This window comes from Malus domestica, chromosome 10, assembly GCF_042453785.1.
Source record: "Malus domestica chromosome 10, GDT2T_hap1".
Lineage (NCBI taxonomy): Eukaryota > Viridiplantae > Streptophyta > Magnoliopsida > Rosales > Rosaceae > Malus > Malus domestica.
In genome coordinates, this window is record NC_091670.1 from 17,844,291 (window position 1) to 17,916,379 (window position 72,089).

Sequence of the window (72,089 nt, forward strand, 5' to 3'; positions counted from 1 at the left end):
CAAGGAATGTTGGTCGAATTGGAGGCACAAATATAATACGAGAGGTAGCTGGTTAGTTTTCTTATATAGAGACTAGCTACTAGCTAGGGTAGCTTGGTTGGCTATTTATTCATTGACTTTTTGGTATTTGTGGGCTGCCGCTGGATTGTGTTTTCTGTGCTATGACTTTGGAGCATGGTCCGAAATGCCGATAATATCGGCGATATATCGCCGATATTATCGGTTTTTTAGGGTACCCATTTTTTTTTCTATATCCAACGGGTTTTCGGGATAATATCGCGATATTATCAAATTTATCGATAATATCGGTGGCTGACCCTCGGAGAAGAACGCCGGAGCTGTAGAAGCTCCGGCCGACTGTAAAACAGTGTAAAACAGGACCGATCTAGGTATGAAAATGAAAAAGAATACGAGATGAACATTTGTATATATGAAATTTGCCGTGAAATCATCGGAGGTGTTCGGAAATTGAGGCGACACGCACGGCCTCGCCGGAGTTCGCCGAGTTGCAGAGATGAGAAGGAGAGGGAGAACGAAAGACGACGGCGGCGGCGGCGATGTGGGTCTTGGACCATCGGCGCAGAGAGCTAGAACGAAAGACGACGGCGGCGGCGACGATGTGGGTCTCTGTGCGTGTGTGTGGGAGTGGGAGAAGGATCGAGAGACCTTGGGTCTCTGTGCGTGAGTGTGTGTGTGTGGGAGAAGGATCGAGAGAAGAGAGAAGGAGGATCTGTGTTTGTTCTTGACGGGGGAAATTGACGTGGGAGAACGGAGAAGGGGGAGAAGAGACTCAGAGAAGATAGAAGGGAGAAGGTTCGAGAGAGTCTGAGAGAATACGTATGCGTGTGAGAGGTGAGTGTGCGTGGGATTTGTGCGTGGGATGTGTCATGTCGGTGTGTGTGTGTGGTGTCGTGTGAGGTGAAAGATGTCAAGTGTATATAGACATATAAATATTATGTAATGCATTTGTAACCTGTAAAGCCTGCAACACCAATAATATATTAATATTCTTACTTTTTGGTTTTAGATTCTAGCAATACTTGCAAAAAATTTATGTGGCCCTTTGATGTGGTTGGGTCATCTCATCTGAGATGTCTGACTGATTTTACATTATGTCCATAACTTTTTGCAATTTCAGACTATGGACATCAAATAATACTGCTTTTATAATGAAACCGTGTCTGTGTGCGTGAGTCCGTGATTTTTAGGTTTCACATGCAGAACAGTGTATCATTGTCTATTATATTCTTTCACGCGGCACGCCTTATCAGAGGTGGAGTGATAGTATCAGAGAGGCATTCAGCATTTTCGTTTCTTCTTCTTCCCTTACCATTTTCAAAGCTATTCTAGATCCATTCCAAAGCTTGAAAACAAACGGTTCCATATTTAAGGTAAGTTTACAAACTTAAATTTATATTATTGTAATTTATACAACAACAAATAAATTTGTATGGACTCGTATGTTAATTTTTTTAAGTAATTAATAATATCATGTTAAATTTTGTAAGTAATTAAGTAATGTTAACAATTACATGTTAATTTTTTTAAGTAATTAAGTAATGTTGTATAATTATTCCCTAGGATAATTTTAATATGTTTAATGTTATTTATTATTTTATTTCCCTTACCATTTTCAAAGCTATTCCAGATCCATTCCAAAGCTTGAACACAAACGGTTCCATATTTAAGGTAAGTTTACAAACTTAAATTTATATTATTGTAATTTATACAACAACAAATAAATTTGTGTGGACTCGTATGTTAATTTTTTAAAGTAATTAATACTTGCATGTTAATTTTTTTAAGTAATTAAGTAATGTTAACAATTACATGTTAATTTTTTTAAGTAATTAAGTAATGTTGTATAATTATTCCCTAGGATAATTTTAATATGTTTAATGTTATTTATTATTTTATTAATATTAGGTTTTATTATCAAATTGGATTATTATTCATTAACAATAGGTTTTTTTATTATCAAATTGAATTATTATTCATTAATATTAGGTTTTATTATCAAATTTGATTATTCTTCATTAAATTGGATTATTCATTAAATTGGATTATTATCAAATTGTATTATTATTCATCACCACGTTTTATATTAGGATTATTTTTAATTATCAAATTGGATTATTCTTCATTAATATTAGGTTTTATTATCAAATTTGATTATTCTTCATTAAATTGGATTATTCATTAAATTGGATTATTATCAAATTGTATTATTATTCATCACCATGTTTTATATTAGGATTATTTTTAATTATCAAATTGGATTATTCTTCATTAATATTAGGTTTTATTATCAAATTTGATTATTCTTCATTAAATTGGATTATTCATTAAATTGGATTATTATCAATTTGGATTATTATTCATCACCATGTTTTATATTAGGATTATTTTTTTATCAAATTGGATTATTATTCATTAATATTAGGTTTTCTTTAATTATCAAATTGGATTATTATTCATTAATATTAGGTTTTATTATCAAATTTGATTATTCTTCATTAATATTAGGTTTTATTATCAAATTTGATTATTCTTCATTAAATTGGATTATTCATTAAATTGGATTATTATCAAATTGTATTATTATTCATCACCATGTTTTATATTAGGATTATTTTTAATTACTCAAATTGGATTATTCTTCATTAATATTAGGTTTTATTATCAAATTTGATTATTCTTCATTAAATTGGATTATTCATTAAATTGGATTATTATCAAATTGGATTATTATTCATCACCATGTTTTATATTAGGATTATTTTTAATTATCAAATTGGATTATTCTGCATTAATATTAGGTTTTATTATCAAATTTGATTATTCTTCATTAAATTGGATTATTATCAAATTGGATTATTATTCATCACCATGTTTTATATTAGGATTATTTTTAATTATCAAATTGGATTATTATGCATTAATATTAGGTTTTATTATCAAATTTGATTATTCTTCATTAAATTGGATTATTCATTAAATTGGATTATTATCAAATTGGATTATTATTCATCACCATGTTTTATATTAGGATTATTTTTAATTATCAAATTGGATTATTCTTCATTAATATTAGGTTTTATTATCAAATTGGATTATTCATTAAATTGGATTATTATCAAATTGGATTATTCATTAAATTGGATTATTCATTAAATTGGATTATTATCAAATTGGATTATTATTCAGTAATATTAGGTTTTATTATTCCATATTATTTGTATAATTACTTAAATTTTTACAATCATTTTCAATTTCATTACTTCGTATTTAATTCTTCTGTAGAATAACTTTATTATTTAGGTTCTCTTATTTTATCAAAAAATAATTGTCTAATTTTCATGAAAAATTAATATAGGTACATTTAAGATGTCAAGTGGAGTTACTAAACGTGATCCAGCTTGGGAACATGGAGACCCAATAGACGGAAACAAACATGGCACAATTTGCAAATATTGTGGTCGGGTAATGAAGAGTGGCGGAGTGACACGACTTAAGTACCATCTTAGTGGATTAGATCCAGCAAAAAATGTCCAACGATGCGATAATGTCCCCCCAGAAGTGAAGGCATTCATCAGCACATTATTAAAAAATAAAAAACAGCAGAAGGAAAAGATAACACATGGAATGGAAAATATTCGAGCTGGGCTACGAGGAGAAGTCATTGGCCAAGCGGTTGACAGTGATGATGATGACGATGAGGACGAATGTGATGATGACATGGGACCTGAAGAACGACGCAGTTTGAAACAAGCATTACGTGCCTCCAAACAGTCAGCATGGGAAAGAGAACACCTTCATAAAATTCCTAATAGGGGACAAGGTTCTGGGACAAGTGGTGGTGCACAAATGAGACGGGGAGGCAGTCTTAGAGAATCACAACCAATACCACCAATAGCCCCAAGTTTATATAAGTCATCCAATGCACGTCAAAAGAGTGTTTGGAGTTATTTCAAGGGAGGTAATGTGAAGGAGGGAATGGGGCGTCTAATTAGCAAGTTCTTTATCTATGAAAATGTCCCTGCTGAGAAAGCATCATCACATCATTTCAAAAATATGGTAGTGGGATGTCAACAGGCCGGTGTTGGAGTACAACCTCCCACTCCCTATGAGATAAGAAACAAATATTTGGATATGGAGTATAAAGACATTGGCGAGTGTGTTAACAAGTTGAGGTCAAAGTGGGAAACTAATGGTTGCACAATCATGTGTGATGGATGGACTGGGCCGACCAGATTGTCTATCATCAACTTCATGGTATACTCCAAGGGAAAGACAATTTTTTTGAAGTCTGTTGATGCTTCAGACCATATAAAGAACTACAAGTATATTTACAAATTATTGAGGGATGTAATCATGGAGGTGGGAGAGCATAATGTTGTCCAAGTCGTGACCGACAACGGTTCTGCATTTGTCAAAGCTGGAAAAAAGTTAATGAAGCATCATAATGTGTTTTGGACATCATGTGCAGCACATTGTATTAATCTCATGTTTGAGGCAATGGGGAAGAGAGAGAATGTTGCTACTGTGGTCAAAAGAGCTAGAACGATCACAAATTATATTTACAATCATGGTTGGTTGTTGGCAAAGATGCGTGAATTTTGCAAAGGAGAAATCATTCGTCCAGCTACCACTCGATTCGCCACCAACTATATTGCATTAGACAGCCTACTGAAGAAGAAAGCAGGGTTGAAGCAACTATTCACTAGTGACGATTGGGCCAACCACAATTTCAGCCGCTCAAATACAGGTCGTATGGTGGAAAGTATAGTGCTTGATCATGCTTTCTGGACTCAATCAGAACATGTGTGCCAACTGTTTGAACCTCTTTACAAAGTTTTACGGATCGTTGACACAGAAGTGTATCCTACTATGGGGGCAGTATATGAGTTGATGCGTGTAGTGAAGGATGAATTGGAAAGAAAACATGGTGCAAGGTGGGTCATCAAGATAATTGAAGATCGATGGTATAAAACATTGTACCACGATTTGCATGCAGCAGGTATAAATTATGTCATAATTTGCAATTCATTTCTTTAGTTGCATAAGTTTTATTTCTCTTATTAGAGTATGTGTTTCTTTGAACAACCTATTATTTGAATCCTCGATACCAATACAGACCCGGTGTTGGAGATGATGGTACCCTTATACGTGCTGTGCATAATGTATACTCTAAATTAGACCCTGCATCACCAGCAGTTGGCCAATTTGGAAATGAGGTACACAATTACTTAAATTATAATAATTACTTAAATTATAATATTAATAATTACTTTGTTGGATTAAACTAACACGATTTATTGAATTCAGCTAACATGGTTTAAAGATGCAAGAAGAACTTTTGGAGAACCAACATCAATTGCTGCTCGAACAACAATGTCTCCTAGTGAGTGTAAACATATTTCACTATAAGTTTATAATAGAATTTGTTCGAGTTATTAGGCTTATCAACATTGTTTTTCATTGTAGCTGAATGGTGGATCATGTATGGGACCGATGCACCAACTGTGAGAAAGTTAGCAATAAAAGTATTATCACAAACAGCTTCCTCATCTGCTTGTGAAAGAAATTGGAGCACATTTGCACTGATACACACAAAGCAAAGAAATAGGTTGGCACATAGTAGGTTGGAAAAATTAGTTTATTGCTACTACAACATGAAGCTTCAAATTCGAGATAAGGAAGCTGAAATAGATCATGTCGACCGTGGTGACCCACTAGATGTGTTTGATATTGTTGGTGAAGATGATGATACGGAGGGTAACCAACTTTTTCAATGGATTAGACCTCTTCATTTAGATGATGATGAAGGCAACCCAGCTCCCAGAGTTGCTGAAGAAGCACGTAATGAAGGGATAAATGTAGAAAGAGTATTAGAGGAGGAGGTGGGATCTAGCAGCGCTGACTCTTTGGATGAACTTTTCCTCCCAAGACCAAGAAACACTGGAATTCCACATTCTTCCAATCCTACACAACCACAACATCGTGCTGATACTAATGATAGCTCTAGTACAAGATCAGGAGACTCACCTACCACCGGAGGTGGGAATGATGAAGGACATAGTGGAGCTGGAGGTAGTGGAGCTGGAGGTAGTGGTGGTGGATATGGAAACTATTATGGACCACCACCTCCCGGATATATGAGCCCCTTCACTGGTGAGGCAAACTTCACGCATGCAACACAAGATGATGACCATGGCAGTAGGCGGGCAGGACCAGGAATTGGTGCCATAGGGAAGGACTATACTCGCAGAGAAAGAGGCAAGGGGATTTTGTCAAGTCAAGAAGATGACTCGTTATCTAGAACTTCAGACTCTGTTGGATTGGGAAGTAGTAACTATGGTTATACTCATAACCAACCATTTCCCTACCCTTCATATCCCTACCCTTCATATCCCATTCCTGTTGGGATGGAATCGAGCGACTCATGGAAACAATCCCAGCCTCAATCTTCAAATGATTTTTCTTATGGACAACCTCAACCAATCTCGGATCCATATGGGTGGCATGTTAACAATTACATGCAAAACTATTTTGGGGATTTATCATTTGATAACTACTCTTCACAATACACTCATTCTACACATAGAGATGATGAAGATAGTGAAAAATTTGAACCTCATAGGAACTCTATGTGGTACTAAAGTGTAAAATATTGTACTAATTCATTATATATAAATGATTATGGTGTGTTTAGACTTCTTTCATTAATTACTACATATTTTCTACACTCATAATGTTTGTCAGATCGCTATATAATCAACTTGATAATGTTAAATCCATCATGCAATGCATTTCCTTCCAATTTTTTGTGATAAACTAATAGATAATTGACTAAATAAACATCCTACAAAGTTTCAATAAAAATTTCCAAGTTTTTCTTACAATTTCCGTGGTTTCCATGTAATTTTTATCGATATCGATATTTTACCGATATTTCCATCGATATTTCCGTGTTTTCAGATTGCCGATATTTCCGATATTACCGATATTTAATACCTTGCTTTGGAGTTTGAAAATGTTAACCTCAGGCTATCTCCAACCGATGGCTGGCCAGATAGCTCATTTTAGCCCTCTGACTCTCTAAAATATTAATATTTTAATAAACAGTACATGGCCATATTTGCCTCCGTCTCCAACCGAGGGTCAAATGGCCAAACATAATTTATTATTTAAATTTAAAAACTACGACAACTTAAATTCAAATCTAACAACAACTTAAATTTAAAAACTACAACTTATATTTAAAAACGACGAATTAAATTTAAAAACTACAAATTAAATTTAAAGGAATGGTGAATGAATGGTTTAGGTATTTATAGGGAAAAAATTAGAATTTTTAAGTATTAAAAAAAATGGCCCAAAAAACCTTAAAAAAAAATTAAAAAAAAAGAATCCAACGGTAACTGGTGCCAACTAGCCGTTGGATTGAAAGTTTAGTTTAAGCATTCATGTCGGTTAGGCCATCTCCAACCGAAGGGTCCAGAGGGCCGAAAATAGCCCTAAAACCGTCTCCAACCGAGGGCTAGGCCAGAGGGCTCTGGAATCTGGGAGGGCCCCACGGGATCGGAGAGGGCTGGAGGGCTGGAGGGCTGGCTGCTTTCGGCCAGCCAGCCAGTCCCGGGCTGGCTTATTTTTTTTTTAATGTTTTCTATTGCTGTCGGTTAAAACCGACAGCATTAAACAGGTTTTATTTTTTTTTAATAGTTTTACTATTAGTGTCGGTTATAACTGACACTAATAGTTTGAATGTTTTTTAATACAACGGCTAGTAGCCGTTGTATTATTAGGCCTTTTTTTTTTTTTTAACTTTTTTTTCCCCTTTTTTTTTCCTTTTCATATTAATCAAATTTTGTTTCATATTTTTTTTCAATTCTATTTTACAAAATTTGTTTCAATTTTTTTTTAAATTCTATTTTTTTCCTATAACTTCTATTTTACAAAATTTGATTCATATTTTATTTCCTATAACTTCTATTTCACAAAATTTGTTTCATAATTTTTTTCAATTCTATTTTTTTCCTAGGCCATTTATACAACATTAAATTAAATTAAGTAACATGAAACAACATTAAACAATATGAAATAACATTAAATAACATTAACCAACATACAAATTATACAACATAAAAAACATTTAACAACATGAAACTTAAACAACATTTTTAAAAACATTTAACAACATAAAACTTAAAAGCCTACTCCATGCTTCTTTTGGCCCAAAGATGTGCAACAAGATCCTGTTGTAGGTACGTATTTGTGGCACGAGAACGTATCATTCTATAGCGCCTCATATACTCATTTATAGAGATACTACCAGTTCTTGGATTGAAAGGCAAATTAGGCTCATCATATATTTTTGCTAGAGCCCTTCTTGACCTATTTGGATCTTCTTGGTCATCATCGGACTCTCCATCAATATACCCATCTCGCTCATCCTCCACTATCATATTGTGTAATATGATGCAAAACATCATGATGGAGTTCAAATTTTCTCGACTCCACCCTCTTGCCGATTCGCTGATAATCTTCCACCGTGCTTGTAGAATACCGAAAGCTCTCTCAACATCTTTCCGGTATGCCTCTTGGTGTAAGGTAAACAACTTTTCTGCATCATTCCTAGGGTTTGGAATTGCTTGGACAAGTGTTTCCCACTTTGGGTAGATGCCATCTGCCAAGTAATACCCCATATTGTATTCACGGTCGTTGATGTAGTAGTCAAGTTGAGGTGCTTTACCTTCCGTCAAGTTATTGAAGAAGGGTGAACGCCCAAGAACTGTAATGTCATTTTGGGATCCAGGGACTCCAAAGAAAGCATGCCAGATCCATGTGTCATATGAGGCAACTGCCTCTAACACAACAGTTGGCTTTCTCGACCTTCCGCTAAAGCTTCCTTGCCATCCAGTGGGACAGTTCTTCCACTCCCAATGCATGCAGTCTAATGACCCTATCATGCCCGGAAACCCACGGTCTTCAGCTTTGTGAAGGAGCCGATTCAAATCTTCTTGATTTGGCTCTCAGAGGTACTCGTCTTTGTAAACCTGAACAATTGTGTTACAAAATTCTTCAAGAGTATCAAGGCATGTAGACTCAGACATACCATGGGTTTCATCCATCGAATCAGCTGAGGAGCCATATGCCATCATTCGGAGTGCAACAGTAACCTTCTGATGAGGTGAGAAACCAGGGCGGCCTGCTCTGTCCCGCTTCTGTCGAAAGTATGGATTGACCTGCTGGACATCACGAAGTAAACGCTCGAAGACATGACGCCTCATCCGGAAGCGACGTCTGAAATCCTCTTCTGTGTACACCGAGTCGGGGTTGAAGTAGTTGTTCATCAGATTGGCATGCGCCATCGCTCTGTTTCGTGGTTTGTAAGAGCGACCAGCAACAGAGCCACCTCATTGAGGTTGTTCCTCAGTTGGCTGACACACCATGGCCGCAGCCATGGCTGCTGCCATGTTTTGTGTGTTGCGCCTTACTTCAGCTTCTTCATCAGACTCCTCATCTTCTCGTCTCATTTGCGCCCATTTTGCTTCGAATTTGGAATTGGATGAGGACCCCCAATTGGAATTGGATGAAGATCCAAAGTTGGAATTCATTGCAAACTTGAATTGAAAGAGATTGAATTGCAAGAGATTGAATTGAAATAGATTGAATTTAAAGTTGTGTGAATTATAGCCCAATATCCATCTTATTTATAGCAAAAAAAATTCAAATCCAACGGCTAGCTAACGTCAGCTACCAACGGCTAGCTGACATCATGTTGACGTCACCTAGCCGTTAGATTTGAATTTAAATTGTAGTTTTTAAATAATAAATTATGTTTGGCCCTATGGCCCTTTGGCCCTCGATTGGAGACGGTTTTTTGTGACATGGCTAAAACGAGCCCTCTGGCCCTCTGGCCCTCGGTTGGAGACGGAGGCAAATATGGCCCTGTACTGTTCATTAAAATATTAATATCTTGGAGATTCTTGGAGGGCCAGAGGGCTAAAACAAGCCCTCTGGCCAGCCATCGGTTGGAGATGGCCTTATAACCAACAGGAAAGATGATTATTCTGGCCAGCCCTCTCTGATTCCGTAGGGCCCTCTCAGATTCCACAGCCCTCTGGCCCAGCCCTCGGTTGGAGACGGTTTTCGGGCTATTTTCGGCCCTCTCGTCCTTTAGACCCTTCAGTTGGAGATGGCCTCAGCCTTTGACTATTAGTCTGATACAACATCAAATGTCCGGCTAATTTAGCCAGTATTATCCGACGCTTATTTCTTTTCTCTAATTGAAATAGTCAGTACAATCCAAGCTACCAAACGAAGCCTCAATGTTTTTAAAATACAGAAATAGGAATGCGTCAATTGTCAAATAACATTTAGTTAAGTTGGTAGGTATTTTTTTTTCTTTTTCTTTTAAGAAGCGATAGATATATTTTAGGGAACTTTCATGAAAAGGGTGTAGGCTAAATTTATTTTAACCAAAAACCATGCTATAATTTTATTTAATGAAAAAGAATTAAATTTTAATGAAAAACCCTTAAATTTTAATAAAAATGACAAAAATGACTTAAATTTTAATGAAAATGACACAATTTAAATAAAAAATAAAAATAAAGAATAAAAAATAAAAACCTGACACGCAGGACTTGTACACTGTTTATGAAACTAAACACTGTTTATGAAATTGAACACTATTTATGAAACTGCACTATTTATAAAACTAAACGATACTATACTATTTATTGGTCCAATTTCATAAATAGAGCCTAGTTTTTTGTCCACTTTCATAAATAGTGCCCCATTCTTAGTCATGCTTCATAAATAGTGTCTAGTTCTTGGATCCAGTTTCATAAATAATGTATATTAATTGATACAGTTTTATAAATAGTGTCTCTTTCTTGATCCGGTTTTATAAATAGTGTCTGGTTATTTGTCCACTTTCGTAAATAGTGCCTAATTCTTGGTCATGTTTCATAAATATTATCTAGTTCTTACTCCAATTTCATAAATAGTTTTCACCTATTGGTTTAGTTTTAGAAATAATGCCTAATTCTTGTTTTTCGTTACATAAATAATGTTACTTATTGGTCCAATTTCATATATAGTGTCTACTTATTGGTGAAGTTTTATAAATAGTGTTTAATTCTTGGTTCAGTTTCATTAGGTTTGAAACTTAAACCCTTTTTTGTCCTGTAAAAGCACCCATTGCGCCGAAAACGATAAACCCAGAAGTGACTATTTAGATCAAAACCTTGAGAAGATATGTTCTCAGTAATTATATTTAGGGGTGTGCTATCCACACACCCCATTTTACTTCTCACACACACTTTGATAATTTATGTCTGTTGATCTTCTTCAATTCATCTTATCCAACGGCCGAAAATTAAGAAGATGTGTGAAAAGTAAAATGGGGTATGTGGATATCACACCCCTTATATTTAAAAAGCTGTTTTCAATTATCAAATTAAAATTTCGTCACATTTTTTACATACCTACAGTAATAAATGTAGCTCTCCATCCAATTTCTTGAGCTTGGATGTCATCTTGGAGAAATTTTTCCTTGTGCCCATAACACAAATGGTATACCACGTATTATTATGTAAGTAGTGGAAAAATTTATTTTTTATGTTATTAATTTTTTAACACAAAAATCTCACAACTTGTATAGTGTACCACCCCGTGTTTCGGGCACATGTTTCTCGTCATCATAACTACTATTGGGAAACAACAGCACAAAAATAAAACTGGAGAATGTAATTCAATTTGAAGTATTTTTCTTATTCTAAGCAAAACAAAAACAAAAAAAAAATCTATTAATGTAGCTGACAATGGGAGAAAAAAGTGGAGTGTGGAAGGGAAAGGTGGTACGTACCCCAACGCAAGTTGGGGGTTTTTTTTTTTTTTAGAAAAAAAAAAGAAACAATATTTTGTCTTTATTATTAAATGAAGTTAGTAGGTGGTTTTTTATTAAAACGTAAAGATTTGACGCCTTTTTCATTAGTTTTCTTATATTGATTAGCAAAAATGATCACAATCGGTGTCACATATGTCTAATTTTTTCAGTGACAACACATTGATCTAAAGGTAATTTGTACAGAAAATATAATGAGTAAACTCCTATTTAGCTACCACATAAGTATATTTGTAATTGTATTGTATTGCAATGAAGAATACATATCAGTCACTTGTATTAAGGGATTCTTTAGATAGTTTGTGGTGCTCATTGCGTAACTTTTTATAAGAAAATTTATAGATCATTTTTACAAAAAAAAAAGAAAGTAGACAAATTTAAAACCATTAAGACATCTAATTGCAGTAAAAGAATAGACGAATACGATTCTTTAAAGAGACACTAAAATGACTACCATTTAATTCAACGTTCATACAGTTTCGTGTTTGAATAGTTTTGTAGATATAATATTTGAAGAAATACCTAAAAAATAGACAGTTAGATCGATAAAATGCATTGTAGAGTAAGCTCTACAACTAATCCTTCAAATAAGCTTATTTGATATATATAGTCCCTCTCTCTCTTTGCCTTCATATAATATCTTAGTTACCCTATATATAGTCCCTCTCTCTCTTTGCCTTCATATAATATCTTAGTTACCCTTTTTTATATGTTGATTTTATATGACTCAAGCAATGTACCCCAGACTCCCCTTCCCCGACCAAAAACCTACTCCACAATTACATCCAACTTATCTTTTTTGCATCATCAACTTTTTTTCTTTTGAGCTATATATGGTCAAATGGAGATTCAAATTCACAGCAACATATAAAGCCACCTGTAAATTTGGAATATCATTTCTGATGTTAAAATGTTTGCATTCTGTTTCATTTGGTTCCATTTTTTGCTAAATTGAAGATTAAATTGAAATTATTGTTCGGTTCGGTTTGATTTGTTTTTTTTTTTTGCTTTTCATTTTTCATTTTTCATTTTTTTTGTTTGGTTTGTTTGCAATTCTCGGCGTGGCTCAGTTTCGATTTGTTTTATTAATAAAGCGTCAAAATTGTTTTTATTTTTTTATACCTTTTGGGAGAGCTTCAATATTTTACGACTATTGAAGGAACTCTAAGGAGATTATGGAGGAGCCTCCTCTTATCGATAACAAATTCAAAGTACAATTAACCCTTTCTAAATTGAACTAAAGAAAGGCATTCGAGGAAGGCATTCAAGTAATTCTAAAAAGTTATTTTACAGTCTTTGAGTCGTAATTTTTTTCTAGTGATTTTATACGTTGCATAATACCTGTTTTTAGAGTGCCAAAAACAATTCATTTTAAAAGTAAGGTTTGAGCAAAATTTTCAAAGTAAAACTTGGTAATGCCTTGGACCATGTGAATTCAACTATATACACTTATTTAACAATTGGTACAATATTGAAATCACTCAAAGAAGCAGCCGACGACAAAATATAAAAATAAAAATTGAAGCAAATGAACCGTAAGACTCAGGAAATGTGTCATGCCAACACATACAACGGCAGTAAAAAGTTGAAATGGTCTCAATCCTCAAACTTTTCAAGTCGTTGGAAGTGGTCCATTTTCTGCAGTCTGTTGCGGTTTCAGACTCTCACCTCACTGACTGCTCAATTAGCATATTACAATATTCTACACGAAAGGAGCAAGAAAGGGTTTGAATTCGCAACACAGAGAATTGAAGGGGAATGACCTAACGACCAAGGCAACGCAACAGTCCATAATCTTAAAAAAGCTTGAGTTGGTGGAAAATGGAAATCCAATGAATCTTTTTAATTATGCACAGGTCAAAGGAAGGTGTTAATTAAGTAGCACCACATGTTTGACTAGATACGGAGATAAATAGCAAAAATGAATTCAACTCTTATTTTTCTCTATCCTTGTATCGCTCTAGATATCAATGGTTATGTCATTACTCCCGCTCTTTATTTTTGTCTGCTGGATTAAATAAACTGAAGAGATACAATGAACATAATTAAACATACGTGTAAAAAAAAAAAAAAAAAAAAGAGATTATGTTAGAATTCCTCTGTCCCACATCGGCCAGAAGGCTTGAGAACAAGCCATTTAAATAGAATTACCAAACTCTAACTATTATCGAGACCTTTTGTATTAAAACCGCACACTTGACGGATTGAGCAGGTGGCCAAGTGGGGACAGTATCGGTGTTGTTGAAGTGGGCCCATGGCCCGTCTACCTGAATCAAGGTTCTAAAAAACGCTAGGCACTAGTCGGGCGGCGGACTGGCACCTAGCGCCTAGGCTGATTTAGGTAAATTTATTATATATCTTGTAAATAAGTGCATATTGACACTTACAAAAAATTATACTTGTATGAAATTCATGGATAAGATAATAAAAAAATGATAAAATGCAAAAAGAGTATCCAACAAGTCAAAAATTTAAAAACACATTAAACATATATGTCATATAACCATAGTGAGGAGTATTGTAGAATGACAAATGTACAACAAGTTCACAATTTTAAACCACTTAGACTTAGATAGGATTTTTTTTTTAATTTCATTAAAAAATAAAAAATAAAAAATAAAAAAACCGCCTAGGTGCCACCTAGAGCCCATCCGATTTTTCCAACCAATTTGCAAGAAAACGCCTCGGCTCACCACCGCCTAGCACCTAGGCCTTTTTTAGAACATTGCCTGGAATTTAAGATGGTATCAGAGTCAAGGGATGAGTCCATACATCCACGTGAACGAGTGGGTCCCTTTTGGCCCTGCGCAAATAGGTGAGCCCTAACATGGCTTCACGTAGGCCAAAAGATGCCACGTGCATTGGCCCAGCGCGAACGGGTGAGCCCCGGCTTGACTCCACGTGGTTGCCAATGTGTGGAACTCCACGTGTGACCCATAAAATAAGGTCTCACGTGTTGTGGAGTGTTAGAATTCCTCTGTCCCACATCAGCCACAGAGCTTGAGAACAAGCCATTTAAATAGAATTACCCCACTCTAACTAACACCGAGGCCTTTTGTATTAAATCCCCACACCTAACAGATTGAGCAGGTGGCCAAGTAAGGACAGTATCGGTGTTGTTGGAGTGGGTCCATGACCCGTCTACCTAAAATTTAAGAGATTATCTTAATTAAACATATATTGTTGTCCCTGCAAAGTAAGCAACACAGCTTACCAGGCAGGCAATGTATGAACATATCTCGGCGTTGAAAGGTGAATCCTTTTGGGTGGCACCAAACGTGCCATTCTCCTTTGTTTTGGATTTGACCAATGCATTTTTCAAACTCAAAATATTATAAAGCTATAAACTATGGGAAGAAGCATATATGAGTTTAGCTAAGCTATAAACTATTTAATGCATCCAGTTTGGATCGTCATCTCCAAAGTTTAAATGAATTTGGTGTAACTGTCTGATTATTTGGAACCTAAAAATATTTTCTCTAAAAACACTTTTGGTCATTTTAAAAACACTTCCATACGAGTCATTTATCGACAAAACAAAGATAAAGAATTCATATTGCAAGCGTACGTCATTTTATAAAATAGGTAAGAATATCTATACATGCATTCGAAATGTGATGTTTGATTCTCCCACTCCCATTAATAGAAATTAGAATTATATTGATTTCTTGACATACATTTACTAAAATATAAGTAAGAGAATTATTTCACTCTTTAACTTTTCCTGGCATTTAATTATGCATAAAAAATGGGAAAATTGCAAGATTTTCATCTTCATGGGGTTTGTTATGGCAAGGTTTTAAAGAGGCCACACTCTTTTCTCTTCTAACCATCAATTTATTAATGAAATTCAACCCTTGTGATAAAAAGAAAAATCAATCTAAAATGCGGGAGGGAGGAAATTTAACTCAAGTGCATGAGAAAACACATTTGCTCGCCAATATAACTATGTCCATATCTGCATATTTACTTAGATTTGTAAATTAACAACAACAAAGTATCAAAGTCGATTCACTTTATTGACAATATTGTAGCTCCGCCACCATATACCTAAACCTTATGCAGGAGCTCCATCATTTGAGTTTCTGTTCAAGCTCATCATGGAATCCTTTTACTTTGCCTCTGCAAGTCTTTCACGAACTCAATCGCTCTTGAGGAGGGAAGCGTTGTCCGTCTGAGAATCAAGATAATGATTAGGGAACGAAGTTACTGTTCAAGCTCAATCATCAAACAAAATTGTGATCCATCAAGCACTACTCTTCGATGTTACTGTATATCGTCCTTGTGTACTAAAATTGCTAGTGCTAAACCGCCAGCCCTAAATTTAAGGCCAATTACCATAGTGTAGGGAACGAAGGCCCACAGGAGATAGATTCTTTCATTAAGCTTCTTCCTTCTCCTTCTCTCTTCCCAAAATCTTTGGATCGAGGCCCTTCATAATGTTTCATCACCGTAATCTCACATCCTGTCGTGACCACACGTAAATTACCAAGGTCATATCTTAATCAAGTAATCAAGTTAATACAAGTATCAATGACGAGAACAATCCTCAGAAACATATTACTCAAGCTTTGAAGCAACAGGAATGCAATCTCACCTGTATTGATGGAAAACGGATGTGAGTACCTAACTACTGGGCGTCGAACTTATGATTACAGTTAGGTACTGGGCGTCGAACTTATGATTACAACTTTACAAGGTACGCCTTGCTGAGAAATGGCAGGTTATGCTCCTTAGATGTTAAAATCAGCACAATGTGTAGTCAAATGACAAGAAGCACAAGTCTAGCTATATGTGCAAGTTTCCTCCATAACTCTCAGCGACAGATGTCTATAAGATTAAATCAAGACAACAGTGAGGAAGAATGAGCAGAACACTGGAAAGATTAAAACATGTAAATAGTGGATCATAATACTTAACAGCGAAAACTTTATAAACCACTAGCTGGATGATAAGGAAAATCATAGGTCTGACAATATTAAACATATTAAAAATGCAGTACATGAAGAAATTAGTCACATCAATCATGTCAAACACAAAAAATTTACTTCAGTTGGCTAGTGTTTTTTCTTTAGTCTGAACTTCTAGCTCATACGGGGTAGGGGGTGGCAGCCCTAGTATTTATCAGAGAAGAATGTTATCTGTATGCACATGCTACTGTCATTGGAAAACAGATATTGAGAATTTTGATTTTGGAAACACATGGACTTTGGGTATAAGAAATTATTATATTCGACTCTACAGTAAAGATTTGATTGTTTCCATAAATGCACTACAAAAAGTAACATATCTACCGACCTGAAGGTAAGGAAAGACATTGTTGTATACTTGTAAGAACAATTTTGATTTCATTGTAAACCTGATAGAACATATAAACTCCAATCAGTTAAAAGTAACTAATTAGCATTCAAAAATATAAAAAGCAAGCAGAAACAGGTCACAAACACATAGATCTCAATCAGCATTTAGATTTACCTTCTAAGAAGACGAAAACAAACATAGATCTCTTCAATATCTGAGTCAATCTTTAAGTTAATATACTCCCTGAGAAGCTCAGAGAAGCTGTATACAGCTTCAATCCAGCTGTCAGAACTTGGATCCGGAGGATGTTGAGATTCCAAAATAGTATTTCGCAGAATGGTGGATAAATTTTGACTTGACCCTGATTTGTAATACAACTCAGCAAAAACATTTAACACCATGCACTTGCTGTATTTGAACTCATCAACCCACCCAGGAGGACTTCCAATCCAAAGTTTGTGGTTCAAAGCAGGATCACTTGGTCCCGAATGATCCTTGTTACTCGGACCTAATAATTCCAGAGGCTTTTCTGCAGGAGGGCCCAAGGAAGCACTTGAAGATACGTCATTTTTCCTGTGTGCAGGAAGCTGCCCGAGTATGTCAACTCTCAGTTCTTGAGGCAACTGTTGCAACACTAAGGTATCTATTTGACTTAAAGATGACGGCATTATATCAGTGTTTCCAAGACCTGATGTAGAAACTTCCACATGATGGTTCCCTCCCACCACAGCAGAAGGAATTGCTTCTTTTTCTACTATTGTATGCTATATCACATAAGGAGAGATACCAATTATATAACTATAGAAGTCCAAAACGTGGACATACAATAGACAACTAGAACAAAAGATTCTCAATAACAATATATTTTTCTGGAATAAAAACATAGGCATCGAAAGAAGGGGCATAAGAACAAGATAGACCAACTGAACCTTCATTTAACATTTGCAACAGACGAAAAAAAACACAGGGATTTTTATATAAAAAAGTTCAAAATCCAACCACAACTTGATGTAGTACTGTCCAAAACAAGGCAGGAATGTTATCTAAACTTAACACTGCATCACAATTACAGCCATATCACCGAAAGCTATTATTATGGAAACTGAGCAAACAGCTAGATTGCTAGTAAAAGAGAAAGTCTAACTTATAGTTAATCTGAAGTCCAGCAGAGAAGGTTTCTTTTATGTAATTCTGATGAAAGATACTGGCTGAACATATGAAGCATTGGCAAAATAGAACTGCAGAAGAAAGAGAAAAAGTTGGAACAGAAAATTTACCCTGATTTCTACTGATGTTTCGTTCTTGGGGACCACATCATTAAGAAGTGGTCTCTCAACCCCAATCCTTGCACCTAAGTAGACAAAGCCATTATGTACATCAGGGCTAGGGAAATATAATGGAGTTTGCAATGAATAGACAGTTACGGAGAAAACATTACCGTGTACTTGTTCATGTGGTACAGTAGCACTGGAATTTTCTCGTTTATTTTTAGCAACATAATCAACTAACTTCCCACCATAGATTCCATTTAGTTCCGTAAATAATTCAGGAGGAAGACTCTCAATAACTCCCAAATCAAGATGGCATAAAGGTGGTGGTTCAGAAACCTGGTCCAGAGAAGGTTCACCACTAGTCAGACTATTGAGCACTGGAGTTTGAATACCATGTGAATCGTTGCCAACTGGGCCTGAAGTTCCACCACTTCTCCGATCCTCACAATCTGTAAGATAATCCGCTGTGAAAGCTGTAAATATTTTATTCACAAAAGTAGTTTTTCTACTAATAACAGAACAAAATGTGGAGAATAAACTGTAGCTGAAAAATAAATATATATTACCTATATTCACCTTCACCCTAGATATAGAATGAAAATTAGATTTCTTTTCTGTACTCCTTGAGGCTGATGTGAGCCACGACTTTAAAGATTTTATGCCAAATCCTTCAAAATCAAGTCAGGAGAGAGGTCAAGACGATAATTAAAAAAATATAGGACACTTCCTGTATAGCCCAGAGATGCAACATATAAAATTTAATGGTTGAAATGACTTGATTGAAAGCAAATTGAATGCAACCTGCACCTTGCTTTGAAGTGTCAGTGCTCTCAAGCTTGGAAACTTGCAAGCCAATACCACGGATCTCCTTAACATCTGTGTACAAGCAATCAAAGGATTGAAATGAAGTTATTACTTGTGCATAAAAATTATCTCCAACCACAGGCCAGTTATATTTTGAAACTAAGATATGTGCATTTTTCTTTGATTTTGTCTGAATTCTATAGCTGTTATAGCCATGCAAATCCCATTGCCCCTAAAACCCATCACCAGCACTATTGCGAAGGTAATTCTAATTAACATTCTCCTCTTACGTCATTCTTTAGATACAGCCAAAATAAGTAATAAACCTACAAAACAAAAACCCAAGTGGATGACGACTACATCAAACACAAAATTACATGAAATTCTCTTCACTGTGCTTTCCTAGGATTTCTTCCATCCATATGAAAACATGAATATTTTACGGAGTAACTCGAAAGCTAATTTACCTATAGAGAAAGACCCAAAGAGCTTCTTTGCTATTCTTTGAAGAACTTCCACATCATCAGTAGCAGCTGGAACCTAATGTTTAAACAACTTTAGATATTGGGCCCAAAAAGCACAACACTGTAATATGGTGCATTATACAATAATTCTTACATAAACATGCAAACATGCTTGAATGCCTGCTACTTGCACATATGTGATTATTTATGGAGGGTAAATAGTGTATATGTCGATACCGTTACAGAGTGGCTCAAGTTTTCACATTCTCCGCAGCCCATATACTTTACTGGCTCCCCTGCATCTTTACTTCTTTTTTTAATCTAGAACAATATAAAATAAAGTATACCGATGTCAAACTTGGTTCAGAGTACACAATATCACCAAGACACACTAATCCAGAGATAAAGAAAGACACATACAAAACAATGCCCATTCAACCCCGCAACCCAATTTTGGACTAATAAACTTCAGAGAAGAAATACACCTTAAGGGTAAAAGTACGGCCCAGCACCCCACATCCTTGCAAGCGTAAAGACACCTCTTTGCAGAGACTTGAGAGGAAGTGTTGACTCTGAAAAAAATAAAATAAACAGTCAACTCTTTACCTGCTGACATATAAAAGTCATGTTAATAGATATTTTAAAAAGGGAATTGTTATTGGCACTCCGAAAATCTAAAGGTGCACTCAAACTTTCTATATTTAGAAAGAAAAATACTCATATGAAGAATGCACAATTAGATATTTAGAATGTCAATAATAGTTCCCTTTTAAACAGTTTAACAGACTACCGACATCTTTCAAATCCTTGAACCTCACGCCCCAATTCACTTCAGCACCAATAGACTTGCTATCCTGCGCAAAACCACACGTAAGCAATGATGGCATAATGGTTAAAACACACAAAAAAAACATGTTTAAAGTTAGAGAGAACATTGGGACAAGAATTTCCTCGCTGTATAAAATTGTAGTGTGAAACAGTGCACTTCTATAAATAATGCGAAGTTTAAAATGATCATCCTCCCCCTTCCGCACCGGAGGATTTCGAAGTATCTACGGTCCACAAAATTAGGTTCCAAAGAAATCACTCGACATCTACATATGCGTAGTTGTGTAAGCCTGTGCAACCTACCAAGTGATACTAAAAACAACTATTACATATAGAATTATCAACCATACTTGTCAATTACAAATTACAATATAGAATTATCAAATACATGATTGCGTCTTTCCCACACTTTTGCAAAGTTAATCATATTCATATTATTACCTCATTCAGAATTACTTCAGGTGTTGAGTAATAACAAATTACAATTGATCATAGCACTACCTAAGTTCCAGGAAATTATGAACTTTAAAAGGAATTATTTTGATAAGTAGCTTGCAACAACGAAAAAAAACACCAAAATAATCAGACAGCAGCCAGTATGGAAAAGCACAACTGGAATGGGGAATTCTATAGAAAAGAGGAGAGTTGGAAAGACTACAAGATATGTGAAATATAAACGTAGAAATTCAGCAGATGATCTCAAAGTAAAGAAGGTATGTTCTTTTCCAAACCTGAATCACCCCAACTAGCCGGTTATCAATGCCCCTACTATGATTCCACAACATCTCCCCAGTTTTCATCCCAAAGTTCTTTTGAAGAGAGTCCTGAACAAGAAAATAAGACATAATTAGCATCTGAATATCTCTAATGCTAATACAACCAAGTTGCAACTTATTTTTCTATAAGTTTAAGGAATTTGAATAATGACTAACCAATGGACAGTGTTGTATAATATCACATCAAATTGACCACATTAACAGACAACTCAGCAACTTATTCTGAAGTCATCATAAATCTCTTAAAAATAACAGTCAATGATAAGTTGTCACTCGCTGATGTGTTGTCCATGATAAGTTTTCTATGCTTTGCCCTTCAGAAAGTTATTACTTCCATTTATACAGTATACGTAGCTGTCTCCATAACCATTTTCATATAATTTTCTCTACTTCGAAAACAAAACATCGAGCATAAGTTTAACCAAAGCCATTGAGATCATGGTCTTCTCATCTCAGAGAAGTTGATTAAATATTGCAAACTACTCCTGATAATGTACAACTTAACCATCTCAGTACATGAAGAAAGAAAATCAAGACCCAGACAAAAAAATTTAAATAAATAAATAAACCTTTGAAATCATACGCAACTGTCCACACGTCTGAACATTTTGTTTCTTCAACTTCTGCTCTAAAGTGTGTCCTATTCCTGGAAGTTCCTTGATAGGAAGTTGATGTAAATAATCATCCACCTGATGTACTAAAAAACAATGTAAGTGTGTACAGCAAAGAGCATTCCACGACTTGTCCATAATCCATATTACAAGCTGATAGTCATTTGAAATTCAATACAAAAGTTCAAAAGTTAAAAAGAAAAATCACTGTTCCAACTTAGTATTAAAAGGTACATAGCATCTAAGTCCTTACTTTTTTCACCAACACAAACTGAAAAGTTAAAGAGCTACATAAACATTCAAGGGTTTGTGACTGATGCGTGCAAGTTTAGTACACAAATTAAATTACTAGGAGTCTACAGTCTTCCTTATATACATATAAATATAGAAAAGAAAAATAATATCTACGTTTGTAGTAATGCAGTTACAACTTACAACATTAATAAACTACTACAATCACTAGAAAGTCAAAATAAATCGAGAAAACAAAACCATCACAGACAACCATAATCATATATATACAAAATTTGAAGGAAAAAAATACATTGGTTTTTAATATGAAGCCAACAACACAAAAGAATAGAAGAAAGAGCACACCTTTTCAGTAGGAATATAGCATTGACCATCTGGCTTAGCAGTTTTAGTGGCAAGGCGAGCCATAAGCATATTTATGGCTATGCCAGCACTTGCAGAGCATCCAGTTGTCTCAAAGATCTCTTTTCTTACAATTGAAGCTAACACCTCAGGCTCTACCCCTTCCACATCTGTGACATCTAAAAATGCTTCATCGCAGCTTACTGCCTAAATTCAAAAACTTCAATGTTAACACATTAACACAAAGGCAACTAAAAACTTAATGTACTTTAAGAATTAACTTCCACAAGCAAACATACCTGTACTTTATTGCAGTGCTTATGCAAGATGTCATAGAACTGATCAGCTACCTACAAAGCAGATCATATAGCTTATAGAATTCCAGTCAACAAGGTAAAATACAGTAAACAAATGACAGAATGAGTGCTGTCTCTGTAAAAACGTATCTGAGACAAAACAATGAGAATCTTCCAGAAACATACCTCCTCATAAGCTTCAAAATCATATGGAATAATGACAAGGTTTGGACAAATAGCCTTGGCATCTCTAACAAACATCCCAGCCTTCACTCCTGCAAGTTAGAAATAAAACTATTAAATACAAAATATAACCTCCCAAGACAAAATAAAATTAAAAAAGTAAAAACCTGCTATAAACACGTCACCAAAACCAACCATAATTTCGAGCAGGGTAGTTTGCAGATGAAATTTCAGCAGTTCCCTTTGGATTATCAGAATGGCATACAGCTACAGGCCTATCCTTAAACTCAGGACGTTTCCTGATGACCACTGACACGAAAAAACAGTCCTACAACAGCATATTGTTCATCTCAGTTACATTCTCAGTTGTACACAAAACTTCATCTCTTCCAAGATATTCATATTGCTTATTATATATAAGACCAATCAACTTTACACCTCTAACTTATCCATCAATAACATCCCTAGGGATTAAATGAAATTATAGGAATCATGTATTTTCAAACTTGGCCCTTAAGATAGAGGTTAAAACTTAGAAAGGGTTTGGAAAAAAATGACTTTGGTGTTGGAGATGAGAATTTAAAGTACAAGATTTAAGAATGACAGTCGTCTTGGTAATAATGGTATCTGCAGCCATTAGTGGAGAAGATGACAGTGATGAGTTGTCAACAGATAGCATGGCCAATGAAAATCAAAATTTATAACACGCAAAGGATGCCCATCTGGTTGGCTGATAACACAGGGAGACCAGTAATTACCAGACTAGTATAAGGACATAATAATCAAAATTCAGGTTTAACAGCCTTGGATTTAGAAGGTACCATGTCAATATGTATAATGGCAGCCTTCTGAAAACTCGTCGAAGCACTAAGATTAGGCTCTGTGTTCTTAAACCCTTTAAAGGAACTTGGAAAACGTTTACGATACCGATTTCTCCATGTTCCTATGAAGTGCAGCCTTGAGCTCTGCAGTAACCAAAGACAACATGAAAATAAAACAAAAATGCAAGTAAGTTTAACTAGTATGCTATACAACATCCATTAGAACCACATAACAGATATAACTCAACATCAGAAAGTTCTGTAACTGTACAAGCAAATATACAAGTCTTATCTCAACCACAAAGCCCAAACTGCCCACCATATACAAATTCCATGGGTCCCTCCAAAAGATACCTTGTGAAGTTTCAATTGGCAACTGTCAGGATAATTGGTTTTGAAAATGGCATAAGATCAATTACATTTGAATTTCTAGAAAATCAATGCAAGGAGCATGCCAACAAGAGTCATGGAGTATGCCAACAAGTATCAATAGAAAGTATATACCCTTCTCAACAAAGAAATCATAAGAAAAAACAAAAAAGAGGTGAAGGCATAAATAGCTTTTGATAACTAACGAAACCATTTTAATTTTTAAGACGAATAGGAATTAAGAATCTTGATGGGACAAATCAAGATGAAAAAAAGTGGCACTAGTAGAGAAAGCACACAATTACTATCCAGTTCAGTACCTTAAAATAGTTTTCCACGAAATTGGAATCCCCAAGAGTTGAATGACTTCTACTAGACCCGACATTTGAAGAGCTTGGCAAGTGGTAGCTGCAATCGGAAGCTGATGTTTGGTGGGTACTACACTGAAGTTCATCTTTTACACTGTCATGCTCTTCTGAGTCCAAAGTAGTCATATCTGCAATTTGCACTTCACAATCTTTTTCACTACTTACATATGGCACCTGACCAGGTTCTCCATTGTTGTTCTCAAACATAATGTTATCAGATTCTCCACTAATTTTCCCTCTATGTTCTGTGGATCCGCCCACATCAGATCCGGTAGCAGCTTCCACTATGGCTCCCACCAGCGATGTAACCTCACTTTCATATGTTACTTGATTAGCAGCATCTCTCAATGGATCGCCAGAGTCTGGGATTACTTTTGGGGAAAAGAAGGCTGACAGCAATGGTTGGTTGCAAGCAATCTGTTCAAGTTGGTAAGGAACCCCTGGAATGAGAAAATGAAAATCCCTCACAGTTAAAATTTTAAACTATCCATTCATGAAAATATATAGTTCTTCATGTCACCCATTCAAAAACAAAAAATAATGACTGCGAGTAGAGATCTCCAAGGCATGATCAATAACACTGAGGGTAAACATGCCAGAATCTCCAACACAAAACATTCCTTCAATCAAATACCCCTCCTTGTCCAATTTCACACTGCTACTTTTTGTTCCATTTAATATAATTATCCCATGTATCAAGATACAACCCAATTAGTCAGTACATGGTAGTAACGCTTAGCTGAGTCCTAAATTTCATCAATTAAAAAAAAGACCAAATTAAAACTTTAAGAAAAATAAGACAGAAGAAAAGAGGAAAAAAAAACAGAAAAAAGGAGAAACAGGCCCATGAACTTACAACTCAAGAGTTTGTTAGCAGAAACTGAATCTAATATCCAGGAGGGTTTCACCACTGGGAGCCCTCCACTAAAAGACCTGTATTAGGATCAGGAACAGTACATGAAACTTATTGGAGAGTAATTAAATATCGATATTCACGATTTTATTGATGTGAAACTAATTAAAAACATACGAACCTTAAATTTTTTATTTTGCTGTCAGGAAGATTACTGCAAATGATATGTGTGACACGATGTCTGGAAAAATAATTCTCATATTGTCCACCGAAGTGCAACATGTAGCCTCGCAGTTCCTGAAACAGATTATCATCAACTCAAAGAAAACCCGCATGTAGTAATGAAACAACTCCTCTCCCTATCGCTGCCACGAATCATTGAGGAAAACCAGTAGAAAAGGAACCTCAAATTATACATTCTCCACTACTAAGTCGCAACAAATGTTAATGCTATAAATGGAACGTAATGAACTTGGCGATTCAGTTTTCCTTTTCCATTTTCTTTTTATTTCTTGTACATCACATCCGTTCTCAACAGCCAACAGTGGCAAACAGAAAATCACAAGAAATCAACCAAACCTGATTGGGAGGAACCGTGTAGCCATCTACAAATATCGAAACCCCGCGAAAAATATCATTTCCGGTATTTGAACCACTGTGTGAAGAAGCTGAAGCTTCTGTACCGAACTGATTATGAAGTTTCCTGTTCTTCTCTACCATGTAACTGCACCCAATTTCACAAAGACCAATCAGAATATAACTCCAAATTACTAAAAAGTAGACAGGTTCAAAAATTGAATGCAAAATTAAACAAAACTAGGTTTTACTGATCTCATCCAATTCCAATTTTTCCAATTGCCCAAGCATTTCTTAACAAAAATTGAAAATTGACGGCAATAAACGAAAGAGGAAGAAAGAAGTACCTGCCAAAATCGGAGAAGGGAGCTTTTTTGAAGGAGGAGCGAGAGGAGGAGAGAGAATTGGCGCCCCAAGAGGCGCCTAGGGTTTTCTGGTTGGCCGCCGTCTGCTGCTGCTTCTTCTTGGAGTTACTGTTCGAAGAGTTGGAATTGAAGCTCCGCTTGGAATTGGATCGCTGGCCGGACGAGCCGGCGGAGCGAGACGAATTCAAACTCATTTCTTCGGAGGAAAGAGTGTTGGAGAAGCTGTTGGTGGATTTTAGATTTTATCATTCAAATGAAGCGGCAAATGAGAAACTGTATTCATATGTTTGGTGGGAGTAGTCGGTAACCGGTTTTTTGGACTTCTTTATTGTTTTTTTTTTTTTTTTACTTTTTTATTTCTCCCCATTTGTAATTGAAAAGTCTTAAATTCAATTCTCACTAAAACAATTTGAACCACATTATTATGATTAGTCCATTTCGAGGCTTAGCCCACACTCTCACCCCCTTAAACCAACTCCAACCTTTGGAGTAAGTCCTAAATTTTCCTTTCTATTTCCCCAATTTCTCTCCAACTCTTGTTCTAAAATTGGGTTAAGTGTTAAAACCTATATAAAAAATAAAAAAAAACTCAAATTCCCCCCAAGATTTAGCCCAAAAAACTTGGTGGAGCCCAGATGTGAGAGTGGATAAAGGGAACTGAAGTGGACTTGCCAGCCCAAACGTGCGCCACGGCCTACACGCTCTAGGTCGACCCAGAGTATATGGCTCACCCACGTGGGGCTGTCTGCCTTGATGTCTAATGGGTAACTGAGCCCAACGGCTCTTTTATGATCTGGCCGCCACAATTAGTTGAGCCGTTGGTTCATCCAATGGTCGACATTCAAATTTTTTTTTTTTAGTTTTATATTTATATATTTATTGAATTGAATCCAACGGTTGAGATCGAATATAATCAAATCTAACGATAATGGTCCAAATTTAAATTCAACGGCTAAAATAATTAAAAAAGTTCTTTAACTCAAAATTCACCCAAAAACTCTATAAATACCTCTGTATTTGTTCAAACATCCACACTGTGATAGCCTGTCCCTAAAAATTATGGTTTTTATAATTTTAATACATGAAGTTACAGAAATGCCCTGTGGGCAAAGCGTGATTTTTGAGGATGTATGTGATTCTCATATATTTCGTCATGTTTCTTGACATATTTGGATAGAGATCGATCTTACAGACGCGTAGGCACAGGTAGAAGTGATTTTGGAGTTACGGTTAAAGTTTTATTGAGTTACAAACCCAAAGGTATTTGGAATGAAATACTATTTTAATTATTTTACACTATGTTTTTTATTATTATTAAATGATTTATATGCCATGGGTGTGTGTGTGTGTATGTGTATGGTAGGGGGAGAGGAAAAACTAAAAAAGAAAGGAAACAAGGTAAAAAAAATAGAGGAGGGGGCTGCTGCCCAATCGGAAGAAAGGAAGAGAGGAGACTGACCAACCAGAGAGAAGAGAAAGGAGGGAAAGTGAGAAGGAGGGGAAAATTGGGTCTCCTCCCTGACCTGTGCGACCAGGCCGAGTATCAAGGCCAAATCCGTGCATTTTCTGACCAATTTCCGGTGAATTGTGTTGAACCACTACCTGGAAATACCACCTTAACCCTCTCTCTTCCATTTCCATCCCAAAATTAGAAGCATTTGGTGCTATTTTGGAGGAAAAACCGACGGTGGCCCGTGTGGGTGTATGGCGACAATCTGTAAATATTAAAGCTAACCCAACCAATTACCACCACCCATAGGCTCCCCTCACCCTCAGGAATAAAGCTCAAGCAATGGTCGAGGCGTCAGAGTGAGTATGCAGGTCGAATTGAAGCGCACCCTTTTCTAAGGTTTTCCGCTGGTTCGTGGCCAGTTTAAGGTGTTTTCCAGCCAAATTGGCCTTGGCCACAGGTATAAAGTTTGCTCTACTCTTTGAGATCTTCCTTTTTGTAATTTTTGAGAATTTTTAGAAATAGTCTAGTTTTTCGGCGAGCTGGGGCGGCCAACCGCAACCCACGACGGCTAGTGCGACGGCGCACGGCTAGGGAGCCATCATGGGTTTATTTTATGAAATTCGTTATTCTAATTATGCTTTTGAGACCTAATTGTTGTGGTTTGATTATTAGTACAATTGTAGTATGTTGATGCACAAAACCGGATGGGTCTTGGAACAACGTAAATCAGACCGTGAATCTACAAGAAATATAAATAACACAAGATGTATCATGGTTCACCCAATGTTTGGGCTACGTCCATACTGATATTGTATTTCTCTAGGATTGAGGATGAGAGAGCCTCTGTAATGAGAGTGAGGCTCTTCTCTGAATATGAGAGACCTTGAGAGGATGAGGGTGAGCCTAAGAATTGGCCTCTGGAAGTGAGGAGGCTCTCCTTAATTGTGAGGGTGATGGGTCCTTTTATAGAATAAGGGCTCCTCACTTATTACATATTTTTCCCTTCCTTTATTACATAATTACATTTAAGTCCCCCGAGTATTTATACGAGATCTAAATACGGAGGCCCTTAGTATGATACAAACAGTAGTCCCCTAAGTCTTCAGTCAAGAGAGTCTTTTGGCTGGAGACTTGAAATTCAGTCCATGTGTGGGCTGAAGTAACTAGATGTCATCTTGAACTGATACTTGATATGAGGCGGTGCTAAAAATGAAATGATGCTGAACTAGGAGGAGCATATGTTGCGAGGCTACTCGGTTTGTGGCTTATGTTGCCTTGGTTGGCTCGGCTTGGGGTGTTTGAAGGTGAGGGAGTCCCTTTTATAGAATAAGGGCTCGTTCCTCAATACATGAATAATGGGCTAGAGTTGATGCTCTCTAATGATGGTGAGGGAATCCCTTTTATAGAATAAGGGTTCGCTCCACAATACATGAATAATGGGCAAGAGTCCCCCAAGTATTTTTCATGAGGCCCAGTTAGGCCCAATATATGGTACATAATGTAGTCCCCCAAGTCTTCGGTCAATAGAGTCTGTTGGCTGGAGACTTTAAATTAAATCCATGTATGGCCCGAAGTGGCGGTTGTTTAGAGGCGGTATTTGTATACCCTGCACTGAAGCTTTGTAGGTGAAGCTTTGCGAGTGAAGTTTTGAAGCTAGAGCTCTATAAATGAAGCTTTTGAAGCTTGAGCTTTTGTAAATGAAGCTTTTGAAGCTAGAGCTCTGTAAATGAAGAGCTTTTGTAAATGAAGCTTTTGAAGCTAGAGCTCTGTAAATGAAGCTTTCGAAGCTAGATTGACATGAGTGATGCTCATGAATATTTATGTTGATTGACATGAGTGATGCTCATGGATGTTGACATGAGTGATGCTCATGAATGTTTATGTATGATTGACATGAGTGATGCTCATGAATGCTCATGTATAATTTTGGAGTACTGGACGTACCTTTGATCACCTGGTTGGTGATATTAGCAGCAGGCTGCCGAATAATTTTGGGAGTACTGGGCATACTTTTGATCACCTGGTTGGTGATAATAGCGGCAGGGTGCCGAATAATTTTGGAAGTACTGGGCGTACTTTTGATCCCTTGGTTGGTGATAATAGCGGTAGGTTGCCGAATAATTTTTTGTAGCACTGGACGTACTTTTGATCACTTGGTTGGTGATAATAGAAGGCCTGGCTCTTTTGGGCATATGGGCCTTCATCCTCCACATAACATTGCGGCCCATTATTTTGGGCTTGCCATTTTTTTTTATTACCCTCTGATGGGGTTTATACAGATGTCTCCGAAACATAAGCAAAATAAATCACATCATTCAAAAACAAAAAAAGTAAATCACATCATTCTGGTGGAGGTGTTTATTCCTTGCTTTTGCTTTTCTCTTTTCCACTGCACCTCTCTTTTGCTTTTGTGTTTTCTCTGCAACTTTGAAGCTTACCTCGCTTGAACCAACGAATAGGACTCATTGGTGACAGCTTGCACCTCCCTCTTTTGCTTTTGTCGTTCTCTTTTCCACCGTACTTCTCTCTTTTACTGCATTTATTATTCTGTTGTTGAGGTCCAGGTGCTTTAGACTTTGCAGATGGCAGACAAAAGTAAATTAAAGTTCTCTTTACTTTGCTTTCCTTTGCAGATTGCAGATGGCGGGGGCATGGACTTGTCTTTCTTCTCTTTTCCTCTTTACACACAGTCCCGAATGATGCAGTGTGGAATGTGGTCAGGTTCTGAGAGATGCTTTTCCCACCAGTGATTATGGTTTTGCCCTTTCATTACCGATGAACATCAAGTTGGTCTTCTTCCTCTCCACCTTCAAATTTCTCTCTCTCTTTCATTGGATGAGCTAGGGATGAACTGGTATTAGCTGTCATATTCGGCGGTGTGGACAGAGTAGAAGGAATGGGAGAGAGGGTCTTCAATGGCTTCCCACAGAGCTCACTGTTTCCTGCAAACTGCTCTGTTTTCTGACTGAGCAGAGCCCACGAGTTCGGTATCAATCCAGTCAAGTTGTTGAAGGAGAGAAAAATAGTGGAGTTCTCCGAAACCCTTTTAGCGAAACCAACTGGAAATTTCCCTGAGATTTTGTTGTATGAGAGGTTCAAGTAGCGCAGGTTTTCACCGCCGAAGTCGAGAGGCAAAGTCCTGTTAAGGAGGTTGGAGGAGAGATCCAAAACCTCAACGGACTTAAAAACCAGTGGGTAGATTTCCAGAAAAGTAGTTACTCCTCAGAGAAATTACAGTGAGGTTTTGTAAAAAAGTGAGAATTTATGGGATTCTTCCGGCCAATGCATTGTCGGAGACGTTGAGAAACTGGAGGCCCTTGAGGCCAGAGACCAATTGATCTGGCAGGTCGCCGGAGATCACATTGCTGGAGAGACAGAGGACCTGAAGCTCCGAGGCATTGAAGAGGGCGACAGGCAGAGACCCTGTTCTCGTACCCGACCTGACCCGTAAAAGGCATGGTCGATCTGGCAGCGTTTCCATTTTTTATCTCCATGCCGCGTTTTAAGAGCATAACATTCTCGGGGTGGAAATTCTTGTTGATTGGGTTTTGAGCTCGCAACGACGCCATGTTGTGGTGTTCATTTTCTTAGAAGTCTTGGTAGTGGTGGACCTGATAATTGTGATTCTTCCGATGATCTTGCAGCAGCAAAGAGCAGTATGGGTTTTGCAACTGGTTTTGCTTTCTGCATAGTAACTTCTTTTTTGCCCTTCATCTTTGCTTCATGGTTTACCCCAATATAAGAGAATAAATTAAACCAGCAATAGAATAAGGCGGAGCAAGGATTCTTTGTCTTCCTCCTGTAGAAGGCGACTGAGGCTGAGGAAGGCGTTTGCGAAAGACGGAGGAGAAGAGGCGGTGGGAGCCGGAGGAAATGAGGCGCTGAGCTGGATCGACGAGCTTCGGGAGCCAGCCAAAGTTGGCGGCGCTAGGGTTTCGAAAAATCGTCGGTGGCCGATCGTACAGTGTTGCTTGGGTGGTCCGTCGAAACGGCATCTTTTAGAACTTACACCCGCACCTAATCCTTGGTATGCCTGCTTGTGCTTCTCTTCCCGCGCGGGCGACGCCATGACAGAAAGGAGAGAGATATAGAGAGCGCGCTAGGGTTTCAAAATTTTGTGAGGATAGAGAGAGAAAGAAGAGAAAGGTCCATGGAAAGACTGTGAGGAAGAAGAAGGAGAACTGGGTGTTAAACAGGGACATGGTGATGGTTTGGATGGAGAATGCCTTGAGAGAGAGCTGATGAGTGTTTGAGATTTGGATCTTTTCTGTTTCTGGGTTTTTTTGCAGATTCAAGGTGGAGATGAAAAAAAATGGAAGAACCGACATAGCTTTTCGTGTCAATTCCAACATATGGCGCCAAATGTTGATGCACAAAATCGGAGGGGTCTTGGAACAACGTCAATCCGACCGTGAATCTACAAGAAATGTAAATAACACAAGATGTATCGTGGTTCACCCCAATGTTTAGGCTACGTCCACACTGATATTGTATTTCTCTAGGATTGAGGACGAAAGAGCCTCTGTAATGAGAGTGAGGCTCTTCTCTGAATATGAGAAACCTTGAGAGGACGAGGGTGAGCCTAAGAATTGGCCTCTAGAAGTGAGGAGGCTCTCCCTAATTGTGAAGGTAAGGGGTCCTTTTATAGAATAAGGGATCATCACTTATTACATATTTGCCCCTTTATTTATTACATAATTACATTTAAGTCCCTTGAGTATTTATACGAGATCTAAATACGGAGGCCCTAAGTATGGTACAAACATAGTATATGTTGGATTAAATAAATATATTCGGATTTGGTTTGAACTTTGGAAATGTGAACTACGAATGGCTTAATCTCTGTTTAGGGTACATAGGCAGTCTAACGAGATGTTAGATGCAGCCATACAATATTTGAGACAAAAGCCTTGTTTGGGAAATCGAGTAATGTGAAGGTAATTGGTGAAAATATGAGATTTAACCTTATGACTTAGTGATTGGATGTTGGTCATAAATCATTGTGTGAAGGATCGAGAAATTGAAGTAAAGAATCGTAAGTATTGATAGTTAGTTAAACTAGTATTTAGTTGAGCTTGTCACCGATAATTATTCCCGAAAATAAATAGTTCGGGAGTAGGGCATTATAGATTGTGCATTTTACACCACATTATTGATATATATATATATATATATATATATATATATATATATATATATATGGAAGCACTACGATATGGTTGAGTTTTGGATTGCATCAGGGCATGTCCATAAAGTATATTATTGCGCATAATTATTGTGAATGCTTTAAAGTACGAAAGTGAACGCATGATGCACAGATAAGTTCACGTGAGTATATGCGTTGCCCAACAGAAGCATCTTTCTTTGGTTTTCCAAAAGTAAATCTCAATGTAGAAAGTTCTACGAGACACTGTAAACCAGTCCACTGCCTTGGTGCACTACGATGCTCTCGATGACCATTAAAATTTATGGTTTGCCTTCGAAACCTATGATTATCTTCAAGAAAGCGTTGATGCCCCATATAACAAATCTTACGACTCACCGGCAAGTAAATAGATTCTTTGTCATGCATGCAATGTGGACAAGTTTTATAGCCATGTGTACTATATCCTGACAACATTCCATAAGCCGGAAAATCACTAATAATCCATAAGATTGCAGCCTTCATCGTAAAACTTTGGTTGGAATATGCATCATAAGTTGGAGTGCCCACCTCCCACAACTCATTTAACTTGTCAATCAGTGGACGCATGTATACATCAATCTCTTTACCAGGACTGCGCGGTCCTGGTATTAATAGAGACAACAACAAATTTGGTTGCTTCATGCACATCCAAGGCGACAAATTATAAACAGAAAGCACCACAGGTCATATGCTATGGTCATGCCTCATTTTCCCAAAATGATTAAATCCATCATTGGCCAACCCTAATTTGACATTTTGAATTTTTGACGCAAAATCCAGATATAAATTATCCAAATGCTTCCATGCTGGAAAATCTGAAGGATGCCTCATAAACTCATCATTAGGACATTCAGTTGCATGCCACCTCATATGTTCAAATGTATGCTTCGACATACAAAGTCGTTATAATCGTGGTTGTTGATGCACAAAACCGGAAGGTCTTGGAACAACGTAAATCCGACCGTGAATCTGCAAGAAAGTAAAGAACACAAGATGTATCGTGGTTCACCCCAATGTTTGGGCTACGTCCACATTGATGTTGATTGTATTTCTCTGTAACTGTATGTATGGATTACAAGTGTGAGGGGGAGTCCCCCAGAGAAAGAGAGTGTTGTTATGTTTGTGAGGGTATTGCCCTCTGTTGGGTTCACAGAGTTTGATTTGTGAGGGAGGATGAGTTCCCTTTTATAGAATAAGGGGCTCCTTCCTTTACATAATTATGGGCTGGGTAATGAGGCCCAATGTGTCAATGGTCTGAGGCCCAATATGTGTGGTACCAACAGTAGTCCCCCAAGTCTTCAATCAAGAGAGTCTTTTGGCTGGAGACTTGAAATTCAGTCCATGTGTGGGCCGAAGTAACTAGATGTCGTCTAGAACTGATACTCAATATGAGGCGGTGCTCAATGTGAAATGATGCTCAACTAGAAGTAGCACATGTTGCGAGGCTGCTCGGCTTCTGGCTTATGTTGCCTTGGTTGGCTCGGCTTGCGGCGTTGAAGGTGAGGGAGTCCCTTTTATAGAATAAGGGATCGCTCCTCAATACATAAATGATGGGCTAGAGTTGATGCTCGCGGCGAGGCGGTTGCTCAGCAGGCGGCGATGCTCTTTAATGATGGTGATGAAGGAATTATTTTGAAAAACATGTTCATTTGAGCAACATCATATAGCATGCAATTAACAATTAAAGGCGGAATCATGCTTACATGCACTCAAATACAAAACATTTACCCATGAAATTCAAAGCCTAGTAGATTGGTGAACCAATAATCAACTCAAAAATATAAGTGAGTTGAAATTAATACCTTTGTAGATTCCTCTTTGCATAAGCAAAGGCTAATCACCCAAAGAGATAAGGGCCTTCATTCCTTGCTTCTTAGATCCATGGATTTGGATGGAAGAATAGGTTCTCCAAGTTCCCAAAATTGAGAACCTCTAATTCTCGACACCAAGGTTCGATTATAGAAGAAATGAGTGACCTTGGAGTAGTAGGATTGCTAGATGTACCCTCCAAGGTGTTGGCCTCTTTAGAGAGAAATGGAGAGACAATTCTCACCCATTTTTCCCTAAAATAAACCCTTAATTTTTCCTTTATGAATTTTTAGTTATAAAGTCATTTATATAGTCACTTCTTTAAGTGACCTAAACAACCAAACCCTAATTCATACACTTATGGCCGGCCACCTTATGGGATTTGGGCTTTTGGGCTTTAATGAATCTTTAGTCATTAAATTGTCATACAACTTAAGTTAATGGGCTTGTCGTTCGAAGCCCATTGGGCCTTAAGGTCCAAAACTATCCCGAAGTCTTTAACGAACTTATTCGTTTGATTAATTAACATATTAATTAATCCTTGCCATAAATAAATGATTAAACCATTTAATCATTCTTACTCATTTCCGTTTAATCTCAAATCTCCACCTTTCACGGTGTGCGATCCATTAGGTTCCTTTTAGCGAGGCAGTGGGCGATTAAAACCATTTACATCGATTGTGAATTGAAACTATTTTCAATTCTCCCTTTAGTGATTATACACGTTTAGGGCTTCCACAAACCATGAGTGACACCTAGCAGCATATCATGGTTACCCAAGCTAATCAGAAGAGGTTAGAGAACCTATTCAGTTCGAGATTACAAATGCAATACGGTCCTTCTCTAATCTAATACTCTTGACCACATTGTTTGGTTTGATAGTTTATTTTCTCATGTCTACTATCCAATGTGTGTCTTGTGCTTATATGATTACCTTGAATGTGATTAGGAACGCATTCCCAAATCTCATTCATACTCTGGCCAGAGATTCAAATCATATCAGAGAGTATTCTCCTTCAAACGGTTTGAAGGTTAGAGATCCCTTGTTGCGCATTCACTTGTCTCCATAGCTAAGCGGCTTGACCCCAACGATGCCGTGGACACCCTCCTGATGGGATGACTTTGACATAATCAAAGATCAAGGTCTTAACCACAAGACAACTATGATGCCTCAGGTCAAAGGACTACTTTGCATTATCCCAACCATGAGTTCTCATGTGACATGGAATATGAGAACTCTTCGTTGATCGCGTTCAGTGAACTCATTCTCTATTGAGCACCTACCGTACTTGTCTTGATGTCACACACACCAATGACTAGAGACTAATCACTCTCCCTGAGAGAAGACATAGTACGTACCGATCTTGACGGACTGTCAATGCCCAATTGGCAATCCTATGATCAGGAACGTTTAGGATGTGTCTACGAAAGAATGGTCTCAAGAATCTAACTTCATTAGATTACATTCTCCCAATCACAAATTCCTTGGACTTTATTGTTTAAGCATATAACATTTATATGAGACGGCTCAAACAATAATTTATGCCCTTTATATGTTAAACTAGATTAGTTTAACATGTGAAATGTCCGTAAAGTATCATCACATGATTGGCTTTAGGGCACATTTCCAACAATCTCCCACTTGCACTAGAGCCAATCAGCTTGATCATCAATGATGATATCTCTTCTGTAGTCATTTCATAAATGGCTGAATAGTAGGCCTAGACAGTGGATATCTATATGTGTTATCCACAGAAGCAACCTTGAGAATAACGACGTCACCATTATACATGATTCTCAATCATGTGGTTCAGTCTCTCATTTGTGTTCGGATCTTGATGAGACCTTGATTCCCAGGCTTGAGCTATCGCCCCATTAGTGTCATACACTTTCTGGTTGGAACCGAATAGAGAGTTCATAAATGAACTTTCCCATCCAAACAACATTGTTGTAAACTTCTTTATGGCAATATATCTTGCATTCATAATAGAACACACTAAAGTCATTACTTTAATGTTTCCATCCAAATATCTCTTTAGTCATAATAAAGAGATATCTGTTTATCTCTTCATTCATAATGAAGAAACATCCAATGATGGATTAGATTCATAATCTAATACATTTACGCTTCCATTACGTTACTTTGATTCTTCCTCGATCTTTGAGGAATTTATCCTTTAGTATTTCTTAAATACTTAAGGACTCACTTGACAGTTGCCATGGTTCTGATCCTGGGCTTGCACTGATATCATCTTATACCGTTCTAGGTACAACTCATATCAATGTTTTTCATACAATATGAAATACATAAATCACCTTTCTGCGTATGCATAAAGGATTCTATTTACGCATTATTTCTTTGGGAGTCAAAGGGGCACGTTCCCTTTGAGAAGGGCAACTTACTAGTCTTACTAGAGTCATCCTTCTAATTGAAGTTTATCATCATATGAGAAACTTCCTAGCATCCATTGTCTATTATTAGGCATTGATATAATCCAATTATATCATGAAATATATCATTATAGATTTCCATCCCATGTATATAGACTATATCTCCCATATACATTCTATCGTTTATAGAATGCTTAAAGTCATAACTTTAACAAAGAAGTATTCTTTTCATTTCCAAAATTAATATATCATATATATTTAAATTTTTAGGAACATGATTAACTCCCACTAATCCTTTGTAAAACTAGTAAACAAAAGATTCATTTACATCTTTATGAGAAATCAAACGATTTGATCCTTTTTCTCATAAAATGCAAATAGCTCCCACTAACTTGCTAAGATCCATGATGGATGGATCTCTACAACTTACATGTCTTGTGATTTATAGTTTTAGACATATTTTATCAAGACTATCTTAATAATGGTTTCGGAAACCCATATTATGTCCAATCATTGAATCACCATTTAGTTGTAGCTAGCAATCTTCGAATTAATTGAAACCTAGACTACGTCAAAAATGGTTCCTTTAAAGTCAACCATTCTCTTTGATTGTAGTCACCTTAAGCTACCAATTAGCTTTGAAGGTTTCATTATTTCGAGTCAAATGGTACTTTACCATTTCCTTGAGTATATATCGTATATGCACTCAATGTAGTCATAAAGTTCAAAACCATTCAACTGAGACGGTTTATAAATCCTTATCGACTACCTTGGAGCTTGTGGTATAGGAACTAGGTTGTTATATTTGTTGATTACTATCTTGTCTCTCAAAGAACCCATTCTTTGAGTTCTATCTCTCGTTCATTTGCTTTTAGGCAAATCACATTGTAGAATTACAATGAACTACCCAACAAAACAACATTTGTTAGTTGGTTTATAGAAGCGATATCCAAAAGTTAATTTAAGGATATCCCACAAGATTGTTATCAAACAAATATTGCTTGTTAGCACACAACCCCAAATCTTTAACATGCTTTAGATTTGTCTTTCTTTCCAACTACATCTTATGGAGTCATGAAAATATTGGAAGATCTTCTCATTGACAATCATATTGTTTTAGAAGTATATATCCTATATATGGGTAATAGATAACATCTAACGAACTAAATCTTATTCAAGTTCGATCTTCTCCTAATGGAGAAATACATTATCTTATGATGCTTATTTCCTTGATATCTTTCAAGGAAACTCATCTAAAGTGTTACCTTTCCTTGGATCAAATCTAAGGAGGTAAATACTTTAGACGTCTTACTCATCAACTTACATTACTTGAATTCTTTGAAACATTTTGCAAAGTATTCGGACTTGTGTTTATTCAAAATAAACTATAGTCCAACCGAGAGTGATCTTCGGTGAATGTTATCCAACATGAGTAGTATTATGTTTGTGGACAAGTGCCACTAACATTTAAGTGAATTAACCTCAACAACTTTGTGATTCTTTCTTCTTTCCAAAAGAATAAAGATTCGAACATTTCGCCTCTATACAATTTTAACAAGAAGGTATTGGATCCGGATCTAACGATCCAAAGCATCCATCTTTCACCAACTCATAACTTATGTTTTTAGAGGAATCACAACTTAGTTGGGATTAGTCACTTCCTTGCAACCTTTTGGGTTTTAAGCATCATTATTTTCTAAACAGTTAACACTACCATATTATCTCTACTATAGAGACAATTAATTAGATTACCATAATCTAATCATTGATTAATAAAGAACATTGTTTTGTCAAACAAAACATTTATCCATTTCACATAGTGACGGAATTTAGTTCCTTAAAATTGGAATATAAAGACAATCTATGTTTTTCCAATTTCTTTGGTAGTTCATATGAGGAAGTAAGTACCATCTGCTTTCGCAGAGATCTACATTTGATTCACGTTTCCGAATGTGAAGCACTTTCTCTTCTCTCATTAATCTTCTACTTCTTATTAGCCACACTTTTACAACGATTGTAAAACATAGTCACTAATACGGAATCATGCATTCAAGTAGAAGAACCAACTGTTTTGAACTATTCAAGAACAATTTACAACACCTTCGAAAGGTGTGTCCTTGACACTTGCAAGACATTTCTTGCAAATACCCCTTCCAATATCCATCCTTTCATAAAGAAAGTTTGTTCCCTTGGAGTTATTTATCTTCTTTATTTGACTTTCACCTTTGACTACATTAGTCATGGTCCCTAAACTCCCACTATCTCTCTTGAAACCCTTTTCAATTGTGTTATACACATCAAACATTTTTGGAGAGCATGTGGTTATTTTTCACTACATAGTTTACAATAAACTTAGTGAACGATTAGGATAGGGAAACAAAGGTGAAGTCCTTGCCTAGTTTCCGTCTCGTTAAGTGGTTTATCACTTCAACACTTAATGATTCAAAATCATCATAAGTCCATGTTAATGGACTATTTTTGTCAACCAACCATTATGTTCTAAACATAATTACAAACCTTCAAGAGTTGTACAAGGCAACTCTCATTTCTTCATACAACAATTTGTAAGTGAAGAAACATGGCACATAAAGTGTTCATGCCTTTGTGCTTTCTTCTCAAGTTCTTTGTTCATTTAACAAAGAAATAAGCACTAGTGTTTGCATTGATTAAGAGTTGTTCAAAGCAACTCCTATTTCTTCATACAACAAATTGTAATTGAAGAATTATGACATTAAAAGTGTTGTCCTCTTTATGATAGACCTTTTCTAACATATTCTTCTAATGATACATTATCAATAGTAAGATTGTGAGGATGAGACTACTTTGGTACTTTTACAAGCCATTAAAGACAATCTATGGTTTTGTAGTACCAAGTCCGTAAACTAAACGTTCGGTTTTGTCAAGTGTTGGATAGCGTTTGCAAATATATTGGTAATCAAATACATAACGAATATAAATTGATTGATTTTAAGCCATTTGATTTGGGTCTTTAAATCAAATAGCACCACCCACTATTTTTGGCAAATTCCATATCCCTCATAGGAATTCAAGAGTTTTGGATGAAACTCCTAGTAGGTTATGGGAGGCTCACTATTACCAAGCCCACCTCAGAATTATATCATGTTGGCTAGCATTAATAATAATGAGAGAGTACACTTACTCATTTGCAACTAATGCAAGTACCCATCTCGTTTGGCCTCTAGAGAATGATGCCTCAGAATTATATCATGTTGGCGTCATTGCACTTAGTTAAGTCATTCCCACCATGCTTAGTTCGTGTAGGGGTCACAAGCATAGCCTCAGAATTATATCATGTTGGCTAAACTCGTTGCCTACCTCACTTCATCATGTATGCATATAGAACTCCTTCGAGTGTAAGCACGCACTTTGTACTCCCCCATTATAGGGTGAAGCCGGTGTACGAGTCACAAACATCGGAGCCTACCACGGTGGAAGGCCACGAAGAGATATTCTAAACATCTCTCGCTTATCAACTTAATATTGGTTTGGTTGAGGGTTTTAGGTCTCATCACATATAAACATACATTTTAATCTCTATTAAAACTATTTTGGTCCTATTACAACTATTGGTCCATCCCTTTGTTTTAGTTGTACATAATACTCCCACTATGCTTTTAAAACGATTTTTAAAGCAAGAGTGTATGATACTACTAACATAAACTTTGCATTCATTTGATGGACTACATAGTTGCCTTAGGGCCTAAGGATGATTATGAACCTTTGTTTAGATTCAACACGAGCCTTGTGTTGAATCTCGGTCTAGGAATGAAGATTGATTTTAGTTACGCGTTTAATCACATTAAGGCGTGTTGTCTTATGGGCGTTGGACCCAACTACTTCATTTTCATGCATATCATATATAAAGCAAGAAAGAAGTACTTCAAAGTAAAGGTGAGCTTATGCTCATTACAACATTTGCATATAACAAATTACTTTAAAGTAAAGAAGAGCTTAAGCCCTTTTACAACATTTGATCAAATCAAATTACAACCAAAATCTAATCTACACATTCCCATGGTTCAAACAAATTTGAAACGGCCTTTCACATAACTCAATTATATTAGGCTTAGGTTCATAATCACCCTTTAATTAATTAACACTTTAACTAATTAATGAATGCAACATTTTCATTTGGTTTTTGTATCCATAAAATTGATTTAAATGGAGCTAAACAAAATGAAAATCCAATTCTCATTTAAAGAGACAAAACAATTTTGTTCTCATCCTATTTGGGCCATCATGCAATTAACCTCAACTTTTGGGCCATATTGCAATAACAAAAACTTTTGGGGTCACTTTGTATAATACACAAAAGTCACAACTTCATGTAAATACAACTAGAACCCAAACTTTTAATAATGCAAAAACATCATTAAAGGATCAAAACAATTTGTCCTTTAGCGTTTTTGGACCTAAACGTAAAAACGTAAACTTTTGGGCCAAAGTGCAAATACACAAAAGTATCAAAACTTTATGTAATTGCATAAAAGCCCCAAAAGTACTCCCTTTGAGGGAGTGGCTGGTTTTAGGGAGGGATAAGGTTGGTGTGTGTGTTGATTTGTGAGTTTTGTCAAAAACATGCAAGTGTATGTAAGATAAGATATGTTTTTGAAATAATTCAAACACAATTATTTCAATCATCATTTATACAAATATTTAACACTTTAAATACATAATAAATCATTTAAAAACATATCACATATACTTTATGAAATAAATCAAAACTTTGAATCAATACACCAAACCTTTTTGTTCTTGGCAAGAACATCAAGAACAATGAAGAACATTCATGAAAAACCCAAATTTTTCCATGAACTTTTTCCACCCAAAAACATTCCAAAACCATTCTTACTTAAGGGAAATAACATCTAACCAAACTAGGGTACTTAGGGGTTCCAAAGAACACATTAAAACACTTTTAACAAGTCAAACAAGAACCCAAAAATTCACCCTTTGATTTTGGCCGAATTTTCCCAAAAGCATGGCACCAAATTTTAGCTCCAATATTCATGCTCATATGAACAACATCTACAACATTTGAGATAGCAAATTTTCCAACAAAATTTACTTTCAAAGAAGCAAGAATAAAGCTTGTAACAATTACAACTTTTAGATCACAAACTTATGAACTACAAAACACAAAAGGATTCACCAACTACTAGACCTAGGCTCTGATACCACTTGAAGGAATTATTTTGAAAAACATGTTCATTTGAGCAACATCATATAGCATGCAATTAACAATTAAAGGCGGAATCATGCTTACATGCACTCAAATACAAAACATTTACCCATGAAATTCAAAGCCTAGTAGATTGGTGAACCAATAATCAACTCAAAAATATAAGTGAGTTGAAATTAATACCTTTGTAGATTCCTCTTTGCATAAGCAAAGGCTAATCACCCAAAGAGATAAGGGCCTTCATTCCTTGCTTCTTAGATCCATGGATTTGGATGGAAGAATAGGTTCTCCAAGTTCCCAAAATTGAGAACCTCTAATTCTCGACACCAAGGTTCGATTATAGAAGAAATGAGTGACCTTGGAGTAGTAGGATTGCTAGATGTACCCTCCAAGGTGTTGGCCTCTTTAGAGAGAAATGGAGAGACAATTCTCACCCATTTTTCCCTAAAATAAACCCTTAATTTTTCCTTTATGAATTTTTAGTTATAAAGTCATTTATATAGTCACTTCTTTAAGTGACCTAAACAACCAAACCCTAATTCATACACTTATGGCCGGCCACCTTATGGGATTTGGGCTTTTGGGCTTTAATGAATCTTTAGTCATTAAATTGTCATACAACTTAAGTTAATGGGCTTGTCGTTCGAAGCCCATTGGGCCTTAAGGTCCAAAACTATCCCGAAGTCTTTAACGAACTTATTCGTTTGATTAATTAACATATTAATTAATCCTTGCCATAAATAAATGATTAAACCATTTAATCATTCTTACTCATTTCCGTTTAATCTCAAATCTCCACCTTTCACGGTGTGCGATCCATTAGGTTCCTTTTAGCGAGGCAGTGGGCGATTAAAACCATTTACATCGATTGTGAATTGAAACTATTTTCAATTCTCCCTTTAGTGATTATACACGTTTAGGGCTTCCACAAACCATGAGTGACACCTAGCAGCATATCATGGTTACCCAAGCTAATCAGAAGAGGTTAGAGAACCTATTCAGTTCGAGATTACAAATGCAATACGGTCATTCTCTAATCTAATACTCTTGACCACATTGTTTGGTTTGATAGTTTATTTTCTCATGTCTACTATCCAATGTGTGTCTTGTGCTTATATGATTACCTTGAATGTGATTAGGAACGCATTCCCAAATCTCATTCATACTCTGGCCAGAGATTCAAATCATATCAGAGAGTATTCTCCTTCAAACGGTTTGAAGGTTAGAGATCCCTTGTTGCGCATTCACTTGTCTCCATAGCTAAGCGGCTTGACCCCAACGATGCCGTGGACACCCTCCTGGTGGGATGACTTTGACATAATCAAAGATCAAGGTCTTAACCACAAGACAACTATGATGCCTCAGGTCAAAGGACTACTTTGCATTATCCCAACCATGAGTTCTCATGTGACATGGAATATGAGAACTCTTCGTTGATCGCGTTCAGTGAACTCATTCTCTATTGAGCACCTACCGTACTTGTCTTGATGTCACACACACCAATGACTAGAGACTAATCACTCTCCCTGAGAGAAGACATAGTACGTACCGATCTTGACGGACTGTCAATGCCCAATTGGCAATCCTATGATCAGGAACGTTTAGGATGTGTCTACGAAAGAATGGTCTCAAGAATCTAACTTCATTAGATTACATTCTCCCAATCACAAATTCCTTGGACTTTATTGTTTAAGCATATAACATTTATATGAGACGGCTCAAACAATAATTTATGCCCTTTATATGTTAAACTAGATTAGTTTAACATGTGAAATGTCCGTAAAGTATCATCACATGATTGGCTTTAGGGCACATTTCCAACAGGTGAGGGAGTCCATTTTATAGAATAAGGGCTCGTTCCTCAATACATGAATAATGGGTGCTCTCTAATGAAAGTGAGGGAGTCCCTTTTATAGAATAATGGCTCGCTCCTCAATACATAAGCGATAGGCTACAGTTGATGTTCGCGGCGAGGCGGTTGCTCAGCAGACGGCGATGTTCTCTAATGATGGTGGGGAGTCCCTTTTATAGAATAAGGGTTCGTTCCTCAATACATAAGTGATGGGCTAAGAGCGATGCTTGCAGCGAGGCGGTTGCTCAGCAAGCGGTGATGCTCTCTAATGATGGTGAGGGAGTCCCTTTTATAGAATAAGGGTTTGTTCCTCAATACATAAGTGATGGGTTATGAGTGATGTTCACGACGAGGCGGTTGCTCAGCTGGCGGTGATACTCTCTAATGATGGTGAGGGAGTCTTTTTTATAGAATAAGGGCTCGCTCCTCAATACATAAGTGATGGGTGCTCTCTAATGAAAGTAAGAGAATCCCTTTTATAGAATAAGGGTTCGCTCCTCAATACATAAATAATGGGTGCTCTATATATGGTACACTATAAATAATGGGCTAAGTCCCCCAAGTATTTTTCATGAGGCCCAGTTACGGAAGCCGAATATATGGTACATAGTGTAGTCCCCCAAGTCTTCAGTCAATAGAGTATGTTGGCTGGAGACTTCAAATTGAATCCATGTATGGGCCGAAGTGGCGGTTGTTCGGAGGCGGTATTTGTATACCCTGCACTGAAGCTTTGTAGGTGAAGCTTTGCAAGTGAAGCTTTGAAGCTTTTCCTTTTGTAAATGAAGCTTTTGAAGCTGGAGCTTTTGAAGCTGGAGCTCTCTAAATGAAGCTATCGAAGCTGATTGACATGAGTGATGCTCATGAATGTTGACATGAATGATGGTCATGAATGTTTATGTATGATTGACATGAGTGATGCTCATGAATGTTTATGTATGATTGACATGAGTGATGATCATGTATAATTTTGGAGTACTGGACGTACTTTTGATCACCTGGTTGGTGATAATAGCGGCAGGCTGCCGAATAATTTTGGAGTACTAGATGTATTTTTGATCACCTAGTGGGTGATAATAGCGGTAGGCTGCCGAATAATTTTGGAGTACTGGATGTACTTTTGATCACCTGGTTGGTGATAATAGCGGCAGGCTGCCGAATAATTTTGGAGTACTGGACGCACTTTTGATCACCTAGTGGGTGATAATAGCGGCAGGCTGCCGAATAATTTTGGAGTACTGGATGTACTTTTGATCACCTGGTTGGTGATAATAGCGGTAGGCTGCCGAATAATTTTGGAATACTGGACGTACTTTTGATCACCTGGTTAGTGATAATAGCGGTAGGTTGCCAAATAATTTTGGAGTACTGGACATACTTTTGATCACCTGGTTAATGATAATAGCGGCAGGCTGCCGAATAATTTTGGAGTACTGGCCGTACTTTTGCTCACCTGGTTGGTGATAATAGCGGCAGGCTGCAGAATAATTTTGGAGTACTGGATATACTTTTGATTACCTGATTGGTGATAAGCAAGTGGGTGTCCGGTCAGACAAGAGATCATCATGAGCACGTGGCTCACCAGTCTATAAGTTGGTAGACTTCTTTAATCAGCAACAATGTTGATCAATGGATCTAGTTGCTCAATAATTCCTGACAATAAATGACAGTATAAGTATGACCGTATAATGAATAAATCAAATTGACAAAGTTTGTCAAGGCAAAAATATTGTACTGTGTGCCTTCTGTGAATAAATGATTTATTCTGTTGTGTGATAAATGACATGTTGCATAAATCAACAATATATTAGGTATTGCCTAAATGTGTGTGTATATATATATATAATCATGAATAAATGATTTATTCAGTTGTTTGATAAATGACATGCTGCATAAATGAATAATATATTAGGTATTGCCTAAATATGTAGGTTATTAGAATATATATATATAGACACACACATGGCAGACAATTTTTTTTTTAAGTGGCAGGTAACATGACACGTTGATCAACATGAGTTTTTAATAATACTGAAGGATTTAGTAAATGGTAGGCAATATGAATAATAATAATAATAGTAATAAGAAGAGAATCTTATAAAAATAATAATAAACTAGTAAAATAATAAAAAAGAAGAAGAATCTTATCTTGTTCCTGGCTTTTTTTTTCAGAAAATGGGCAGGTTCATGATGAAAGTTGTTTCAGAGGACGGCAAGCTCCACATTATGTTCCCGTGGCTTTTTTAGAAAAGTGGGAAGATAACATGCACTCCTTCATGATGAAAGTTTTATCGTTCTCAGAAGTTGATGGCATCTTCTGATGGCTTGTCTTTACCGCACCCATTTTTTCCTGTACATGCCAATTTTTAATGACCTGGGTTTAGGAACACCATCGACAACATCAAAGCCTTTGAGTATGAGCGTATCGGGAAGTTCATCCACAAACATGTGCAGCCTGGTCAGATTTACAGGTTGCTCTTCCGCCCATGAAGAAATCAATAAGAAAATGGCCTTTCTCCGTAGGGGCTTTGAACAAAGATAAGAGATGCAGTTGATGGAACCAAAGACATATCAATGGTAGCTCTACATGCTGGCATGAAGGGATACTGCAATGCAATATTAGTGTAGTTCCTATATTGGTAAATCGAGGTCGCCGAGATCTTCTTCCCTCTGGAAGTGTAGTACTCGTGGGTCAGGTGACCACCAGAGGGAAGGTCCAATCCCATGATGCGGTCATGGGGCTCGAGGACGGCAGTGTGCGTGACTGGAGCCCATGGCTTCATAGGGTCGTGGTTGGTCAAGACATTACTGGAAGAGGGCTACACCCGCATCCATGCCTCCATCTTCCCTGCCTCTGATCCTTCCCACCTCTTCTCCCCCTCCCGGCGCCGACCGCCACACTATCACGGTCTTTAAGGCTGACCTTCTCGACGCCGACACAGTCGCCAAGGAGCAAACATGGAAGGAGGAAGAGAGAGATAGGTTGAAACAAAAAAAAACACGTGGTACGCTTCCTCCAGCTGAGAAACGCAGTCCTGAGTCACCGGATCGGAAAGCTCGGTATTGAACAACGCCAAGAGGCGGGAGAGCTCGACAATATTGATAAAAAGGCTCGGAATATTTTAGCTGCAAAATCACACATCGGGCTGCAACTCGACAATCTCTGCGAAATCAGAATCTGAAATGGGATCCTCCAGATTTCTTGGTCGAAGCCTGACAACAACCCTCACTCTTCCGGCCTCTTGTTGATACTCAGGGTTAGAGTGAGGAGTTCTCAAACTGGGTGTGACGGAGCGCCATGAACTGGAAGAAGCGGACTGTGTGTGGTGGCTGTTGGCTTGCAAAGGCGACGTCGTTTATCGTTTACCTTGAAGTCCAAATTCCAGTCACCCTGCTTATACTTCCACCTACTCTGGTGCCACCGCCGTCACCAGCCTGTTTCAGGTACAGAATTGGCTTTTCATTCATATAAAGACTGAAACTCACCCTCATACTAGCTCTTCTTGACATGTTAGAGAGAGAAAAAGAGAAATGTGGCCATGATGGCTTTGTGTTTGTGGGGGTTTTCTGGAAAAGCCCAATGAGGGAGGTTCTGGGTTTCAACAGATTCACGGTGGTGTGTGGTGAGGTCTCACGATGGTGAGATGAAAAAATGAAAGAGAACCGACATAGCTTTTTGTGTCGATTCCCACAGACGGCGCCAAATGTTGATGCAGAAAACCGGAAGGTCTTGGAACAACGTAAATCCGACCGTGAATCTGCAAGAAAGTAAAGAACACAAGATGTATCGTGGTTCACCCCAATGTTTGGGCTACGTCCACACTGATGTTGATTGTATTTCTCTGTAACTATATGTATAGATTACAAGTGTGAGGAGGAGTCCCCCAGAGAAAGAGTGTGTTGTTGTGTTTGTGAGGGTATTGCCCTCTGTTGGATTCACAGAGTCTGATTTGTGAAAGGGGGAGGAGTCCCCTTTTATAGAATAAAGGGCTCCTCATTTTACATAATTATGGGCTGGGTAATGAGGCCCAAATGTTGAGGCCTAATGTGTCAATGGTCTGAGGCCCCATATGTGTGGTACCAACAGTGGGTTTAAAGGAAAATACCACATAACCTTAGTTGCGATCTTTTTTCTCGAGCTATCATCTGTATTGGTAATTTTATATCTTAATTCACCACAAACCAAGCACACAGTCAACTCCAAAGTATCTTTCCAATAGATCATGCAATCATTGGGACATGCATCAATTTTCACATACGTCAGACCCAAGTCATTTATAAGTTTTTTTGCCTTATAACAGGATTCAGGCAAACAATCCCCTTCAGGCAACATTCTTTTAATTAACTCCAGTAAAGTGGTGAAGATCTCGTCTGGCATTCCTGCTAAACACTTGATCTGATACAGTCTTACAACTGCTTCCACTTTCTTAAACTCTTTACATCCTGGCCACAAATCTTGATCTGCCTCTTCAAGCAACCTAAAAAAAGTCTCCACCTCTTCTGGACATCTTTCCCCAATAGGGGGTTCAGTAGACGACCCAACACCTTCTTCTATTAATGGTTGGACAAATACATCATTAAGAAAATCATGTATACCAGCCACCTCATCTCCTGTTTCTTCTTCTCTGATTGCCACATTTTGCTCTCCAATGTTTTTCTCACCATGATGTCACCACCAAGTGTTTTTATAATCTTTATCCATATCATACAATATGAGATGTTCAACAACAGTGTTCCTAAAAAAAGTATATCGATTACAACATCTTTTGCAAAGACATCTAAACTTATTAGGGCCAACACCATTTGCAACTGCTTGGTCCAAAAACAAATTAATTCCAGTTGTATAAGTTGTTCGAGCTATCGTCAACCAATTCCTGTCCATGGTTTACCACTTTACGAGGGCAAAATATTACGTTGACACTAAGATGCCTACAATCTTTCAATCCCTATCATGTAGGCATAACTATTAGAATTTTCCATTTCTATCTTTCAACCTTCGAACTCTATCACGATTGCAATCTTTTAATTTACAACACCTATAATAGTAAAAACAAATTAAAATAACAACAAAAAGTTATCAAAATTATGCTCATCTAATCCATTCTAGTAAATAACAACCAAAAGTTATCAAAGTTATCAAAGTTATCAAAGTTATCAAAGTTATCAAAATAACAACAAAAACAAATTAAAATAACAATTAGAGTGCAAAACAAATTAATTTAACATAATATATTCTTATATTACTAAATATTATAAGTTTATTATATTTAATATGTCAATTTCACATAAATGCTTATAAATATTATTCATTTCCATTTTCTCATAACAATTCAAGTGACAAAATTAATTAATTCAACTAAATATTTATTAATTTAACAAAAATAGTAGAAATTTATCTACGTACTTAAATTAGAACTTTTAAATAAATAAACTTGTGTATTATACAATTTAAAAATTAAAGAATTTAGTGATAGAAACCTGAATTATGGAAGAATTATGTCGTCGATAAAATCCTTATGTACTCAACCAACTCAAATAAATTCCCTACAAAAATAAATTGTAAATAAAAATTAAACATAAGTGGAGAAAATAAAAATATTAGAAGCAAGAAAAACTTACTGTTGTGAAGAAAGAACAAATGAAGTAGGAAGAACAAATAAGAAAGGTGCAAGAGAGAAAACACAGGGATGGTTTGAAATTGGAAGAACGAATAAGAAAAATGCAAGAGAGGAAGAAGAAAACACGGGGGAAAGTATATAAAGGCCATTATTATATCGCTTACAACCGACATCGGGTTTTAAAATATTTAAAAAAACTAAAATCTATGTCGCTCAGAATCGACGCATGCTTTAAAATATTTAAAAACAATAAGGACAAGTTTGTGTGGCGTCGAAATAAGGACAAGTTTGTGTCGGTTCAAACCGACGTGAGCCTAACATGTCAGTGCACTTGGATGTGGCGTCGAAATAAGGAAACTTTTGCAACACTAACTGAAAAAGCTCTTCCAGTCGTTTCCCCCTACACTGATACTTGATGTCGCTTAAAAGTGACACCAGTATTTAAAGTTATTAAAATGTATGTTTACGTCGGTTTAAAAGCGACACCAGTATTTAAAAATATTAAAATGTATGTTTACGTCGGTTTAGTATTTTATGACGCTTATAAGTGACAGTAAATCCGACGTCATGTTTAGTTAGTATCGCAACTGTCTTATCCGCCACTATATTAGATTAAATCGACACCACCCACTGACACTATAAGACCATTTTGTAGTAGTGTTAAATGCATTTAGAGCTCATAAACCTGCACCCCGGTGTTAGTGCTCTCGCCCGAGGACAGGGCCTAGCCTTCACGTGATCGTTCACCTCCCGCACCACACACTTACCTTGGATTCAAGGTAGGTGCCAACCTGTCGTATAGACCACATTAGGTGGTTTCGACTCATAGATAACTTGCGATACTTCACACAGCCTTCACGTGATCGTAGCACTTGAGCGTAATTATTTACACCCAGCTTGTCGTACAGACCACTAGAGGTGGTTCCGACTCGTGTGCAGGGATATGTGATGAGCTATGGATTAAGTCGTACATGTCACAATAGGTGGATCTGGTTGACATATTACTTCTAGAGATTTATTTCACCTGGTTTACTTATTTTATTATATTGAGATATTTGGCATGGCATACATCTGGATATTCTTTTCCGATTATGGTTTCGATATAGGTATGTATTATACTTTTTGGGAAATTATACAAGTTTTACGATTTTAGTAGCAAGTTTCTGTATCGACTAGAATTCGAAGCACTTCCCTGTATTGGTGGCTTCCTGTGATGGTATAATCATTATCTTACCTTACTGTACTTTTCTTATGCTCTGTATCACGTGTGAATGGGTCCATACCTGCTCACCGAGCACTCGTGTGTTTAGGCACTTTTAGGTTAAAATTTGTTCGTAGTTTACACATTATCACACTTTATGGCTTCGTCACCTTTCAGGTGTCGGCCAACACGACTCGATTCGGAGTCCTAGTGGACATTCCGGGTCGGGGTGTGTCACACAAAATAGTCACTTTTCTCCTACAATTCTTCCAATTATTTCTACCATCTTCCGGTGAATAGCTTGCAGTCATGAGGTAACTTGGGTGATATTTAATTTGAATTATGCTTTTATATATATTGCATAGTTTAGATTGTTTTCGAACTCTCAAATAAAAATCATTCTATGGATTAATATGGTTATGAGTTTGTAGTGTTTGTATTGCAATTTAATGAATTCCTTTTATGTTTTGATTTGAATTGATGTGTTTATATCATTAGTTTAAGGTAATTCTATAATTGGGTTTTCTGGGGTTTTACCCTAGTGGTATTTAATTTCGTTTCATTCGATTCCTCTTCGTAATTTAGTGCAATGGATTATAAGAACAAATCATTGGTTCTTGGTTTTCTTTTTAAACTATGTTGTAAAATCCTTTTGAAATCGATAGTTCGTTTTTTAACTGATCTAATTTTGATAAGGAAACCATTCATGTCAAGAATCTGCGCCTGATACACATCCTATTTTTGATAGACTTTCACAATTCCAAATTGTATGAAATTTGGTCATGTTGTAATATAGAATATATTGTATACACAGCTGGTATTTTTTTTCACCTTTTTTTGGACAAGAAATGAATTTATGGTAAAATGTTAAAAGTGAAACCATGTTGCTAGAATTCTGCAGACATAATATGTTTGTGATATTTTTTTGATATACCTATGTAATTCCTAAATTCATGAACTAATTATATTGAACTAAGTCATGTAATTCCTAAATTCCTATTTTATATTGATTCGATTTGTGATATTCATGATCTTAATGTCTTATTGTGATTTCAGAATATGTCTTACAAAAGAGAGATAAATTCTTGTAGGCAAGGAGAGAGCAGCGCAACACAAGGGAGAAGAAGAAAAAAAAGGAGAAGGAGAAAGAGAAGGCACGGACCCGTTTAATGGGGTTTTGCACAACAAAAATGTTTGTTAGGCAAAATTAAGAATGTCGTCGAGTAAAAAAAAGTGTCGATGGGTTTTTATTTTACAAGTCATTGTGAACCTTTTCTCAACGGCTAGTACATGTTGCCCGATGAAATGGTTCATCGGGAGAAGTTCCATAAGCCGACGAACTAGAATTTCGTCGGGCAAAATGACACAATGTGTCATAGCCCGTCCCAAAGTTTTACACTCGTGATGGTGAATTGACGGAAATGTCCCTAATACGTGACTAAGGTATAAGTTTTACGTTCGTTATATCTAAGCTCCTAAAATTTGGTAATTAGAGTGGAGACTTAGACTTAAATTTTATGATGGAATTTTGTGATTTGGGGTTGGGTAGGACCACATACCTCAAATCCTTCCCTCTTTCCCGTACCCTGTCTCTCTCTCCTCCCTCACAATCTCTCATTCTCCGTCTCTCTCCCTCTCCTTCGAACTCACACGGACCACCACAAAACCACCCTAAATCTATACCAACGACGAATCTAAGACCACCATTGGAACCCTGAAGACTTCACGATCACGATGGTATCCATTTCAGGTAAGTTTTGCTTCGGAAAACCCTAGTTTCAAAGTTGCCGTGAATGTGTACTGTTCATGATCTTTTAAATGGTTACGTTTTAGGCTAAAATAAGATCACAGCGAGCTTTAGAAAGTCCCAAGGAAGCTCGGAGTGCTTCGTTTGAAGTTTTTGGACGTAAGAACACGGAGATCGACAAGTTCAAGTTTGGCCGGAGCTTTCGAGGCTTTTTGCGGCGAATCCCCGGCAAGTTAGGAGTCACGGTAGGTATCAATCTCTTCGTCTCGTCAAGTACTACAACTTTCCTTTTTGTTTCACTCAATTGCGTTGAGTATTGAAGAAGTTATACTCATTTGAATCTTACCCAGTTTCCGGCGACCTCCGAGGCTTTCGAGGAAGTTTCCGGCCAAACCACGGCGAACTAGGTGTAGTGCAAGGTACCATTATCTTTTTATCTTCAAGGGCTACAACTTTCGTTTTTGAATCACTTGATTTCGTTGATAAATGACAAAGTTATGGCAATTTGAAAAACTGTCCAGAAAACGGCCGCCGGAAAAACCAGTCCGGCGACCCAAGGAAGAAGAAGGTGCGCGTGGACCCGTGCCTTCTTTGGCGCGTGGGGGCGCGTGCTACAGTAAAAAATTATTTTAAAAATATGTCGACGTCCGTGACGTCGAGTAGATCACTGTGTTATATTTATATACCCAATTTGAACACCGTATGAGAAAGTTATTAAGGATTGTTGGTTAGGTGTTCGAATAACATTTTATAGTTTTCGCATTAGGTGAAAATGTGAATTGATGATCCGACCGTTGGATGGTAATGAAATTTTAGGATGTTATCCTAGAGATATATTGTGGACCTCTGGAAGTTATGGATTTAAAATCTGAGAGGCAGATCTTCCGGATCGATCTACGTAGTGACGTATTTTATATAAGTTATATGTTCTATCGAAATGAATTCTGAGGCTGGATTTGATTACTGTTCTAGGCGGCGATCGTCATGACGCCTTGATGTGTGGTGCTGGGGAGTTGTAGGGCGAACTCCAGGTGAGTGGGCAGTTTTGTTTTCCGTATACATATATACTTGCCGTTTTCCCAGAAATTGAAAATGCATGAAATTATGCTTTAAATGAAAATGTATAAAAGTATATGAGATATATTAGTTGAAATGCCATGCATAGAAGTATGTGAAAAGTATATAGAATTATATGAAAAACGTGAATTGAAACGCTATGCATGAAAGTATATGAAAAGTATATAGAAATGTGAATCGAAATGCCATGCATGAAATGATATATGATGCATATATGTGAAATGGTGCGGTGGACGCACAGGTGAGTATCAGGTGAGTATTATTACTGTTATGATGATGTTGAGATATATTGAGTTCATAACCTGCACCATGGTATTAGTGCTTATAGTATTCACCGCATCGCACGCTCGCCTTGGATCCAAGTAGATGTTGTCGTACAGACCACAGGAGATGGTTCCGACAGGCCAGTCGTACAGACCTTTAGAGAGGTTCCGACTGGTGGGTGACCTTAGATTATGTGCACAGATGATTGATGAAAAAAGCACTAGAGCGTAATATTAACCATTAAGTCGTACAGACTACATTAGGTGGTTCCGACTTATGTGTAGTGTAGAGCCGTACAGGTCACAGTTGGTGACTCCGGCTGAATGAGATATTGAGCTTTAGATTCAGCCGTACAGGGCCATTGTAGGGCCTCCGGTTGATTATTTTCTTCCACCTGATTTATGTTGATGCATTCATACTATACTGTTGATTTTAGACATGGCATGGCATATTTGTAATGAATAATGTTGAGATAGTTAATTGAAGTCTTGAGAATATATTTATATATTGATATTTTACATTTCTGGGAAGAGTATACAGGTTTTACAGTGAGGGGTTAGAATTATTTTTGGCGAAATGTTTTTGAAAAGCTTGGTTTTACTGACCCACTCAATTTTGTTTTTCGCCCCTCCAGGTTCTTGATAGCAGAGTTTTGGTGGCCACGAGGAATTCAACGGTGTTCTGACAGAATGGACAAAATTAGGTCTCACCTTTGGGTGTTTCATCTTAGAAATGGTATATTTAAAGCTTCCGTACTGTGTAAATGGTTACGTCACTCTCACGTGACGGCCAGCATGCCCTCCTTCGGGACGGGGTGTGTCACAATGCGCGCCAATTTTTCCTTTTGGCGCCAAAACATTGCCCAACAAAACATATTTTGCCCTACGAAATATTTTCATCGCACAAAGTCTTTGACAAAATCCTAAACGTCGACCAAGTTTGCCGAACCAAAGTTTTTTTTGTCGAGCAAACTTTTATCGTGCAACTGGTAATTTATAGTAGTGAATAACCCCAAAATATCAATAACATTTTGCAGCAAATTCTTCCTTATAAAGTTAGAAAGATAAAGGGCGAGGGAAACACACACATGAATGTCACAGCTTAATCATACATATATCACTCAAACAAAGTACATCATTGAACTTAAATTCATATTTTTAGGGATGTGATATCCACACACTCTTTTTTACTTCTCTTACACTCTTTTAATTTTCGGTCGTCGGATCGGATGAATTAAAGAATATCAAATGACAGAAATTAACAATGGGTGTGAGAGAAGTAAAAATGGGTGTCTGGATAGCACACCTCTATTTTATTTGATTAATTGGCTTCCTATTGAAATAAGCAGTGCGATATAATCAACGAACAAGTTATTCTAGGCAACATACGTGATCTTGCTAATCTCGTCTATAAAATCTTCAAGACTCCGGTCAGAGGAGCCACCCTCAGCCACCGCTTCCTCTGCCGCCTTCTTCCATTTCAAAGCGTTTTGCTTCAGTTCGTTCGCCTTCTCTCCCACGGTTGCCTCCAACAAACACTTCGCAACCTCGTCTCTCGTGATCAATCTATTTTCAGCTCTTCCACGACACAATCTGAGCCCCACACCAAACACATCCACCAAGAACTTTGAATTGGTGACTTGGTCGCCCCATTGAGGAAATGTCACAAGTGGCACGCCGGAAGTTAGTGCTTCGACTGAAGAGTTCCAGCCACAGTGAGTAAGAAAACATGCAACCGATGGGTGAGCTAGAACTTGCTCTTGTGGACTCCACTGCACCACTTTTCCCTTGTCACCAACTTTTTCCAAAAACCCATCTGGCAAAACATGTTTTTCCGATCCGAATGCTTTGCCAGGTGGCTTCATAGCCCATAAAAACGAGACCCCAGAACTCAGTAGGCCATGAGCAATCTCGTCAACTTGCTCTTGCTTTAAGTGCACGATGCTACCAAAAGATACGTACACGGCAGATGTTGGGGGCTTTGAGTCAAGCCACTCAAAGCAATCATCGGCTTTCATTAAGTCACCTCCGATGCTTGTTTTTGGAGCTTTAGGGTTTTTGAATAAGGGGCCAACGGGCTTCACTATGCACACCTGGGACATGTGCTCAATTATTTCTGGCTCCAACTCCTGGAATGTGTCCATCAACACATAGAGTGATTTGGATAACTTCTTGAACTGTCCTAATATTGCCCTCCCCAAAACCTGAAACAAATTAATTAGTCAATAATGTCATAATTAGGGTTAATTTATTTTTTAACGGTGGAGGTTTGTATTCGAACATAAAATGTCTTCCAGCAAACTAATTAGAGAGAAACACCAATATAAAGTACTGTTATATCCCTAATATGGGCTTTTTTTTTAACAAATGATATTATCTACACTAAGGAAAGGGGGTGGGCAGCTAGCAATAGTATGGTTCAAATTCATCTTTGGTGAGAATCGAACCTAAAACCTCTCACTTATAAGTTAAGAAAAATATCACTAGACCGTAGTACTAAGTGACCCTAATATGTTTGTTAAGTTTTAATTACCAATTAATGCCACAGTTTTAAACCTTTACTTACTAAAAAGTAATACGAAGCCTTCTCCAAATGTGAAACCAAAAGTGTTGTAATCTTATTATTATTTTGATGGTTGTTATTAGTACTTCAAAAAATTATTTTGCCGTCTTTTCTTGTTTATTTTTTCTCTAATATTTATACAAACAGACATATCCGGAGTGCAAAATGAGTTTTTTGAATACATCGCCCATGATTTTTCTTTCGGATGAAAAATGGATTCGCACAGAATTTCTTTCTATTTCTTTTTTTCTTTATTATTATTATTTTTTTATTATAAAGAATACAACTAGACCAATAATTATAGCGGGATGACTTTTTTGGTAAGTATACGTTATTCACCTGAAATGGATCAGAAGGGAGTAAGAAGCTGGGAATCTCATCATGCTTCAGAACAGGCATACCAGGAAGCTGGATATCGATAATCGGCTCAGCCTCTGTCGGAAACGGCACCATCTTGTTGTGGCAATGGTAATAGGCCGAGAACACAGCACAAGACTGAATCCAAAGCGTGGCACGAGGGATCCCATGCTCGGTGGCAACATCACAAACCCAAGGAATGAACGGATTGTTCACCAGGCATGAAACTGGACGACCTTCATTGGCATGTCGTTTGATCATCTGTGTTACCAGATCCTTGCCCACAAGTTCAAGCAGAGGCATATATTCTTCCAACTTCGAGAATTTCGGATCATCTTCCGCTAGCCCGTCGTCAAAAAACTCAAACCTGATGAAACCATTGCCGACTGGTGTAGGTTGGTCACTGATGCCATCGTTGGCCTTTCTCATCTCTTTGCCATAGTTTTCTGTGGTGGAGAAACTTACCAACATGCCCTTTGAAGCTAGGCGTTTGCCTAATCTGAGCATAGGGTTTATGTGTCCTTGTGCTGGAAAACACACAAGAAAAATATGAGGGAGAGGAGTTTGAGATCCCATATTTTGCTCTCTTCTAATTCACTTTTCCCACTCAAACAAAGTTCTTGTTAAGTTTGTGTATTACTATTGAGAAGACAAATATGTTGTGCGAGTATACTGAGAGGGAGAGATTGACGACAGATTAAACGACAATGATCCACAGTACATACATACACACACATACACAAAGTGGACTTGTTGTGTATATACAGCAGCCTTGTCGTATATTACTCTTATCATTACGTATTTATTTTGGGTGGTTGTGTTCTATCCGCGTAATGCGCTTCCCAACGTTACATATATATTAAGGGTTTTTTTTATCATAATGGTCCCTGAAATTGACTCATCCAATTAAGATGGTCTCTGAAATTGAAAATCGATCAATATAGTTCCTGAAATTGGATGTCGCAAATCAATGTAGTCATTCAGTCACAACTCTGTTAAAAATTCTGTTATGTGCTAATATGACACATAATTGGATTCCACAATATAACAAAATATTGCCATGTGGATTAAAAGTATTTAAATAATAATTAAAAAACTATTTTATATAATTAAAAATAAAATAAAAAGAGAAAAAGAAGAAGAAGATGGCTGTTCATCATCTCCTTCCCACCAATCAATAAGCCATACGAGTTCCAGCCACAACAATTCTGCCACCAGTCTGTTGATCCTTCTGTATGTATTCTTAGACAGTGGCCGAATAAGAATGAAGCAAATCGCCTGAAAAAACAAACCAAGTAAGCTAAATCCACTAAAACCTCAAAAGAAAAATTGTAGCATAGACACACAGACACATGTGCTCAAATGTATGTATGTATATGTACATATGTATGTATATATATGTACACACATACAACTAATATGCTAACAGAACAGAAACAGAAAATCGAAGCAAACGCATCGCAAATTTGTAGTCAGTTTTGGATAATAGAATTGAGCTCAATGCTTTCGACGGCATATAGGATTAAAAAAAAAAGTTTGATGGTTCGTTTCTTTTCCGAAACGTTCTCCACAATCAAACAAAGCTTGCAGGTCACAATAGAAAGTAGAAACAAAACCTAGTTTCAGAGGCAAGCTGACAGGCATACCTTACCCAAACAACCCACTTGAGAAACAAAAAACCCATAAAACTAAAACGAAAAGAAGCAAAACCCACAAAACTGACAGGCAAGATGACGTTTCAAGGAGAGGAGAATGGTGGGTCGCTGGGTAGGAGGGGAAGAAGTTGATGAACTTCTTCTTTTTCTCTTTTTTTTTTGTTTTTATTATATAAAATAGTTTTTTAATTATTATTTAAATACTTTTTTAATTATTATTTAAATACTTTTAATCCACATGGCAATATTATATTATATTGTGGAACCCAATTATGTGCTACATCAACACATAACAGAATTTTTAACGGAGTTGTTACGAAAGGACTACATTGATGTGCGACACCCAATTTCAAGAACTACATTGATCGATTTTCAATTTCAGGGACCAGATTAGATGTGTCAATTTCAAGGAACATTTGTAATAAAAACCCTATATGTTAATGAACACCCACTACCTTGGCACTCATTAACGTGTAGTTGCGTGCTACAGAAAATAATGGTTGCCATTCACAACGGACCTACCATTCTGATAGGTTGCCAAGAAAGACCATATTGGTACCAAGTTTGCAAAAGATACTGCCGACATTATAAGAATATGGATATGTTGCTTTAATTTTGATAGAGGATGAGCCGTTGTACACGAATATGCTGGAGAATTCATACATACATATATCGTATATGTATTTATATATACATGTGTGTGTGTTTATGGGGGGAGGTAGGGTTTACATTAGGGGTGGGCACGATTTGGTTCGGTACGATTTTGAGTGAAACCAAAGCTAAAAATTTTTACGGTTTGGTGCGGTACGGTTTTGAAGCCAAAACCGAAATGAAACCAAACCGTTTGATTTGGTTCGGTGCGGTTTCAAACAGTTTCGGTTCGGTTTTAAAAAAATAATTTAAAATTTAAAATTTACACTTATCTATGCATAAAACGGTCTTCTTTTCTCATGATACATTAATTAATGAACTTGTAGCAAAATTACAGAATACTTGCACCAAACTACGGTAAGAATATAAGAAGAAGAACAACATTTTTTAAGATTATACGAAGTTGTTATAAGAAAAGAGAAGACCTTAAAAGTGGCAATGGCCAAACATTCATTTTTTAACAAGAATTCATGGCAGTTTGCCCCCTTCCCAACTTCAATGTGAGAGATTTCAAAGTTCTAGAGGTTTTCATAGAGAAAAGTGAAAGTGATTGCACTCTCTCTCTCCCTCTCTTAATAAACAAATCAGCAATGTATTGACACTGATATAATTAAGCATTTTGTACCAATACAAATTGAGGTTCCCACTTCCTCTTATTGTATTAATACATTTTGTATCAATACAAACCCTCTCTATGTCTCTCCAAAAAGCTGATGTATTGATAATAGTTAAGCATTTTGTATCCTAGGGGTGGAAAGGGATGACATTTTAGTGTGGTTGAGTCCATACTAAATGTATGGACTCTAACAAACAACCAATTAAAATATGACATTTAATTTTAGGTGCGGTTTTGGTTTCGGTACGATTTTTAAAAGCCAAAACCAAAACCAAACCGTTTCACTACATTGCAGTTCGGTTTCAAAATCGCAAAACCGAACCGTTCGGTGCAGTCCAATTTAGTTCGTGTTTTGATTTCGGTTTTCGGTTCCAAATGCCCACCCCTAATTTACGTGGTAGTGTTAATATATCATAAGTTAGTAATTGGTATATCCTCGTAATGAAATCCATAAAATGATAAAGATAGATGATTCCCATTTCCCACCGTGCCGGAGTGGTACGTGGCGGCATATATGGAAGTTTAGTTTAGGTGGTGGTGGGTGTTGTAAACTAACAAGTTTTGGACTATATCAAAATATATTTTTTAAAGATTTTGTTTTCACTTCTGAATAAGTATTGTTAGGTTAATTGTCAACTTGAAACTAATGTTGTGAGAAATGCCACATCATTTCGGACCCAAATCTGATCGGTCTTTCCATATAGTAATTTAGGAAAATATGTGCGGATCTTTACTACATAAAGAGGAAAAAGAAAATCCAGGGTTTTGCTCAACCAATGAGAAAAGAAAAAAAAAAAGCTATGATTAGAAATGGTATACTAATCTTAGATTAATCACTTTTTTGATTAAATTTATAAATCATGTGATGTGTTATCAATAAGAATAAACAAGTTAACAAATTTAATTAATAATCAAATTATCAACTGTCACATTATATGATTTATAAAATATAATTTAAATAGTTGATTATTTTAGCATTACTCGTTGAAGTTTGATTCAACGAAGAAAAAAAGACAATGAAAGAACCAACTTTTGTTACATATAAGATATTTTGATTACTTAATTATGGACCATGTGGTTTTGATAGGATGCTAACTAGGATGATGTGTCAGCACTATCGAATGTGTTAATTGGTTAGTTGGTTATAGTAAGAGATAAGGTTGTTAGTCAGTTTCTTAGTAGCTAAGTCGGCCTAGTTACTATATGAGGAAATTGTAAAAAGGATAGAGGGTTGTTGAATGAAAAGTACATTGTAGTATTACATTGTATCAATGCATCGAGCAAGACATGAAGTTAGGTCCTATCAGGTTTGATGAATAGAATGGGAGATGTGACAAACGAATGTCGTGCTATAGAGAGAGTTTGAGGTTTATGGTTACTGTTGGGACACATGATTCGTTGTTGGTTTGTTTGACTATTCTAGATAGTGTCACCTATTACAGTTACGTATAATCATTTTTCATATAAAACAGTTCATGACCTCTTAGTTCGGATTCCTCTTAATCGATTCGATCTTTGATTTGCCCGCAATTATTGCAAGTTCGTCAGGCTTTCTTGGTTGACTGATTCTTAAAACCTAAGGCATAGCAAGAGCAACAAACCATTTTTAAGTTCAATATTATTTCTAAAAATTATTTTATATGAACACACATAAGACATACAATTACATGTTTAGTGACATAGATCAAAATAAAGTTGGGATTCTACCGTGAATTGAATTGAAAATTTAAATAGAAAACTAACTTACTTATAAGCACATATAAGGTCTAAGATTCCTCCTCTCATCAATGTAGAAATTCATTTTCAACATGTTCTCTTAAGTGTGGCGAATTTTCAAACCAAACACATGAACAACACAAGTAAGGTAATATGGAATACGTGTGGCCGTTAGGTTTCATACGTAAGGCAACCTACTCTAATACCATTAAAAAGTTGGGGTTCCCAATTAATAATATGGGGGGTAGCCAACTTATGTATATGCCCATGCAATGTCTCTCATTTCATAATGTGAGATTCATTTTCAACAAGATCTAGACAAATAGTAGACAATTATAGTTATATATGTTGAGTAACCCTAGCCTTCTACATACGAATAATCTCACGCATAATGAGGCGACAATGGTCCAAATGCAAGTAACCCTAGCATTCTTCATACAACAAATCTCATGCATAATGAGGCAATAATCGTCCAAATATTCTTCATACAACAAATCTCAGGCATAATGAGGTGAGTAGTAATTCATCCACGTGGCATTTTGTAGCTAGCTACTGCGTGCACACAAAAAGTGTTATAGAGAATCAACCGCATTCATGAACCTGAGCCATAAGTACAACCCGAATAAAGAGGATTTGGATCCTCTCCTAAGTAGGGGGTCTGAATCCTGATCCAACGGCCTGTGTTATTGGGTCAGGAGGATTCGGACCCGCTGCTTAGGAGAGGATCCAAATCCATAAATAAACTTGTAGGTGATGAAAGGTGTCCGAGTTTGAAAAGTCAATAATGCAGGAAATAATCTGGGCTAGCACAATAGTTTTGACAAATTCTAACCGTTGATGTACTGTGGGCCTAACATCCGTAAATTATTAGAAGAGAGAGACTTGGCTAAGGAATTTTTTATTCACATAATTTTATTAAATATGATTTATAATATGAACAATTTTAAATATAAATATAAATTTTGTGAATCGATCATGCAGTGAATGAGGACCCAAGTTAATTCTTTTATAGAATTCACCCACCCGCATTGTCAACTAGCAGTAGAATTAGCCAATCATCAATCCATTACACTGGCAGAGCCAAGTATAAGGCTCCCCTAGGCTATAGCCAAAAGGAGAGTTTTAACTCTTAAGCTTAAAAATATTAATTTTTTGAGCTATTTTGTAATTTTAAATTGTCATATTCCTCTTAACAAATGAAAATTGTATCCTAAAGCTGCTTTTATAAAAAATAAGAGTTAATAAATGTTAAATAAACGCATCACTTTAACCAATATTATAATTTAATAGTAATATACTAAAATTCCATACAACAAATGGTTACTTATTTCATTCTTGAAAGTTTGGAAGACTGAAGCCTAGAAAACATAGTATAAATTTCTTGCTTCAAATTATTACCTTCAAGCCACTCAGTACTACGGTCTAGTGGTATTCTTCTTCACTTGAAAGTAAGTGGTCTTAAGTTCGAATCTCATAGATGGTGAATTTGATACCAAATTAGGCAACCAATTGTGTGGCTTAACCGAACTCTCCCTCTTCTTAGTGTAAAAATATCAATGTATTAAAAAAATTTAAATAAAAAACAATTATTACCTTCAAATTAATATCGATGTACTAAAAAAATAATAAAATTATTAACTTCAAATTAACTATCATATAACTTCATGTAAGCAACAAAAGATAAAAAATTTGATTTCGTAATAATTAGTCAACTTTAATTTGGTTTATTTATTTATTTTTAACAAACGATATTATTTATACTAAAGGAAGAGATGTGTTTACCCCCACAATGGGCTAGCAATAATATGGTTCAAATTCACCTTTGGTGAAAATCAAATCTATGACCTCTCACTTACAAGTGAAGAAGAATACCACTAGACCGTACTACTAAGTGACAACTTTAATATGGTAATTAAACGAGAAAACTAAGATAGTAAAGCCAAGTTTTCTTTTCGACAAAAAAAATAGCCAAAGTGTTTTTTCTTTTCGACAAAAAAAAAGCCAAGTTTTCTTTTTCGTAAGTACCAAGTTTGCAATCTTTAAGTTGAGTACAAGGATACAAGTACCAACAGTGGACCGAGAACATATGCCATCCATGCAGATGTCCTCCGTTTCCGGTTGGAGCCACCAGTCCGACGTTGCCATTGCACTTGCAGAAGTCCATCTTGAAGTGAGAAATTATCTCCTCTTCACCCTTGTCTGCTTAATAGACAAACAATAAAGATAAACCTAATAAGATACAGGACACATTTTTCTACATGGATAATGTTACATACAATATATACACATCAACACTTCTACTGCAGTACATGCGTAAACACATTGATTACATGTTGCAGAAAGCAGTCGCGTTAAGAACTACTAGATTTTCCCCATGACCTAAAGAACCTAATCACGGGGTCATGGAGGTCTTCTTTGGCTTTAACGCTCACAATGAAGTCGATATGACCATAATTCTCGAGATAAAGCAACTCCGGAGTGGACTGCAATTCCTTGAGAGTGTGATGGAAATCTGTCATATCCGCTAAATCATCATTGCCCCCACAAGCCATCAACAGTGGCAATGATTCGGGTATGAAACTAAGATCAAATGCAGGGGGTTTCAACTGACCATACAACCTCAAATTTTTTAACAGGCCATAGTCGTATTGTGAAAAAGTTCCCTTACGGATCACTGCCCAACACAAAATGCAATAATCAGTGTACGAAAATAATATAGAATGAGAGGGGGTGTGGGGCAAAAGGATATTTATGCAAGCACAAGCGGTATAGAGCTTACTCTGGAAGAGATGGTGCAAGTTCTTTGCGGATGTTGGGTGTGGTTCATAATCAAGATACAAGTCCACACGTGAGTTATTAAAGCAACAATTCTTCCCTGAAAATGTTACCAAAATGCATTAGCAACCCTTCTTCCCCAGATATTATCAGATAAGCTTTTCATGTACAAATTTAGTAATAAATACAGAATGAGATGAAAACATTTTCACAGTAATATACAAGAATGTTTGGCACCACAATCATAAGGCTGTCTCGAATGCTTTCCGAAAGGCCAAAAGCGCTTACAGATCAAAGCATTTCTGTCAGTGTTTGGAAGAAATAACTATTAGTGTTTCTGGATTCTAAAAGCACTTTTTGGGCTTTCTGGAGAAGTGCCTACCAGGTGCCTCTTTGAGAACTACTTCCAAGTGCTTTGACAGGAAGCAGTTAGACTTTTAATATAAAAAAATTTGTTGCGCTTCTGCTAACACACAGCAAAAGTATTTCCTATAGAAGCTTTCCCAAACGGGTCCTTAATAATACACTGCCAAAGTGCTTCCTCAAAATTTAATCATCTCTACTTTTGTTTTGTTTTTTTTATAACCTGTACTCCACCTTTAATATTAATTCATACTTTGTGAATTATTATCATTAGGACATTCCTCCAATAGACAAATACAGTCACATAAACAATATAATAAAGAATACAATATGTTTCCTCCAAGGTTCCAAACTTTTGAACGTGGACACTGCACAATGCATATAATAGATGCAAAAGCACATGCATGTGCCCGTACACACACAGATGGAGGGAGGGAAGAACCGAAGAAGTAGTATATATATGAAGTCGAACCTGTTATGGAAGTTAGCAAGTCGTTGCAGTCAACATGGCCATCACATATTGAATCCAAAAGGTTGACTCCCCATTCACTGCATATAATGTACAGAAGATGACAAGATTAATACTAATAACCTCATAACATTTGAGCAAAAAGAATATTAGCGGAAAAAAAAAAGGTGGACAGTGTGCAACAAAACCTTCTAAAGTTAAGTTGATGGATGCCCATAGCAAGAATCATCTGAAAAAAATGAACATATGTATCAATTTTATTACAATAGCCATTCATGCACTATACTTTGAAGCAGATAATGAGTACCTGATCAACATGCATGTTGACCATTCTAAGTGCAAATTTAGATGTGATATGCTTCAAGTATGATATTGGACAGAAAAGAGCAGCAGCTTCAACCAGTTCTGCGATATCCGGCTGGGTGAGAGCAGCTAAAGACATAATTGTTCCCTGACAATATGAATAAATTGAGTTAACACCAAAGGTAGCAGCAAGGCAAGGAAGTTTGAAGTAGATGAAGAGATGTAAGACCTGTGAATGTCCAACAACAAAGACTTTGGAGCTTCTTGTTGAATATATGTAGCGGATCATTTCTGATAGATCAAATAGAGCCAATTCCTGCCAACTCCAATCCCAAAATTCCTACAATAAAGAATAAATCCATGTATTGTCAGATTCCAGATAAGCAAACTATGAATTGCTGAACATGAACATTCCTTTTTCTACTAACTTTCAAGTAGGTTCACATTACCAATCCCCCATATGAAGCTATGTTGAGTGTATTAAGACGAGTTCTCGAAATAAAAAACCTAAATACAGATGTCTTTTATCAAGGCAAACAGGTAGCACAAAATACTGATATCCTAGCAAAGGGAGCCTATCGTTGAGTGTAATTTTCTTTAATCTGTTTTAGCTATTCCTCTAACTCAGTATTGTCATCTATCAAAGCATGAAACTGTGAGGAAGGAACAATGAGGTTGCTTTTCATATGTGATTATGTTTTTCCTTCAGAATATCAGGGGGGCAATCCAGACTTTCAACATAGAACGAGTTTGATCAGCAGCCGATTGGAAACCACCAATAACTGGAGCCACACCTTATCGCTGAATGAAAGACAAAAAAATTGTGAGACGAATAGAAGCTATATAAACCTTATCCTCCTCTGATAAAGATACGTGTCCATGACTCCAACGTGTTCCACGCACACTCCCTACCCATACATCAAAACCTTCATCTGCAAGGACAAAGCCCAGCGATTCTTCTGGAGAATTTAAGAACCATGCATCACCTGCCTGTTTGAAATTCAAAACTAGGTAGTATTAGCATAAGATCAAGAAAGGCGGTAACCAAGTTCAATTGAGTTTGAAGCACATTAGATCCTCATTTAAAATGTATACCATGGAGTTCATTTCTTTACCACATTCGTTCATTTCAAGAAATAAAATTTCAACGGAAACTAAAAACTTGAGATGAGGGAGCACCAAAAAGTGACCATACGGTCAAATTTTGAAATAATCAACTTAGTGGATCAATATGTTCAGATGTCTGCTGAAAAAAAATTGGAAGAAACTATAAAAGTTAGGCGTTTCACCAATTTAGGCATCCAGGGAATCAGTAATACTCACGAATCAGTTATGAGGATTATCTCAGCAATCCTTCACATCTCAAACCAAATGGAAAATGCACTAACAAACATGACTTATACTAATTCAGATAAAGAGTTCAGCAGATGCGGCTCCAAATCACCCGTTTTTTCTACACTTCTAGATCGTGTTTAATGAACATATGTTAGATCTACATGTAAGGAAGTCATGCAATTACCAATCATATAAAAAAATCATGGGTTTATTCCCCTTTTATTGCACAAGTGATTGTATCAACAGTCTCACATAATAGTCACTAAAAGTGTAAATTCAATGTCAAATTTTGCATTTGTTAAACTGTAGTTAGGAAATTTCAGAACTTCACCATGAAGAGCCCATGCTGAAGCAGCACAGGAGGACCCTGCTGTGTTCTCAAATCCCCGCTTCGCGACGACACGCGTTGAAGACCCAGTAAGTACCCATCTTTCGTTTGAATCTGAGAAAAAAAACCAGAAGCAATGAATTTTAACAATCTGGGTACTCAAAGTTACACACTTTAATCACAAATTTAACAATTAAAGATACAAAGTGGGCAATATTTAGTGAAATAGTGGTATAGCACTCACCGTGAGCTCGGAGCAAGAGTAACCAGACGGCTCAATGAGCTGCGCACAGAGAGACTGCGGCGGTGAACGACGGCGACCGATTCTGTAAAATTCGGTCGAGTTTTGGGCGATTTCTGCTGCGATTTCGGAGGTCAAGAGGCCGATAAGGAAAGCTACAACAACCACCGCAACTGCCGACGACCTCTCCATCGCTTTGTAGGTCAGTGATTGATTGAGTGGGGGGGAAGGGAGTGATCGGAACAGGGTTGCATGGCATTCATATGAATCATATCCAGTTTTTCTATGGGGGTTTGAGGTGTGTGATTTACGCGTGCTTTGGTGGAGTGATGCTAACAACCAACTCTCCACCAGTGGTCGGTCCTGGTGGGTTGAAGTTGACCCGGATGCGTTTGATTTCGGCCTAATCGAAACTCGAACTTGCAATTTTGAAGAATGGGCTTAAGATTAAAAGGTAGGTTTTATTATTGTTCTTTTTCTTTCTATTTTTGAGTTTTTCTCGCAAATGGTTCTCAAAATTGGCAAAAACTCATGGTTTTGGTCTCTCATTTTCAAAATCGATAATTGTCGTCACTAAGTTTCAATTCGCACATTTGTGGTTCTTGTATAATTAATTCGTCAATTTATACGATAAAAACACACATGACGCATACGTGACTATTTAATTGAGTGTTTTTTGTCGAATCACGTCATCAACTAATTTTTGATAAAAAAGATAACTTTTCATTAAAGAAGGTAAACGAGGTACAACAATAGGAGTTGGGAAAGAACTTCGGTCAAATCTCCATAACAGAGGGAACCTAACTACTACAATCTTGAAATAATAAATCTGCACTAATATTGGGAGGTTCCTCAAACCAATAGAAAAGTCTACCAACATGAAGAGCGTAGCGGGCAAGACAGTGGACAACGGCATTGGCTTGGCGACGAACATAAGTAAAGTTAGCTTTAGTGACATTCAACAGCAAAGATTGGTGTCCCCCACTATATTTCCAACGAGGGAGAGGTTAGTGGAGACATCACTTAGAGCTATGACAATCTAAAGCAAATTGCTCTCAAAATATATGTGACGATAACCCTTCGTCGTTGTCAAAACCAAGCCTTCCCAGTTCCCTCATTGCAAGAGCCTTCACATTAAGCGTTCGAAGTATGCCTAAAGCCACTCATTTGATGTAATAGCTTTTGGAATACTTATTTTGTTAAACTCTTATTTAGTTTAATGGAAAGACAATGTTTATTGTTAATCACTATTTAATGTATTATGGGTTTAAACCCATAACAGAATCCTAATAATGTAATCAACCTAAAAGAGAAATGATCTAACTGTTAGATCAACGACCATTCTATTATATTCATTCCTAAAACGTTCATAGCCATATGATTGTCAATTGGGCATTGACAATCCGTTAAGGTTAGTATGTGTTATGTGAACTTATTCGGTAGTATGACTAGTCTCAAAGTCATTAGTGTTAGACACTAAGACAAACACATAGTTACTCCAAAGGTTGTTGATTACCCTCAGCAACGATTAATAAAGAGTTCTGACATACATGTTATGTAAGAACTCATTGGTTGCAAATTAATCCAAACCTAAGGCACTAGAGATGCCTTGTGGGTATGTCTTTATCATTGACTGTGACATCCCGTCTCGAAATATTTTGTCGATGGTGTGAAATGTCCATTTTAACCTTGAGCGTTGTGTGGTGTTGTGTGGTTTAAGTTTTGGACGTGGACCAAATATGTTAAGTTCTAATTGTTTGGACCCAATTAGAACTAAGCTTTTCTTTGGTTTTTGGTTGGTAGCCCAAGCTGGACCACACACACACACACAAACCCGTTGACTCTCTCTCTCATCTCTCCTGGTTTTTCTTCACTTTCCTTACAATTGTACGGTCAACTGGTGAACCAACTTCATCATGCACGGATCGAGGCTGTGAAGGTGGTCTTTGTGTTCCCTATGAGCCCAGGAGCTCATCCATGCCATTAGTTCAACGCGAGAACTCTTAGAACTCGAGAACTAGGAAACCCCCGAAGAGGTGCACTATTCACTTGACATGATCGCAAGTGTTTCTTGAAGTTTTGAGCTTTTTGAGGTCCTAAATCGTCTTCACGAAGCTTTTAGAAGAAATTTGGAAGGTTTTGGACGTTGGGAAGCTCGGGTTTAACAAGTTGCAGAGGTGGCCGAATTATCGAGATTTTGCCGGCGAGATTCCGTTGGTTTTAGGTCCTAAAAGTGGTAAGGTTTTGTTCCTCTAGTCCTAAGCTTTAATTTTGTATAAATTTCGTGAATTTTGGTTGAGAAATGAAGAAGATATTGAAGTTTAAAGTTTTTCTAGAATCCGGCGATCGCAACCACACCAGCGTCGGACTCCGGTGAACCAAGGAAGAAGGAGAAGAATATTCTGTCAAAGTTGATGGAATATGCTAACGGCGTCAGGTATCTTTAACGGTATATGCTGATTTTTTACGGAATATTCCCTAACGCTGTTAGGGAATCCGTCAGTGTGCCAAGCACATGCCTGCGCGTGAGTCGCACGTCTAGCCGTGCTTTGGTCGGGGCATGAGGGCGCGTGGGACGTTGGAAAAGTTTTCTAAAAATATGGGGATGTTCCTGAGGTTGAGTAGGTCATGGTGGTTTATTCAAATACCCCAATTGAGAAATGTATCAGAAGTTATTACCTAGTTTTGTTTATGTGCTTTAAAATAACGTTTATATAGTTGTTTCGCATATAGGTGAGACCTATCATGAGGACGAGCGCAATCAAGCGAGACTCGGGGGTTACGACCCTTCCATATATCAGTGAGTGGGCTTTTGGTTTTCAGTATATACTTATATACTTGGTGTTTTTCTCAGAAAATGTGTTTAAATGAAATTATGTTTTGAAATGCCATGCCTAATAATTTAAGCTTAGATTATGAATTAGTATAGTAATTTCATATATCTATGTTCGATGCGGTGGACGCTCAGGTAAGTACCAGGTAAGTTGTAGACTGTTTATATGAATTGATGATTATGTGAGATGTGTTGAGAGCTCATAAACCTGCATCCCCGTGTTAGTGCTCCCGCTCGTGGTTAGGGCACAATCCTTCACGTGATGTTCACCTCCCGCATCATACGCTCACCTTGGATCCAAGTTAGGTGCACAGTCCTGTCGTACATACCACTTTAGGTGGTTCCGACTCGTAGGTGACTCACAATTATTCACACAGTCTTCATGTGATCGTGGCACTAGAGCGTATTTATTTACACCCAATCCTATCGTACAGACCACTATAGGTGGTTCCGACTCGTGTGCAGGCATGCGTATTTAAGCTGTAGATTCAGCTGTACAGGTCACTTTTGGTGGATCCAGCTGATACGTTATTTCACCTGAGTTACTTATTCGGTTATTTTGTGGCATACTTATAAATATCGTTCTCTGAGCATGGTTTTGAGATATGTTTATATATTCTATTTTATGGGGAAATTATATAGGTTTTATGGCGAGGGATTAGAACTTTTGATAAATGAAATGGTTTTGAAAAGCTTTGTTTTTGCCCACTCACACTTTCTGTTTTTGCCCACTCACACTTTCTGTTTTACGCTCCTCCAGGTTTTGAGATATGTTTATATATTCTATTTTATGGGGAAATTATATAGGTTTTATGGCGAGGGATTAGAACTTTTGATAAATGAAATGGTTTTGAAAAGCTTTGTTTTTGCCCACTCACACTTTCTGTTTTACGCTCCTCCAGGTTTAGGTAAGAGTGCTCGTTGGTGGCTCACAAGGAACTCACAGCAGCTCTGACATATTATCACTAATGTAAGATCATCTTTGGGGATTGTATAATTAATATTCGTCCTGCTGGACTGCACTTAGGCTACTTATTCTCTGATTGTGATCTCACACTTAATATTGCACTTACATCTTATCTTATATAGCGCTCTAGTTAGCTTGGTTTTTATTTATTCGCATTTCTTTATATCTATATTGCTTCCGCATTGTGCATATGGCTACGTCACCCTCACGTGACGGCCAACATGCCTCGATGTTAGGTCGAGGTATGTCAGTTTGGTGTCTTTTGTCATAATTATGCCGCCTTGTAGAGAGCCACGTCCTTTAGTTGAGCCTAGTTTCCCTGATATTGCTCAGTTAGGGGAAGCTATAACTAATGTTATTCAATCTTCGCTTCGTCCTCCCCAAATGACTTTTCTGGAGACTGTATATAATTTAAAGTTGAATAATTTCATAGGTAATGAAGGGTATGAAGGAGTAGAGAAATGGCTTAATCATCTTGAGAAGACTTTCCGTTTAATGCATAGGCAGGGAAATCTTCCAGATGATAGGTGGGTTGAGACGACTACCTGGTTTTTAGGTGAGCAGCCTGCATCTTGGTGGAGACAGGAGTCTTATCAGTTGTCACCAGATGAAGCTGCTGATTGGGAAGTTTTTAAGCAGTTAATTCAGAAGAGATTCATTCCTTCATAATATATAGATCTCAAGAAACAAGAATTCATGCACCTAAGACAGGGGAATATGTCAG

General features: G+C 36.9%; 4 protein-coding genes across 14 annotated transcripts; 1 reads left to right on the plus strand and 3 right to left on the minus strand.

The window, feature by feature from the left end:
- Positions 1-977: 977 nt before the first annotated feature.
- Positions 978-6,729, plus strand: LOC139188996 (uncharacterized). 2 transcript variants are annotated; one of them, XM_070807187.1, is made up of 6 exons: positions 978-1,391; positions 1,649-1,689; positions 3,377-5,020; positions 5,138-5,237; positions 5,329-5,404; positions 5,488-6,729. In XM_070807187.1, the coding sequence occupies exons 5-6, from the start codon at positions 5,395-5,397 to the stop codon at positions 6,660-6,662; spliced, it is 1,185 nt and encodes a 394-aa protein (XP_070663288.1). In that variant the 5' UTR covers positions 978-1,391; positions 1,649-1,689; positions 3,377-5,020; positions 5,138-5,237; positions 5,329-5,394; the 3' UTR covers positions 6,663-6,729. The 2 variants fall into 2 exon arrangements, 1 of the variants encoding a protein (XP_070663288.1); XR_011572452.1 differs by having other exon boundaries at positions 1,253-1,391; positions 1,640-1,689.
- Positions 6,730-15,834: 9,105 nt separating this feature from the next.
- On the minus strand, positions 15,835-26,671 carry LOC103401299 (DNA repair protein REV1). Of its 10 annotated transcripts, XR_011572127.1 has the most exons (26): positions 26,380-26,671; positions 26,036-26,180; positions 25,638-25,753; positions 25,460-25,536; positions 24,556-25,043; positions 23,867-24,010; positions 23,241-23,373; positions 23,049-23,137; positions 22,866-22,916; positions 22,570-22,773; positions 21,931-22,050; positions 21,317-21,409; positions 20,552-20,611; positions 20,243-20,329; positions 19,995-20,078; positions 19,761-19,833; positions 19,291-19,365; positions 19,056-19,157; positions 18,657-18,962; positions 18,496-18,569; positions 17,393-17,982; positions 17,216-17,276; positions 16,581-16,626; positions 16,515-16,548; positions 16,256-16,382; positions 15,835-16,091 (listed from the first exon to the last, which is right to left on the minus strand). XR_011572127.1 is itself a non-coding variant. In XM_017323138.3 (23 exons), exons 1-23 carry the CDS (start codon positions 26,589-26,591, stop codon positions 16,706-16,708), a joined length of 3,426 nt encoding a protein of 1,141 aa, XP_017178627.1. In that variant the 5' UTR covers positions 26,592-26,671; the 3' UTR covers positions 16,544-16,705. The 10 variants fall into 10 exon arrangements, 2 of the variants coding, with proteins under 2 accessions (XP_017178627.1, XP_070662794.1); XR_011572133.1 differs by having other exon boundaries at positions 16,515-16,626; positions 18,657-18,938; positions 19,297-19,365; XR_011572131.1 differs by having other exon boundaries at positions 16,515-16,626; positions 18,657-18,953; positions 19,297-19,365.
- A 28,615-nt stretch (positions 26,672-55,286) lies between these two features.
- Positions 55,287-58,917, minus strand: LOC114827585 (putative UDP-glucose glucosyltransferase). The gene is made up of 3 exons (XM_029109661.2): positions 58,760-58,917; positions 57,096-58,391; positions 55,287-56,397 (listed from the first exon to the last, which is right to left on the minus strand). The coding sequence occupies exons 2-3, from the start codon at positions 57,687-57,689 to the stop codon at positions 55,570-55,572; spliced, it is 1,422 nt and encodes a 473-aa protein (XP_028965494.1). The 5' UTR covers positions 57,690-58,391; positions 58,760-58,917; the 3' UTR covers positions 55,287-55,569.
- A 4,799-nt stretch (positions 58,918-63,716) lies between these two features.
- LOC103401301 (triacylglycerol lipase 1) lies at positions 63,717-68,002 on the minus strand. The gene is made up of 10 exons (XM_008340013.4): positions 67,569-68,002; positions 67,328-67,438; positions 66,511-66,651; positions 65,891-66,001; positions 65,666-65,809; positions 65,547-65,587; positions 65,362-65,438; positions 64,531-64,626; positions 64,082-64,425; positions 63,717-63,950 (listed from the first exon to the last, which is right to left on the minus strand). Exons 1-9 carry the CDS (start codon positions 67,755-67,757, stop codon positions 64,103-64,105), a joined length of 1,233 nt encoding a protein of 410 aa, XP_008338235.1. The 5' UTR covers positions 67,758-68,002; the 3' UTR covers positions 63,717-63,950; positions 64,082-64,102.
- Positions 68,003-72,089: the final 4,087 nt, after the last annotated feature.

Bases quoted from the DNA above. Each gene is read 5' to 3' on its own strand.
- LOC103401299 (XM_017323138.3), bottom strand. From the start codon at position 26,591: ATGAGTTTGAATTCGTCTCGCTCCGCCGGCTCGTCCGGCCAGCGATCC. The intron at 21,410-21,930 runs GTTTATTTATTT...TTTCTTGTTCAG, and splicing joins AGTTGCGTATGATTTCAAAG to GACTCTCTTCAAAAGAACTT. The intron at 18,963-19,055 runs GTAATATATATT...AAATATTTACAG, and splicing joins TAGGGTGAAGGTGAATATAG to CTTTCACAGCGGATTATCTT.
- LOC114827585 (XM_029109661.2), bottom strand. From the start codon at position 57,689: ATGGGATCTCAAACTCCTCTCCCTCATATTTTTCTTGTGTGTTTTCCA. The intron at 56,398-57,095 runs GTGAATAACGTA...AATTTGTTTCAG, and splicing joins TCCCTTCTGATCCATTTCAG to GTTTTGGGGAGGGCAATATT.
- LOC103401301 (XM_008340013.4), bottom strand. From the start codon at position 67,757: ATGGAGAGGTCGTCGGCAGTTGCGGTGGTTGTTGTAGCTTTCCTTATC. The intron at 64,627-65,361 runs GTTCGACTTCAT...TAACATTTTCAG, and splicing joins CTTGCTAACTTCCATAACAG to GGAAGAATTGTTGCTTTAAT. The intron at 64,426-64,530 runs GTAAGCTCTATA...TGTGTTGGGCAG, and splicing joins CTTGCACCATCTCTTCCAGA to TGATCCGTAAGGGAACTTTT.